Source organism: Pyrus communis, chromosome 16 (assembly GCF_041283825.1).
Source record: "Pyrus communis isolate YQ-2024b chromosome 16, ASM4128382v1, whole genome shotgun sequence".
In the NCBI taxonomy this organism is placed as follows: Eukaryota; Viridiplantae; Streptophyta; class Magnoliopsida; order Rosales; family Rosaceae; genus Pyrus; species Pyrus communis.
Window position 1 is genome coordinate 27,670,514 of NC_142580.1, and position 53,339 is coordinate 27,723,852.

At 37.9% G+C, this 53,339-nt stretch overlaps 3 protein-coding genes across 3 annotated transcripts; 1 reads left to right on the plus strand and 2 right to left on the minus strand.

Moving 5' to 3' along the window:
• Positions 1-3,136: 3,136 nt before the first annotated feature.
• Positions 3,137-8,119, minus strand: LOC137731108 (acetylornithine deacetylase). The gene is made up of 10 exons (XM_068470190.2): positions 7,519-8,119; positions 5,846-6,090; positions 5,662-5,770; positions 4,766-4,904; positions 4,632-4,689; positions 4,467-4,484; positions 4,231-4,353; positions 3,902-4,055; positions 3,763-3,796; positions 3,137-3,531 (listed from the first exon to the last, which is right to left on the minus strand). The coding sequence occupies exons 1-10, from the start codon at positions 8,002-8,004 to the stop codon at positions 3,428-3,430; spliced, it is 1,470 nt and encodes a 489-aa protein (XP_068326291.2). The 5' UTR covers positions 8,005-8,119; the 3' UTR covers positions 3,137-3,427.
• An 8,299-nt stretch (positions 8,120-16,418) lies between these two features.
• LOC137731737 (uncharacterized) lies at positions 16,419-19,189 on the plus strand. The gene is made up of 2 exons (XM_068470929.2): positions 16,419-16,834; positions 18,664-19,189. The coding sequence occupies exons 1-2, from the start codon at positions 16,601-16,603 to the stop codon at positions 18,892-18,894; spliced, it is 465 nt and encodes a 154-aa protein (XP_068327030.2). The 5' UTR covers positions 16,419-16,600; the 3' UTR covers positions 18,895-19,189.
• Positions 19,190-27,220: 8,031 nt separating this feature from the next.
• LOC148690231 (uncharacterized) lies at positions 27,221-28,443 on the minus strand. Its single transcript, XM_088688245.1, has 2 exons — positions 28,227-28,443; positions 27,221-27,537 (listed from the first exon to the last, which is right to left on the minus strand). The coding sequence occupies exons 1-2, from the start codon at positions 28,311-28,313 to the stop codon at positions 27,295-27,297; spliced, it is 330 nt and encodes a 109-aa protein (XP_088544371.1). The 5' UTR covers positions 28,314-28,443; the 3' UTR covers positions 27,221-27,294.
• Between the last annotated feature and the right edge of the window lie 24,896 nt (positions 28,444-53,339).

The following is a 53,339-nucleotide window of genomic DNA, read 5'->3' on the forward strand; positions in this document are numbered from 1 at the left end:
TCTATATTCCCATTATCCTTCATAGTTTTGAAAACCGATTTAGAACCTATTATTCACTTGGTTCCACCAATTCCCATACTTTATTCTTCTTTATTGATGACAATTCAAACTTAGGTTCTATCCATTTGCTTGCTTTCAGACTCGAGATGGCTTGTTTGAAAGTCCCAGGAACATCGAACTCTGATAAATTAAAATTCTGCCAAATACACAAAATTTGATGAGAATGTTGACTTTCTTACCCTATTTGATTTCCTCAAAATGGTCTGCCAAAACTTTTTGTTTGCTGTGATGGTGTTTAAAATGGTGGGTTCTTTCTAATTTAAGATGAAATGATCAATTGCATTGTTCGGTATACTGGGTTTGCATATATATATATATATATATATATATATATATATATATATATTTTGGCTGAGTTTGTATATATGTGTATATTTTTGCTTGATCTGATATACAGCTTTAGCATTATTTGTTCTTGTTGGTACATTTTCTATCCTCATTCGCAAAATCCACATTGATTATTTTTGTGTGAATTTAATTTCTTTTGGGAAAAATTGTGATGGGTTGCTTTGTTGTGGATGGGTTTTCATAACCATGCTTTTTAATCCGACACTGCACCAAACGCTTCACTAAGCTAGTCCAGTTTAGTCTAGTCTAAGCCAGTCCAACTTAGTCCCTACAGCTAGTCCAATCCGAGACAGTCCCGTGCAACAAACGCACCCTAAATTTGTTGTGACCTACAAATTTCATCACTCGAAAGCTATCTGAATAACATTAGCTGAAGAAGAGAACAAAACTCGAGAAATTGGGACGGCTATCAAGATAGAGGGAACTGGATTTGCTACGAGGGCTCTGCATTTGCCACGTCATCACTTATACCATTAGCCTCTCCATCTCTCCTCTCTCTCCCCCCCCCCCCTCTCTCTCTCTCTTGTCTCTCTCTCCCTCTCTCTCTCTCATTTCTCTCTCATTTATATGACATAATTGACTGTCACATCATAAAAAATATAGGTTTGATTTTGCCATGTCATGACTTAACGAATTTTTTATCTGATATAAGAAATTGAAATAAATGATAATTAATGTATGAGATTGAAATGTTTTAAAGATGTTGTATGATGTTACAATTACAACCAAACTTGAAGGGATAAAATGTAATTTACCCCAAAATATAAACACAATAAAGATAAGTTTAGAATGTAACACTTCATCCATTCCTTAAGCTTATTCATGTGGAGCTGTTGAGTTTCATAACATTTAACACTGAGTAATAAAGAGCATACAACGTCATACTCATCCTCTCATAAATTTTTCCTAATCCATAACAAGCTCGAAACTATTACATTAACTTAGGGTAGGGATTATTATGGGTTTGAAATTATTACGTTAACTGAGAATAAGAAGTTTCAAACTCGGGACGTATAAGCAGAAACCTAACCGCCAATTTAGTAGGATGGGTAAACTGCCATTTGACCCCTTGAACTATTGCTCCAGTTGAAATTGATCATCTAAACTATTTTTTTGGTAAATTAACCCCCTAAACTATTTAAAATCAACCAATTGACCCTTGTTAGTAGATTTCATCCACTATTTGGTCAAATTCAAAGAGAAATTAGCCTTTCCTTCATCATTTCTTACTTGTCAAATATAACCATGAATGAACTTATGACATTTGAAAACAAAATAATGTGTAATAACGATGTGAGATGATCCGTTATGTAAACATTTGGTTTTTTTATGTTTTCTCATTATGCTATATGTTTTTTAATTATTCTGTGTCCATGTGTCAAAATTTTATTGGCGGTTATAGCTAATAAGTAATAATTGATAATGAAATGACTAATTTGCCCTTGAATTTGACGGAATTGATTTCGCAATCTAACGACAAGGAGTTAATTAACTGATTTTAAATAGTTCAGGGGGCTAATTTACCAAAAAAATAATGTAGGGGTCAATTTCAACTAGGATGATAATTCAAGGGGTCAAACCTTAATTTACCCTTATTAGGATATATGGCTCAATATGCTACACATTTTGTCAATTTAGAAACCAATCACCCTAAATCCTAAACTGATGTTGTAATTTACCTCACTTTAAAAACTCAACAAAAGTCCATATAAATCTTTTCTCTCCGAGTGAGAGTCTTTCTCCCTTATTAAGAGTATTTCTCACCTTTTTGTGTGAGGCTTTCATATTTGAGCAAATCCGATGGTGGCGACCCTAGCTTCAGCCGAGGTCGGTCACCGTTCCTCCCCACTCTTTCCTACTCCACTTTTCCTTGCTTCTATGTTTTCCCTCCTGCTTTTTATCCCAATCTATTATGTTCCTCTTACCCCCACTGGTATCCCTCCTCCTTGTTGATCCTTTTTCTAATTCTCAACCACGAATACTATTGAGGTTGTGCGTAGAGCTCCGATGTTTCCACGGGCTCGAGTGTTTCCTACACCGCCACTTTCACTTTGTTGTCTGCTAGATGAAGCAGGCTTCTCTTGTTTAGTTGCCGGTTGTCCTTACTTTGTGGTTGTGCTTAGGAAGCAGAACAAAGTCAGATGTTGCGACTATTGAGGCGTTGCTTGGCTGTGAACAAAGTCACTAGTTTTCTCTTCATTGATGGTTTCCTTTCAACTACCTAGGGTGTGTGAACCTTAAAGTTGTTAATATTTGTTTTTCGGTGTCGCTGGCGATCTATAGGGTTTAAGCCGGAAGGCTGTCCTAGATCTGATGGTGATACATTCCGGTGATGACCCAACTCTTACCCTATGCTATTAAGACATGAACGTTGAAGACATAAGATGGAGTAGTCGGAAAGAAAAGTTATCCTTTCTAAACCCTACATAATCACACGTGTTTAGACGGTTTTATGCTGTATTGCGATCCATAAGTGTACAGCGACATTCTCTTTAAATTACACTAATCTCCCAAAAGAAGATTCAAATTTGAGTGTGAGGAGGCAGGCACACTGTTGTTTACAACTAATCTAACACACATACTAGAAACTATTTGATTGGATTGTAATAGAATCTCCTAAATGGGAATGCAGTTAACCCGAAAAGGAAAACAAAAACTGTCACTGTAACTAACATGGAATGAGCAAAGTGAGATGGAGATCCTAAGTTCCAAAGCTCATGCAGGAAAGGAAAAAAAAAGGTTATCGCATAGCGCAGTTACGCACAAAATGACATCAACAATTGGTAATGAAATGCACTAAACTCGGTGCAGAACGTATGCCCTCAACAGAATTAAAAGATTATACCAACATTTTGCTTTCGCTAGTTGAGACACCAGGGTTGTGACTGCTGACAAACACCCGATAGCCTCGGAAAACATCAGAAGAAGGCACTATTCAATTTTGGTGTGATTTGGTAGTGTCATTGCAACTTCTTGTTATTCTCGTTCTTCTAAGTTGTTTTTGTTTCTTAGCACATTCTCAGTCTTCTAGTTGAGAGATAACGCTGAGAAACACCTGGTAGCCTTGGCGCATATCGGAAAAAAGGCAGTACTCATTCTTGGCATGGTATGTTGCCATCAAGCCTGCACATGCATAACAGGAATGAATCAGAACATCATCGACTCGGGTATAATAACCGATCAACTCCCAGGAAGAACAAACTATTATGCATTAAATAAACTAGGTTTCCTTCTTTTGAACCCAGCTTCCCTTGTTCTCTCATCCTCTCACAACTGACAGCCCATAGGCAAGTTCTCAATTATATGTAAGTTTTGTGAGCTAAATCCAAAAGGCTAACAGAAATAGCATTGTACCGTAGCCAGCAGTTTGAACATCGAATCCTTCATCCTAGCACACAACAAATTGATATAATTCAGAGAATGAGTACTCAAGGAAAACTAGAAGAGAAGAAAAAGTAAAAAAAGGGCTTGGAATAAGGAAAAATTATTGCACCTGCAGTTCTCGAATGAGAGGTAAACTTCCAGTAATTGAGTACGGTTTTACATGACCAACAACCTCTTCAGTAGCTTTACACAATACATGAAATCCACGGGAGTTGAGATCGCAAGCAACTCCGGACATTGCCTCATCAAAACTTAATGTAAGGCTGTAGAGAGACGAAAAATGTAAATACACTTTCTTTCTTCTTTTAATAATTAACTTGCCAAAAATATTTGTCTTGTTTTGCTTTTGTTTGTTTATTTATTTATTATTTATTTAAGAGAAATATTTGATGGTAGCTAAGCTAAAAAAACAAACATCTTGAGAGAGACAGAGAGTACCTTCCCCTTAGGTTTTCATCTGGTAAGATATACTTTGAAACCGGACCTCGTGACTCTACGTTTCCTATGTTTTCGTTAATGTCATCCACATATTCTTGAAGCTTTTTCATAACATCCTTAACGCTGTAACAGGTTAAAAGTGTTTGCGTGTTAAAAATGGAGAATGGGGCAGAGATAAAATCTTTACAACAAACCTTTAGGATATGGAAATTCACAAAAGAAAGCCAGTTGCTTACTTGTAGAAGGGAGTTAACCTGCAAACAACAAAAATTAATAAGAAAAATCCTAGAAAAGAAAAAGATTAAAGAAAAATCCTCGATGAGATATTCCTTCTCCTACAACCAAGAAAATAAATATCACTACTACAGAAAAGCCTCAAACAAGTCACTGAGAATATTAACCTGACATCTCCCGAAATTGTGCACTCAGCTGGAATTTGATTTATTCCACCAACTGGATCTGAAACCAAAACGAGGTCAGTGTAATCCATGATTCTCCAACATTTTTCACCACAAGCTTGAAACCAGAAACTTACAACTCCATTGTGTTGGCTTCATGGTTGATGGTGTAGCAAATCCATAGACCTCTTCCTTGGGATGGGGAGGAAAATCTCTATAGAACCGCAACTGGATATCTTTCAGTGCTTCCATAGCTAGCTCCAAAGGGTTTATAGCCTACAGATATTCAACATCAATAAGATAAATAAGTACAAAGAGGACGTAATACCATTGTGATTCACGATACAAATGTTCAATTGTCCAAGAAGACATAAGTTCAGGCTCTGGAATGCTCCAAACAAGTTTTATTGTAACGAAATATAGGAGCGATTTGTAGATAAGAAAAAAAATTTAATTGTGAACCAAGATAACTCCTTAGCTTCTTTGGCTGCAAGTCCAACAAATGCTTTTTACCAATTAAAGAGAAAAGGCTAGAATTTGCTATGACGAAATGTGCTTCAACATTCATAAAAACCCCACACCAGATATCAACTTCCCTACCCAGAATAGTTCAGAAGCAGCGACTGAAATCCTATATTGCACTTTATCAAAGAGCATATTTACTATTATCAAAGAAAATCTTTATGCCTTCTCTTATTACTACCTCATCCCAAAAGTGTTGGGTGGTTTTGCTCCTGTAATAAATCACACAACAGTAAAATAACATCCCTGATTTGTATTATATTGACCATGACCCCTTTGAAAATACTATATCCAGCTCATAGTGTCCAGCTCAGTTAGTATTTTCACCATTGATCCCCAACCCTAAACATCATATTAATCGAACTTAAGAATTTTATGCCAGGCGGGACTATGACCATGGTAGCTGCAGTGGAGTAGGCAGCGGGATATACATCTAAACCAATGGTTCAATAGTAAGTAGATTAAGTACTGAAATGTCACTTCAAATGGTGTACAGGACACAGTGGCATACCTTGTGTGCCAAACCACTGTGAAAAAGCTTCCCAGTCACATGAAGCTTCCAAGGTATCATACCACCAGTACCAATGCAAGGTTGTTTATCTGCTGTGTCAATCCAAAACCTGAGTTGAACGCCAACATGAATCAGCATGACATTTCTTGGTTATCCTGTTTTACAAAAAATGAAAATTACTTACAGAGGACCATCCTTTAGCCTACTGAGTAGCCCATCCTTTACGAGCGCATCCACACCAACTCCTGAAATGGCAGAATTCTCTTCATTTGCTATAAAGACTGCAACCACAGTTGAATTCAATTTTGGCTTTGTCTCTGCCAGCCTTCTCATGAGCTCAGTTACAAGTGCAACATGACCCAAGCAATCAGTAGTTCCACGGCCACGAAGTTTATCTCCATCGATGCTCAATGAGAATGGATCAAATTCCTGCAAATACAAGAATCAAATTTGATGCACAATGAATCATCACTAACCCACCAAAATTGAGAAAAGGAAAGAATGATCATTATTGCATTTTAACTACTGCCCAATGTTGATCCATTATTCTGTACACAACACCAATGAAAAACTCATACTCCTGTAATAAAAGACTAACTTGCATCTGAAACTGTATTTTCAAAACGTAAGATGTGAAGCGTAATAAAATTTAATTGGCCACAGTTATGAGATTTCAGCTTGTCTTGAACCAAAGCTTACTGTCAAATGACGTAAGCTGAAGGATCTTAAAGAAAAAGAGGGTAAAAAAAATCTGGTTAATGGTTATAATCAATTTCAGATGCATCACGCTAAAATGGTAATATATTACCAGCTGATTCCAGTTGGGATCATAACTAGATAAGTAGTTAGCAAAATAGAAGGAAGGACAAGCTAGCAGAAATTAGACCATAGTTATTAATATATGGACAAAGGAAACCATACAGTGGGTTTTGTTAAAAAAAAAAAAGAAGAAGCCCGAAAACCATCTGTGGGTTTGTAGAATTTTCAAATCAGCAGAGTTCAACTCGAATTGGATTATCAATTTATTTATGGATAGGAATCAATTTTGAACAACATAAATCTAAAGGCAGCAAATTACCAAATTATAGTATCTAACTTCTCATAACATAAGGACGAAAGCCCCCAAAATAAACGATTTATGCAGGGTAAATTTGTCAACTGAACAAACTTGTTCGGGTTTCAAATTGATTGGACTTAGTTTAATTCACCAGAAAGAATCATGATTGGGATTTTGACTGCAACATTAAAAGGATAGAAGACTTCAGTAGTTAAAACATTTGGATTAGGCTTAATATGAGTAATCAGAAAACCAAGAAAACTGCTGTTATTCAATCACAAAAAGATGGAGAAATCAAAAGATTAGTTTTGGGATAAATCCCAAAGGATAAAGCAAAACATATGTTTTTGGGAAAATCCAAGTGAAGAAACATAACTAAAATCTATAAAGGCAGAGCTGTTCCAAATCAACAAAAAGAGAATCGAAACTCGGCAAATATTGATTGGAATTAAGCTAACACTAAACAGATAATCCTCCAAACAACTAACACAACCGCTAATCACTCAAAAGCCAAAACAAGTAAAAGCTCTAATCAGTTCAAACAAACCCCATAACAGAAATGCCAAAACAATCAGCCTACGAAGATAATCGACAAAAAATAAAAACACAAAATTGGGTTGAACAGCTTGTAACATATTGAACATAAAGTTGTCACTCTCTAACGTTCTACACTATAGATAGAATCCAATCCAATCCAATCCAATCCAATCCAGTCCAATCCAATCCAATCCAATTCAATCCAATCCCAGATAGCAAACACAGACCAAATTAAAGCCGAAAATCGAATGAAAGAAACAAACCCAGTCATTGGGATTAGCAGTGACGACGTCCATGTGACAGCCAACGAAGGACAAGATCTTCCCAGGAACAGTTCCCGGGTACTCCACAATAACGTTGCCTCTGCCGGGGAAGTAGGTCACGTGTTTGATCACCAAGGGCCCACCGCCTGTGGTGGTGCTATGGGGAAGCAGGGAATCAAGGACGTGCTTGACGGCTCGGTCCTCTTGAGGGATCAGCTCAGGTGGGTTGTTCTGGAGATACTTGGACTCCCCAATAAGCTTCGAGAGAAGGGATACGAAGGACTCCTTGTCCAGGTCGCCTACTATTTTGTTCACGTCGGTGGAGGAAGCCATGGCTGCCGGCGAAATCAGAATATTTCTTTTCCTGTGGGTTTTGGGTTTCTCGGGTCGTGGTGGAGAGAGAGAGAGAGAGGAGTGTGGCTGAAGTCGGGAATTCCGAAAAAAGGTAGACTTACGACTTCTACGAAAATATGGAAAACTAACCATAACCCCTCAAAATCTTTCCTTTTAATCATCGAGACAAAATTTTTCAATAATACCCAAAATGAGCATGGAAAAGAAGACAAGGAAATAGGCATCTTAGAGATATCACATGCAAAGCAAAAAAAAAAAAAAAAAGACAAATAAGTCAGACTATGTTTCAGAAACAATGCTGATAATTTCAACAACAGTAAAAGATGACAAGTACCAAGGAGATGCCCATACCATATATTTGTAAAGATTTTAATTTTTCAGAGTACTCACTCAATCTATATAAGAGGAATTCCATTCATTGTAAAAACACACATCAACACTTCAACATCTCAACACCTGAACACCATACTTTCATATACTCACACCATCTTCATCCGGAGCCTTCATAGCATCCTTGTAAACACTTCCTTGTAAACACTTTCTTGTAAACAATTATCTTTGTAAACATTATGTATATCAATAAAAGTTCAAGTGTACATATTCAAGTAATCTCCAAGTCTTAAGTAAGTTTTCTTTTCCTTCTTTAGTGTGTTTGTTTAAATAGACTTCTAGTCCAAAACAAGGAAACACTATTGTAATTATATTATTAACCTGCTAAACTGACGATCATACTTTGTTCGAACATTCTATTATAGTTGAATGATTGCCATACAAATAACTGGACATTAACCAGGGTACTTCTGAGTTCTTCGTACCTCTAAGTTTAGCCATTAAGGCCTTATACTTGCATTGTGAGTAACCACCATTCTGAAACATGTCAAGTTCTATGTGCAAGGTTTTATGTCTAGTTGTTATAATGGTCATCCGACTATTTAACCGGTCTTGCTTTCTGAATTTGGTATCAGAGCCAAGTTTAGCGTTTTAATAGTATAATTATAATAGTAAAGTACATTAAGGACATAAGTCATTAACACAACTGATATCACACTTATTTATTTTGTATGAACAACATTTATTATTGTCCTTGTAGACCTTGTCAACCACAACCACCAGATATTTATTGTCTCAGACACCCAACTATAATTAGCAAAAAGAGAAGATTTGCATATATATCCAAAAGAATTAGCAATACTTTGAAGAAGCAAAAGTTTTATCTTAGTTATCTTGAACATCCTTCATTTATTAGTAAATATAATAACACAGAATGCAGCATAAAGTTTTAGAAGCAAAAAGAGTAACAAATCAAGTTTTAGAGACATTAAGAGAAGAAAGAGAGTTTCTAGTAACTTTGGAGAAAGGTAAATTGTAGTTTATGATAGATTATCTTAATTTAAAAATTAGTGAACCTCAAAAAAGAAAAATAACCTTAGACCGTTTGTTATTTTCCATTGAGAAAGCATAATCATAATTTGCGTAGTGAAGATAATCCACAAGCCAATAGTATAGTAGATCTAATTATTAGTCAAGCAGAAAATATAAAATTAGAAAATAATAATCATAATCATTTGTCAAACCAGTTGTTAGAGCATTTTCAGAAAAATTTCATAAAAACAATTATACAAAATTTAGATTATATTACATCGCAGTTAGAAGACAATAATAAATGTGACAACCCGTCCCGAATTATTTGTACCGTAGGTGCAAAAAGATTGAAATGCCCTTGGACGTTAATTGGTGTTGTGAGGTGTTGTTTAGTTGTTTTTGGTGGTTAACTCTACAGGACACACACACACACACACCCATACCACACTCCCGTGACTCTCTCTCTCTCTCTTCTCTCTCGGACTTCATTCCATTTCCTTTGCAAGCATACGGACGAATTTCAAAACCAATCTTTCACGCACGGATCGACGTCTAGAAGGTAAGATTCAAATCCTTGCAAGCTCCTGAGTTCATCCATACCATTTGTGAGACTTGAAACCTTCGAAAACCTCGAGAACCCTAACCTCAGCTTTTAGGAGTTTTTAAGGTCATAGGGAGCTTTTGGAGGTCCTCACGAAGCTCGGAGAAGAAAGTTGAAGTGTTTTGGACGTCGGGAAGCCCAGTTTCAGTGAGTTACAGGTTTGGCCAGAATATCGTGGGTTTCTCCAACGAGATTCCGTTGGTTTTAGAGCTTTAAAGTGGCAAGGTTTTGTTTTACTCGTTGTAAGCTTCAATTTGGTACCAATTTCATGGAATTTGGTTGAGAAATGAAGAAGATATGAAGTTTTGAAAATTTTCCAGTTTCCGGCGAGAATTCGAGTTGTAGACGGCGACGGACGGCAGCGGCCGGCGAGACTTACTGGAGAAGACGGTGAATATTCTGTCAACTTTGACGGAAGATTCCTAACGGCAGTTAACGGTGTCAGGTTAGTTTTGACGGAACATGCTTGCTTTTGGATAGAATATTCTCTAACGCCGTTAGGGATTCCGTCCGTGTGCTAGGCACATGCCTGCGTGTGGCCGGCGTGTGGGGCCGCGTGAGACCTCAGAAAATTATTTTAAAAATATGGAGATGTTCGTGAGGTTGAGTAGATCACGTTGGTGTATCCAAAACTAATTTCAACAATCCAATAGTCAAACTTGTTTGTATATGCTTCAAGATCGCATATACTAAAAATCGTAAAAAACAAACATTCAGTGATCAAGTAACAGGACAAAACTTTTCGACGGTTATCAACGAAAATTCACGATTTAACGGTTATTTTAACTCCGATTTTAATGATTTTTTACAGCTACACTTCTTGACCCTATATGAATACAATGAATGAACTCAATCTTCAATTTAAAATATTTACACTAGTGGATACCACAAAATCTTATGTTATACTTAACGAAAGTATGAAAAAACTCTTAAGTGCTAGTGAATCTATCATTTTGATAGGATATGCATTTTACGAAACTAATTTCAATGATCCAATCGTCAAACTTGTGTGTATATGCTTTGAGATTGCATATGCTAAAAATCGTAAAAAACAAACATTTAGAGATCAAGTAACAGGACAAAATTTTTCGACGGTTATCAATGAAAAATCACGATTTAACAGTTATTTTAACTTCGATTTTGATGATTTTTTGCAGCTACACTCCTTGACCCTATATGAATACAAATGAACTCGATCTTCAATTTAAAATATTTACACTAGTGGATACCACAAAATCTTATGTTATACTTAATGAACGTAAGAATAAACTCTTAAGTGTTAGTGAATCTATTTTTTTTATGGGATATGCATTCTACGAAACTAGTTTCAACGATCCAATCGTCAAACATGTTTGTATATAATTTGAGATTGCATACGCCAAAAATTGCAAAAAATAAACATTCAGATATCAAGTAACGGGACAAAACTTTTTGATAATTATCAACGAAAAATCACAATTTAACGGTTATTTTAACTCCGATTTTGATGATTTTTTTTACAGCTACACTCCCTGACCCTATATGAATACAAGGAATGAATTCGATCTTCAATTTAAAATATTTACACTAGTGGATACCAGAAAATCTTATGTCATGATGATCGATGAAAATTGAGGATTTTGTAAAAGGAGTAACATGCAAGCTTTGAGTTCCATTGGCAAGGTTTAAACTTTTGAGAAAGGCTTCACAAGCTTGAAAACAAAAAATCTTTCATTTTGCATATCCTTGCACATTTAATATTTTGTAATAGACTAGTAGTGTATGGATGTTTGTTTATTAGGCTCTTATTTTTTAGTGTAGATGTAGTACTTAAACGACAAATGTGTTTTAATGTTTTGAAGTAATATTTATGTGGCAATATGTGGTATGTCCAAATTTAAGAAAAAAATATATATTTTTCTTAACAGGTCATAACGAGTCACAACGGGTCCTATAAATACCTAAACCATTCCTCACAAAATTTTCACCATTCCTACCATTTCAATTCTCATATTTTCCTTCCTCTTTCAAAACTCTATCCTTCAATTTTTTTTAATAATTTTGAAATGGCCTCTTCTGCAATGAAAGGTAGGGCTTGGACCCGAAAAGAAGATGAAGCTCTTTGCAAGGCTTATAGATGGGTGTCGGAAGATAGTGTGAGGGGGGAATTCTCAAACAAATGACGGTGTTTGGACTCGTGTGTCCAAAAAATACTTAAAGTTCTATGAAGGCACCACTCCAGTGAATATTCGAAACCACGAGAGTTGTTTTTCAAGATGGAAGAAACATCTTCAGCCAAGTTTGATCAAATGACATCAAGCATTGTTAGCAACCGCAAGTAGACATGAAGGCGACGCTAATTACTACGACGAAGTAAGTGTTTTCACAATTTATTTTAAATATTTAATTATATTACATTTAATTTCATAAATTAATTTCCTTTAATTTTTTTCTAGGTACGCGAAGCGGAGGAATTGTATATGGAGAGCAGCTTGAAACCCTTTCAGTTTCACAGTTGTTGGGAAATTTGTAAAGGGTGGGTGTTATTTGAAGATCCACCAAAGAGAGCTCCTACGCCGGTGTTCGAAATTGCATCCTCAGCTGTAGATATGGATGAAGATGGATCTCCAACCATTCAACGAAAAAGGGTAGAAAATCCGTCTTCGGGTGAAGGTTCCATACCTAAGGCTATGGAACGAAACAAGGCGCGAAATTTGAAGGTTGAAGGAAAAGGGCAAGGCAAATGATAATTATGCCGCTCAACATGAAGTGGTGGCCTCATTGCGATTATTGGCGGAGTAAAATGCCCTTGAGGTCAAAGAAATGAAGCGTAGGCATGAAGAACGGGCAAAACAAATACAAGAAGAGATGGATGATAAGAATATGGAAAGGAACACTTCGAATTACACTCCAATGAGTAAGGTCAATATTGATAGAAAAAAAAAAAATTATGAGTCGACGACAGTTGTTTACCTCTGACTGTACTCCTACAATAGCAGATGATGAAGATGATGTTGATTATGGATATTAAATTTAAGTTGTTTTAGTTTTTAAATTTAAGTTAATGTTGTTTTCGAATTTAATTTGTAGTTTTTAAATTTAATTTGTCGTTTTTAAATTTTAGTTGTAATTTTTAAATATAAGTTGTTTGTAGTTTTTAAATTTAAATAATAAATTATGTTTGGCCCTTTGGCCCTCGGTTGGAGACGGTTTTTTGTGGCAGGGCTAAAACGAGCCATCTGGCCCTCGGTTGGAGACGGAGGCAAATATGGCCCTGTACTGTTCATTAAAATATTAATATCTTGGAGAATCTTGGAGGGCCAGAGGGCTAAAATGAGCCCTCTGGCCAGCCCTCGGTTGGAGATGGCCTAACGTGACCTGTACAGCTGAATCTAGAGCTCAAATCCACATCTCAACAACTATACCTGCACACGAGTCGGAACCACCTAAAGTGGTCTGTACGACAGGCTAGGTGTAAATAAATACGCTCAAGTGCTACGATCACGTGAAGGCTGTGCGAAGTATCACAAGTCACCTACGAGTCGGAACGACCTAATGTGGTATGTATGACAGGCTGGCACCTACCTTGGATTCAATGTGAGCGTGTGGTGCGGGAAGTGAACGATCACGTAAAGGATGTGCCCTAACTCTAGGCGAGAGTACTAACATCAGGGTGCAGGTTTATGAGCTCTCAATGCATCTCACATAACCACTAATTCACAACCATAATCTATAAACTTACCTGGTACTTACTTGTGCATCCGCAGCACCAATCATAAATATTTGCAACTACTAACGCATAATTAAATAGGCAGGCACTTTGCATGCCATTTTAAAACATATAAACATTCAATTTCATTTTCTGGGAAAACTCTCAAGTATATAGGTATATACGGAAAACCAAAAGCCCACTCACTGGTACGTGGAAAGGTCGTAGCCCCCGAGCCTCGACTGACTGCGCTCGTCCTCAAGATAGGTCTCACCTATATGCGAAACAACTATAGAAACGTCAATTTAATGCACATAACCAAAACTAGGTAATAACTTCTCATACAATGCTCAAATGGGATGTTTGAATATACTAACGTGATCTACTCAACCTCACGAGCTTCCCTATGTTTTTAAAATAATTTTCTAAGGTCTCACGCACAGGCACGTGCCTGGCACATTGACGAAATCCCTAACGGCGTTAGGGAATATTCCGTCCAAAAGCAAGCATATTCCGTTAAAACTAACTTGACGCCGTTAACTGCCGTTAGGAATATTCCGTCAGAGTTGACGGAATATTCGTCGTCTTCTTCGATGATCCTCACCAGAGCCGCCGCCGGCCACCGGTCGCCGGCTGTCTTGCCGAAAACTGGGAAAATTTTCAAATCTTCATATCTTCTTCATTTCTCAACCAAATTCATACCAAAATGAAGCTTACAATGAGTAGAACAAAACCTTACCACTTTAAAGCCCCAAAAATGCTGGAATCTTACCGGAGAAATCTCGCAAAAATCCGGCCAACCTTAGAACTTGCTATCCTAACGTCCAAAATCCTTCAAACTTGTTCCCCGAGCTTCGTGAGAAGATTCTAAAGCTCCCTATAACCTCAAAACTCGATGAAACCTCCGCGATCACGAGTGCATGAACAGTGCATGAAAACTGGGTTCTTGAGTTCTCGGGTTTTCGAGGGTTTCAAGTTCTAAAAATGGTATGGATGAACTCAGGAGCTTGCAAGGAGTTCGAATCTTACCTTCTAGACATTGATCTGTGTGTGAAAGGTTAGTTTTGAAGTTCGTCTGTACACTTGCAAGGGAAATGGAAGAAAATCCGAGAGAAAGAAGAGAAAGGGAGTCACGGGGAAAAAGGGATGCGTGTGTGTGAGTGTGGTCCAAATGGCAGCCCACCAACCAAAACAAATCAAACAACCTGCAACGGTAATTAGCGTCTAGGGGCAAAATCATCTTTTCCCACTAATGCTACAAATAATTCAGGACGGGCTGTCACACCTGTCGTACATAAGTCCGTTGACGCAGTATGTGACTTTTGGTGCCTTTCCTTGCAGGACATCGTTGAACACTAGGGAGTGGGCAATGACGTTGAGGTCATTTTGAGGTCCCGGAACCCTGAAAAAGGCGTGCCAAATCCATGTATCAAAAGGTGCCACTACCTCCAAAATGATACTTTTTGCTCCTTTTTTGTCCCCATAAGCGCCTTGCCATGCACTTGGATAGTTTTTCCACGTCCAGTGCATACAATCAATGCTTCTAATCATCCCAGGAAAACCACGCATCTTGGCCTTCTTCAGAAGCCTTTGCAAATTCATGTTTGTAGGTTTCTGGAGGTACTCTACGGTAGATAAATTCGATTGCTCCGCAAAACCTCATCAGGGACTTAAGAATGGTTGATTTCCCCATCCTCGTTATCTCATCCACTTGGTCTGCAGATACTCCATATGCAAGCATCCGCAAGGCAGCAGTAATTTTTTGCTGAGGAAGGAGACCCATAGCACCAAAAGCATCATTCTTTTGCACAAAGTAAGAATCATGGTTGCAAACAGCAATCATGATTTTGTTGAACAAATGTCGTTCCATTCTAAAACAACGTCTAAAGTACATATCAAAGAATGCACTATTACGAACAAAATAATCGTCCAAGAGTTCCGTACCTCATCGTTGCCTGCTTCTATCAAGGTTTCTGGAACGGCTGGGCTTGCAGATCTGAGCCACAACTTGGATGACTTGACAGGAATGTGAGGTTCTGCCCATTCTTGCTTCGTCATCTCTCCTTCTACACTACTCATCCTCTTCCCTCTCATTTTTTACCACCTGGAGATTGAACATTCCTTTTGATTGGTTAAACAATTCTTCCTCTTTCGGATTGAGTTCCCACATTATCCTTGAGGAAGAAGAAGACATCGTAAGAAGGAAGCAGAAACTATGAATAATGATAGAGATCTTGAGAAAATTAGTGTGAGATTTGTGAGGATAGATGGTGGATTGTACAGAGGATTCAGAAAGGATTAGGTTGTAGATAATACCATGTGGCATACTGTCATTCGTTCAAAATATGATGGAAATCTATCCTCAAATATTGTAATCATATTATGACACGTGGCGCGACGTGCTTGGTTAATAATCTTATCAGAAATCCATCACCAATAATTGTATTTTCGGATAATAACACGTGACATGCCGTCATTTGTTAAAAATCTGATAGAAATCTATCCTCAAAGATTGTAAACAAATTATGACACGTGACACGACGTGATTGGTTAACAACCTTATCAGAAATTCATCACCAATAATTATATTTTCGGATAATAACATGTGACGCAACGAATACGATTAAAAATTTTATCGGAAATCCTTCCCCAATAATTGTCTTTTCGGATGGTATGATAAGTGGCGTAACGAGAACGATTAAAATCTTATCCGAAATTACAATTAAAATTATTTTGTATTATTTTATAAAAAAAAAATATTAATATTTTATTGCCTATTGCCAGGGCTATTGAAGTTCAACGATAGAGATATAAAAGATGATTACTGTTCAATAAAAATAATTACTGTTCACTAATGAATAGCATAATATATTAGCTGTGGAGGTTTCATAAGCTGGAACTGCTCTAAGAAGACGAAAAACCAAAACATTGGACTAATATTATATCATCGAACGAATCCATCGACAATTACGGGATCTCACTCTCTCAGAAGTGTCAGACCTGCTCACATCAATTTGTCACCATCTCTCGACCCCAATACGGCGTCGTCCGGGATACCGTCCGCTCAGTAGAGGTAGATGGGGTTGTTTAAGAGGATTGTGGGGTTACTAGGGTTTGCCAAGGACGACGGACACGAAGGCAAAGACAACGATGAGGAAGAAGACAACGATAACCACGCCCAGAACCGGGACCACTTCCAAGAAACTGGGCTTCCCCTCAAAGGCTTTAGCGTTCCAGTCCAGGTCGCCGTTGACCGTAATCTGCCCGGCCCCGTCCTCGTTCCTTGTCGTTCCGGCGACGGCGGTGTCCAGGTACCTCGATTTCCATTGATTGATTGAATGGTTTTGGAAGAGTCGTAATTTTGCAGTGTTAGGTCAAAATTTGGAGAATTTTTTGTTTCAATTGCTTGGTTTCTGTGGCTTTAGTCTTTTATTGTGAATTGCTTTGCTGCCACTGTTAAGTAAGATGTGGCAATGTTGTAATGTGGCGGGTACATGACTCACGGATGAGCCGAATTTAGAGCAAAACCAGTTACCGGTGGAAATTGAGAGACTCGGGGTAGTGTGGGTAGGAATTTGTTTCATTTAGAATGTTCGGAAAAAAGTTTGTTTACCATACGTCTGGACGAGGGACTTTTGAAGTCCTTGGAACTTTAGACCCAACAACAACAACAGCAAAGCCTTATCCCACTAAGTGGGGTGGGCTATATGAATCCTAGAATGTAATTGCGCTTCGTTTTGTTCCATTCTATGCCTTCTTCTAGTTCCAAGTAGTCAAAGTCTTCCTAGGTCTCCCTCTACGCCTTTGGTCTTGAGCCTCTGTCTCATAATCCTTGGACTACTCATGCACAACAATTCTGCTACTAAAACATTAGAAATGCACTAGAAAGACACATTGAACGAGGAGTTTCAAAATAACAACTTGAAAGCTGTCGTAGTAATCTCAAATGTAATGCATCTAGTCATTTTCAAGTCCCTCCATCTGATTTTTGTGTGCATATAGTCATTTTCAAATGTGCAATAATGTTGAGAGGTTGCGCAACATGACAATTGATAGCATGTAGGTGATTGAAGAATCTTACATTATAGAAAGTTAGAAACGAAACGGTTGTTAGGGTGAGCTGTGTGCACATTCATCTTTAATGGTGATTCTCCCTCGTTTGGAATAATCAAGTGTTAGGCTATACAATTAGAACTCTGGTATTCTTTTGGAAGCAGTTGTGTTTGTGGAGGCAGACAGGGGATCATTGTTCACTCGTGGGACTTCTCTGTAGACGGCTTTTCATCTCTTTTTCTTGTAGGAGTGATCTATTTGTACTTGGAACTGTTTTGTTCTGCCTATAGCTTTCCTTAGAGTATCACAGTATCCCTGAAGCAGAAAGTTGAGCATCCCTCATATTCTCCTGTTGAGTCAGCATTTCTTCTGCTCGCTAAAAAGCATGAGAATATTGGAATGAAGATTTTTCTTCTGTTTGTAGGATATTATTATTTTTCCTTGTTCACCCAGTGTAGTTTAAACTATGTTAGTTTTATTTCATACCCTGGATTAGGTTATATTGCACAAAATCCTGAAACAATGCAAATTTGTGTTAGGTAGATCCACTGATGGACTTCAAATCTTTGGATATCTGGACTTAATTTTGCTGCCTTTATATTTGAAACTATAACCACTTAATAGTTCTAGCAAAACCGCAGTTATTATTTCATTAATAGTTCACTCATCTTTTGGATTAATAAAATTGGACAACGTGATGGTTCTTCCATTGGACTTGATTCCCTCTGTAGTGAGATACACTCACTCTAAATTATTTTTAAGATTTTGTGGTTGGTTGATTGACTGATTGCACAGAGTTTAGTTTAGTTTATGCAGTCGTAGTTAGAGTCTGTATCATTCTATTTGTTATTATTGTAGGTGTTGGCTATGCTGTAGGACAGGGAGATGAAAATGAAATACTGTCAGAAGTCTGGAGATGATCCAGATGCTATTATAGTATTTTTCTGGAAATTTTGTTTTCCTTCTTGTAACAACACTTTATGGATTTTTCGTTGTTATGTTTGTTTGAGCTCTTTGGATCATTTTTATCTCCATGGCCGGAGCGAAGGAAGTAACATTGCTCATCTCCTATTATCTCTGCGTCCAGGGTCTAAGATGGCATGCAAAGCGACTCAGAATAGACGAAGATGGAGATGTAGCAGATGAGTTCCTTGACGAGGTCTTCCCAGGGATGTCAATCAGTACAGAAAATAATTGGGCGTTACCAAGGTTTGAAGTGAAACACAATACGAAGCCAGCTAAAGTGAAGACTCAGGCCTTGCATGATGGGAATATCCGACAGTGCGTGGAATACCAGGGTAGATCGCAGTGGAGATGAAGACTCCTATAACAGGTTATCAAGTCTGGGGGTTTTCGATTAATTTTCGTGGTCTGTTAACTTTTTGAATGAATTTGTCAACCGTGTTCTGGTGTGGTTAAGAAATGCGGAAGACCACATCCCATTGTATTAAATACCTAAGGTTTATGGTATGAAAATTGTATCCTTGAAAGGTTTTGGGTTGTACTGTTGGTTGGCAACAAAGTATCTTGGACCTGTGTTTGTGGACTTGCATGTAGGAGTCGAATGTATACATTTATAATTCAGTAATATACGCAGGTAGTGGAAATGCTAATTCTGTGTTCCTGTGTTTTCTGTGATCAACATCGATACACAGTTTCATTCATTCTTTGTGGTATTATCCCTTCTGTCTTCTGAACATTCCTGTTTATTTTTGTTGCTTGATCATTTATCTTCTGACTCATTCATTCAATTCAAGACGAGGAATTAAGAAGGTTTTGCACAGGAAGAAAATGGGCGTATGAAAATCATTTTCCTAGTAGAAATTTCTTGGTAAAGGCGGGTTTCCGGCCTCACTTCGGGCTTCAATTTCTCCTTCAAAGCTGTATTTCTCTTTCTCCAGCCTTTGCGTGGATCATTGCCAGTAATTTTATTAGACTTGGGAGCTGTGGGATAGTTTTTAATGTACATTTTACATTGTAAGACCGATTTCAGGTTTTGTTTTTTAGGATTGTATTACTTTGTCGGACATCTTGTTCACTGTAATTTGTATTTTGTTTTTGGTGCTTTAGTGTCGGTTGTCATTAGCAGATGATTTTCTCAGGAGTCGTAAGAGTCTGTTTGGTACTCTACTTGAATCTAACATTTTAAACTCAAAAACAATTTTCAAGTTTTAGGCCTTAAAAACTTGTTTGGTAGGATTACTTTAAAAAACTGAACTCAAGAGCAATTCAAAAATATAGTATATTCTCTAAAAACATAAAAAGTGAGTGTTTTAGAGTTTTTAAACTTAAACTCACTTCTTTCTTTTCTTTCCCTCCTCCCCTCTCACTCCAAATCCATCTCTCATTTCTTCTTCTCTCCTCTTTTATTTTTTTTTATTTTTTTATTTTTTATTTTTAACCTTTTTCGTTTATCCTCCAATCCGCTATTTTCATTCCCTCGTTTCTTTCTCTCACTCCTCTTCCTCTCTATCTCGTACGGTCCTCTCTCTTCTTTCTCTTTCCTTTAATCATCTCTTATTTTCTTTCCTCCTCTCTCCTCTTTCTCCCTCTCCTGCGACCCCCTCTTTCTAGATTTCTTTGTCAAGTTTAAGTCGTAAGATTTAAAAATTTTAAATTGCAAACTAATCAAGTTTTTGAGTCTTTAAAAAAATTGTTTTCAAGAAATGTTGAGATATGATAAAAAAATTCAAATAGGATACCAAACATGCCCTTAATAATAAGCGTGGGCATGGTTCGGTTTGGTGCGGTTTTGAGTGAAACCGAAACCAAAATCGAAAATCTTTGCAGTTTGGTTCGGTACGGTTTTGAAGCTAAAATCGAAATGAAACCAACCGTTTGGTTCGGTTTGGTGCAGTTTCAAACAGTTTCGATTTGGTTTCAAACCATTTACATACAAAATGCAAAAAATTCTCTTTATCTTCCTCTTTCTCTCCCCCCTTCCCCCCTCTCTCAACACCATTAGTATTTTTAAGAAAAAATATACAATTTAAAACCTTATTTCAAACATTGTCAAACATTTCCTGGATGTAAACTATCAAATATTCACATTCACAATTGGGCAGTTTCAAAGAATCAAAGGAAGAATTAGAAGAGGAAATTTAAAATCACGAGTTCAACAAGCAAAGCTATTTCTAGGTGCGTACAAGTGCATCAAATGTAGAAACGCTGTTGAAGGTACAGCAAGAAACGTAGAAAACTAATGCAGAGATATTTGTGGAAATGACGATCTTTCATTCCTTCATTTGTTGTATATATAGATACATGTCTATCAACTATACAAAGAGTTGTAACGGGATTTTAAAACACCCATCATAATATGATAATGTTGGATTAAATATGCTTTTATTTAAATATTTTAAATATATTTATGTTTTGTTTTATTACAAACATTGAATATAAAACGTAAATTGTTATTAACTTTATTATATGATGTTGATCATTAAATCACTAGAAACGTGAGAAAGCTTCTCGCCTTAGAGATGGGATTCCTTCTCTGAATAGAGAAAAAGATCTATTTACATTTTTTTTTTATTCCGTTGTGAGTTGGACGTTTTGTTTTCTTCTGCATTGATTCATTGCAGTTTTCTTTCCCCTAAATCATTTAACCCCGCAACGTCTATTTCGTCCCCTTATATATATTGATCCCCTATACAAAGGAAGAAAAAGGGAAAAACAATAGCGTATGTGTTTTTCTTAAAATTGAGTTCTAAAGCAACATATAGAAAGGGTGTGAGTTCGAAGGTTCTTCCACTGTGAGTTCATGGGGATGACGTGATATTTGTGAACTGCTTGCACACTTTGGGCAGAGCAGTGAAACGTCTTAAAGAGAGCGACTTAGTCCGCGACTCATCCCAAGAATCATTCATCACTCAAGGCTTTTACATTTTTCGGGTAACTTCGCTCCTTTCTATTTCAGTTTACAACAATTTTAAGACGTATTCAATCTGCCATGCATTATAAGGCAAACTCTGTTTCTCAGGCAAATCTTGTTGAAAAGCAACTGATTGCAATGATATCAGAAATCAACATAGTTGATGGATCCGAGGGATGGTGGGTGGACACTGGCGCTTCTCGCCACGTTTGCTATGATCGTTCCCTATTCAAGACCTATTATGCGACTGAGGGAAGAAAGGCGTTGTTGGGTGATTCGCACTCAACTGATGTTGCTGGTACTGGAAAGGTGGAGTTGAAGTTCATCTCTGGAAAAACCATGATACTGAAAGATGTGATGCATAGTCCAGCAAGAAGAATCTGGTCTTAGGCTTTCTTCTCAACAAGGCTAGATTCACTCAAACCATTGGAGCAAATACGTATACTTTCACTAAAAATGGGGTTTTATGGGAAAGGGATATGCTACTGATGAGATGTTTAAATTGAATGTTGATGCTAATGAAATGTCTACTTCTACTTACATATTGTCTTCTTTTAATACTTGGCATGCTAGACTTTGTCATGTTAACAAACGCTTGGTTAAGAACATGAGTAAGTTAGGTTTTTTACCTAACTTATCATTGAATGATTTTGAAAAATGTGAATATTGTAGTCAAGCTAAAATCACTAGAACTTCGCATAAATTTGTCAATAGAGAATCTGAACCACTTGACTTAATTCATTCTGATATATGTGAATTTGATAGAGTGTTAACTAGAAATGGAAAACGTTATTTTATTACCTTTATTGATGATTGTTCGAATTATTGTTTTGTCTATCTTATGAAAAATAAAAGTGAAGCTATTGACATGTTCAAAACTTTCTTGACTGAAGTTGAAAATCAATTTAATCGTAAGATTAAAAGATTTCGTAGTGATAGAGGACAAGAATATGAATCTACTGAATTTGTTAATTTGTTTAAGTCTCATGTAATTAATCATGAAACTACTACTCCTTATTCTCCTGAAATGAATGGTAAAGCAGAAAGAAAAAATCGAAATCTTTGTGAATTGATTGTTGCTACTTTACTTAGTTATGGAGTTGCTTCTTATTGGTGGGGTGAAATTGTGTTGACTGTTTGTTATGTGTTAAATAGAATCCCTAACTCAAAAACAAATATTTCTCTTTACGAAATTTGGAGAAATAAGAAACCAAATGTGTTGTATTTCAGAACTTGGGGTTGTTTAGCTTATGTTCGTAAACTTGATCCAAAAAGATTGAAAGTGGCTAGTAGAGCATATGAATGTGTTTTTATTGGTTATGCATGTAATAGCAAAGCATATAGATTTTATGATTTGAAAAACCATGTCATAATTGAGTCACTTGATGCTGATTTTTATGAGAATAAATTTCCTTTTAATCTTCGAAATAGTGGGGGTTCTAATTCTTCTAAAATTTATGAACCTACTGCTGTAAAACATAGTCAATCTGCATTAGAACCTAGGAAAAGTAAAAGAGCTCGAATAGTCAAAGATTTTGGGCCTGATTTTCATGTATATAACTTACAAGAAGATCCTAATACAGTTCAAGAAGCCTTAACTTCTTTAGATGCAAATTTGTGGCAAGAAGCTATAAATGATGAAATGGACTCCCTGGAGTCAAATCAAACTTGGCACTTGGTGGATCTTCCACTTGGTTGGAAAACAATAGGTTGCAAAATGGATTCTTAAAAGAAAATTAAAACTTGACAGTTCAGTTGAAAATTTTAAAGCCCAACTTGTTGCCAAAGGCTATCGACAAAGAGAAAATGTAGATTTCTTTGATACTTATTCACCTGTGACTAGAATAACTTCTATTCGTGTATTGTTTGCTTTAGCTTCTATTCATGATCTTGTTGTGCACCAAATGGATGTTAAAACAACTTTCTTAAATGGTGAATTAAAAGAAGAAATATATATGGATCAACTAGAGGGTTTTATTATTCCAGGACAAGAAAATAAAGTTTATAAGTTTGATAAGTCACTTTATGGATTGAAATAGGCTCCTAAACAATGGCATGCGAAATTTGATAGATTGGTTACTTCGAATGGTTTTAAAATAAATGAAAGTGACAAATGCATCTATTATAAGTCTGAAAATAATATATGCACTATAAGATGCCTATATGTGGATGATTTGCTCAGTTTTGGTTCGAATATTCATGTTGTGAATAATGTCAAATCTTTGTTATGTGCTAATTTTGATATGAAAGACTTGGGTGAAGCTAGTGTAATACTTGGTTTGAAAATAACTAGGTCCGAACATGGGTTTTCTTTAGATCAATCTCACAACCTAGAAATTTTTTTAAGAAAGTATAATTATTTTGATTGTAAACCAGCATGTACTCCTTATGATCCTAGTGTAAAATTGTTCAAGAACACTGGTGACAATGTTAAACAATCTGAGTATGCGAGCATTATTGGTAGTCTTCGTTATGTTATTGATTACACTAGGCTTGATACATCTTATGTTGTAGGAGTTTTATTTAGGTTTACTAGCAGACCCAGTTTTGGAGCATTGGCATGCTATAGAGAGGCTTATGAGATACCTTAAAGGGACGATAAATTTCAGATTACACTATGAGAAGTTTCCCGCTATCCTAGAAGGTTACAGGGACGCTGATTGGAATACCCTTTCAGATGACTCTAAAGCCACTAGTGGATATATTTTTAGTATTGGTGGCGAGGTTGTGTCATGGAAGTCGAAGAAACAGACTATCTTGGCTCTGTCTACTATGGAATCAGAATTAATAGTGCTAGCTACGGCAAGCGAAGAAGTAGGTTGGTTGAGAAACCTACTGGCAGATACCCTTTTATAGGATAAACCGATTCCAGCAGTTTTGATCCATTGTGATAGCACATCGGCAATAGTTAAAATGCAAAATCGTTATTATAATGGGAAAAGGCGACAAATACGCCGTAAGCATAGCACTGTAAAAGATTACCTCTCTAAATGAGCTATAAGAGTGGATCATATACGGTCTGAAGAAAACTTAGCTGATCCTTTGACGAAAGGACTAGCACAAGAAAAGATTTGGAAAACCTCGAAAGGGATGGGACTAAAGTCCTTAGAAAATTAAGTCATTTGTGATAGCAACCCAACGTATAGATTGGAGATCCCAAGAAATAGGTTCAAAGGGTAATAACAAGTCACAAGTGATATAAGTGAAGTCTTACTAATTTTAATTTGGAATATTATTCCATGTCCATCCCTAAGAAGCATGACATGCTGAAGTGTTTTTAGGTTGAGATTTTTTTTTCTCTTAGTAAGATCTATACTCTATATTGAGTGGGATATCTAGTTGTAGGAATATCCTTGATAGTCTTACCTATGTGAATGTGGAGGTGAGACCGCTTCCTATGAAATCTTGGGCAAATTTTTAGAGCGTTCACTATATTGGGATACAAGCACACGGCCGTAATGTGTTGGTTTTTTAAACTTCACCTTAATAAAGTTATGTGTGTGGTGTTGTCAGAGATAGAGTTCAAAACTATAAGTTACTCTAGTATAATCTGGATCACTAACACTATGTACAGGTTCAAGTTGAGAAACATCTTTACTTATGCATAGCTTTATGATATGTTGCTTGATATATAGTTTTTAAATAAAAACAAGTGGGGGATTGTTGGATTAAATATGTTTTTATTTAAATATTTTGAATATATTTATGTTTTGTTTTATTACAAACATTGAATATAAAACGTAAATTGTTCTTAACCTTATAAATTGTTATTAACTTTATTATATGATGCTGATCATTAAATCACTAGAAACGTGAGAAAGCTTCTCGCCTTAAAGATGGGATTCCTTCTCTGAATAGAGAAGAAGATCAAGTCTATTTACATAATTTTTTTACTTCGTTGTGATTTGGATGTTTTGATTTTGTCCGTTTTATTTTCTTCTGCATTGATTCCTTGCGTTTTTCTTTCCCCTAAATCATTTAACCCCACAATGTCTATTTCGTCCCCTTATATATATTGACCCCCTGTACGAAGGAAGAAAAAGGGAAAAACAATAGCGTATGTGTTTGTCTTAAAATTGGGTTCTAAAGCAACATATAGAAAGGGTGTGAGTTCGAAGGTTCTTCCACTATGCAAGGAATAACCTTATCAGAAGAAGGTTATGGGCTGTTTTATCTTGGGGATGACATGGTGTTTGTGAACTACTTGCACACTTTGGGCAGAGCCGCGAAATGTCTTAAAAAGAGGTACTTAGTCCGCGACTCATCCCAAGAATCAATCACCACTCAAGGCTTCTACATTTTTCGGGTAACTTCGTTCCTTTCTATTTCAGTTTACAACAAATAATTACAACATAAGTGAATATGTAACAACCTAAGATAAGGTTGTTGAGTACTACGCTAACAAGGTGGATGGCAATTGTTGCTTCAACTTTGGCTATGAGAATTACATTGCTCCCTATTCTTATGCGGCAAATTAAGTTGATAAGGATTGTGCAGTTACTTCCCAAATGTAAGTTCTAAACTTTGACTTGATTACTTCATTGAACTGTTTTGTAGCTTTACTTTTGCAATTATATTTTGCAGATCGAATGCTAAAGTTTGGTTTAACCAGAAACAATATTCATCTCATCTGGATATTTAATAAAATGTCTTTTAAATATTTGTGGTTCGGTTCAGTTTCAGTGCGGTTTTCAAAAGTCAAAATCGAAACCAAACCGTTTTCTTACACTACGGTTTGGTTTCAAACCGAAACCATTTCAAAACTGCAAAACTAAACTGTTTTTTTACATTGCGGTTCAGTTTCAAAACCTTAAAACCAAACCGTTCGGTGCGGTTTGATTTGGTTCCAAGTGCCCACCCCTACTTAATAATTACTTAGAGCTTGTTTAGTACTCCATTTGAATCCAACATTTTAGACTCAAAATCACTTTTTAAGTTTTACACCTTGAATACTTGTTTGGTTGGACTGTTTTAAAAAATTGAACTCAAAACTAACTTCAAAATTAGCCAACTTCTTGAAAACACAAAAAGGTGAATTTTTAGAACTTTTAAACTGTCTAAACCACTACTTTCTCTCTCTTCTCGGATCCTTCTCTACTAGCTCTCTATTTCTATCCTGTCTCTCTTCCCTTCCTTATCCTCTCTCTCCTCTTTCTCTCTCATCTCCCACTCCTCATCCTCATCGGCCTTTCTTTGGATCTCTTCGTCTGTCCAATTGAATTAGGTAGTAATTTCAAAATCCACAAGAAATTATTGTAGGGTATTTTTTTCTTTTCTTTTTAATATTAAAATTTGAAGACGACTTTAAATCTCATACCGAACAAGTTTCTGGATCTTAAAAAAATTTATTTTTGAAAGATGTTCTTAAAAAATGTTCTAAAAAATTCTGATTTTTTTTTTAATGCGATACCAAATAGGCCCTTAATTTTCAATTTTAATTTCTAGTTTTCACATTCTTGAAAGTTGAGTACAAAACATAGAAAATTAGTTTCAAAATTTAACTTCGAGTTTTCATTTTTTTTTATTTTTGATTTTATTTTTTTGAAAACTGAAACTAAAAATAGTTATCAAATAAGATTTTTATTTTCAATTTAGCTTAAATAAAGATTCAAATTTAGAACGTCTTCGTCGTTGTGCTCATCTTCGGTAGTGAGTAGCTAATGCTCGGAATACCAAGAGAAATTAATTCTATATAATTATTCGACAAAATTAGTCACCACGCATCACTCCATGCAGAAAATTTCACCACTCTCAGCCATATGTTCATCTACATGACAAGCTTCTGCCTTTTATTGAAAGAGTCCCAACATACATACATACATCGGGTGGACAGATGACATGATACTAGTGGGTTGCAGTCATGGGCTGGTGTTGGTGGTGGGCCATATGCATATGGTTATTATGGCGCGTGGCAACAAGCGGTTGGTGGCCATGATGAGCATGGGATTGCTTGGAGCTGATGAGTTTCTTCTCAGCATGCCTGGCTTTGGCTTTGCGCAGCTCCATCTTTGCTCTCGCCTCCTTCACTTTCCTACGCTCTTTTGCCATCTTTTTCTGTTCCTTGGTCCTCGCCGCTGCTGCCTGTATCTGAGTTTTAACTTTCTGTTAGTTTCATATCAAATCTCAAACATATCTACAATATGACTATAAAAAGTACTCTTAACACTTATTAATAGAGGTTAACACTTATTAATAGAGTACACTTCCGCGACTATTAACCGTTTGATAACTATTTCATTTAAAAACTAAAAAATAAAATCTTGTACGATGGCTATTTTTAGTTTAAAAAAAATGAAAAATCCAGAATGACTTTTATTAAAAACAAAAAGAACGATATTTTGAGCACTCCGGGAAGTAGACTAAGCCTCACAATAGGCTAATACATTATTCAAATTCACCTTTTGGCGAGAATCGAACTTCTCAGTTACAAGTAATAAAAATATCACTAGACCATAGTACTAAGTAGTAAAATCCATAATGACTTATGTGAGTTTTCAAAATTTGATTAACCGAGATCTTTATCGGGCTAATTGTAGTTTGATGGACTTCTTCTACTTTTTTGGTTTTCAATTTTATTTTAAAAACAAACTGAAAATTATAATTTATTACTAAACAAGATTTTAATTTTTATTTGTAAATAAAAAATAAAAAAATGAAAAATTGATTGAAAACGGAAAAGTTATCGAACTGCCCCTTAGTGTGCTAACAGGAATCGTGATAGAAAAATACAACTTCACTTGGAGGGTAAAAATATAAGGAGAGTAGATATAATTTACCTTTTCTTCAACTTTGGCTTTGTAAATATTTACGTGTTCCTTGGCTGAGCTGGCCATGTTGCTCAACTTCTCCTTTGCATACTGCATTTTTCCTGAATTTGTCTTACACAGCAGTTAACCAAACTCATAAAACGACTCTCTATACGTGGACTAGAATTTGTAGGGAGAAAGAAAATTAAACAAGGGGATCTAACGTGGATATAATTAAGAAGCTAAAACCTCTGCAGTCTCCAATACGGCAGTTGGATTTTATATATATACACACACACACACACGTTTCAGGGCAAGAAGGAAAGGACCGTATCTCTAATCTTCAAAGAACCTGCGATAGGACGCCACGATAACCAACGCATGGCAACCATGCAGGGCCCCTTACGTTGACACCCTGCTACTGTGACACTTGCGAAACAACATATTTGGACATTATCAACGAATATATTTGATACGGTCATGTTAGGAATTTGTACATTAAATATTAAAAATTAAATGATAAGAAAATTGATAATTAGATTATTATTTAAGTATTGATTAACGTGCTTATTTTTTATTAGTGACATATCATTTAATTTACAAATTTAATTTACCTAGCACTATTCTACTTGACAACAGGGAAAATGTTAGGGATTCCACACACACACATGTAGCATCTTCTTACATGATAAAATATTTATAATCTAATAAATGTATTGATCGGGGATTCCACACACACACATGTAGCATCTTCTTACATGATAAAATATTTATAATCTAATAAATGTATTGATCGACGTACACATCACTTATTACAGTAGAATAGATTGTATACTATTATGAGTTCAAATATATGATTTTCCTGGCACAGATTGACTAAACGATATTGTGGTGTGGAAGAATTCATGTTTTACAATGGTAATACTCTAATATCCTAATAGTTCCGAACTGATGAAAACCTCAGTTGAGCTTATTGGAACTATCACTAATCTAACAACTAGCATTAGTACAAAAAACACTTTACGTGATACAAGTTATTTGTTGCGTAAATTAAAAAAATGTCGCTAAAAAATTAGCCCAACAAACCTTCATCATACACCAACAATTGCGCCAAGGCAGTGACATCAAGGTTTGTGCGACGAAGAAGTAACATGTGCGACGCAGGTCCTTATGTCACACAAAACTAGTTTGCCCGACGCACCTACATCCCGCAAAGTAGCTTTGCATGACGCATGTCCCTACGTTGCGCAAAACTACTTTGCGCGACGCAGATGCACCTACGTTGCGCAAAGTTGGGAAAAAAGTAGTAAAACATTCTTGGTTTGGCGCCAAAATCTTGCGTGATGCACAGAACATAACACAAAGCTGTTTTGCACTACGCCAGTCTTCGTTACGCCAAGTGCCGTTGCACCAAGTGCCGTTGTGCAAAGGCCGTTTGAGTGACGTTTTGTGTTTTGCATCACGCAAACATACTTTGCGCAACGAAATTTGCTGCATCGCGCAAACATGTTTTTGTACTAGTGTAGGATTTGAGTCATGAACTCTCTTGATTTGTTAATCAAACTAATCGATTGAAATTGTTGTTGTACAACTGAACAACGTCTAGAATTGAGAATTTTATTATTCTTTTAAACAAATATCGATGAGTTAAACCAATCAATTAAGACAGTCAGATACATCCCTCAAATTGGATAAAATTTAGGTACTCACAAGTGCGTGTATTTTATATATTAATTTGTTAGATTTGGCCCAATTATATTTTAACACATGCTTTATTGTTTTACAAAATAGTGCATATGTTATTTAACTTTTCTTAGACTTTTGAAAACAAGAAACACGTGTTATCTTTTGAGTGCGCCAAATCAGAAAGTGAGCGCATATGGTACTCACTAGTGTGTACCTAAGTATTATCTCCTAACTTTGGCTAATCTTACTTATGCCTAGAAATGTAAGTTTAAAACTTCTAAGAAAAATTAAGTTTTGAAGTACGAAATTGGTTGGACTTTAGGTTAACGTAAAGAGTGGTGTAGAGATCTTTGTAAGAGTTCTCTGGTCAAAGATGGATAGATGAAGTAGCCTGCAAGGAATAGAGAGTAAGTATCGAGAAGCACCAATGTGGTACCAGCCTAAGAGCCTCCAATGCTTAAGTTAGCAAGTTATGTTGACGAAGCCACATAGGTGTGTTTAATGGTAATATGATGTTGAATAATAAATGTGATTTTTGAATGGTGTGGAAATTACCCTTTTGTAGAGGTGAAGTTGGAGGAGAATTATCGGCTTAGGCCAATAGGGTTGGAATGCATTGGATGTGGTGTTGCCACTTGTCATGTTTTGACTGGCCTCCAATTTGGAGGGAATTCTCCTATTAGTTATGGGAATAGCCATGTGTTGTCACTACCACGTTTAACATTTAGCGCGATGAACAGAAATTGGTCACGTAAAACTTAAAAGCGTCGCATAAACGTATGTGTGACGAAAACTTGATCATGCATAATCCGTCGTGCAAAGATCGTGAAGAAAGACTTTGTGTGACAAATAAAGCATTGGTTGCGGTAAATAAGGTGTGACGGTTCCTCATTCGTCGCACCAAATTTTTAGGAATTAATATGTTTGTTGCACAAAATGTCAGGATACAAACCTGGGACGATTAATATTCGTCTCTAAAAATTTTGCGCGACGAAAGTTAGTTATCGCAAAAAAGTATGCATGATGAAACTATTCGTAGCGCAAAAAAAAAAAAGAAATTATCTTTTTTGTTATGGGTTTAATTTTGTAATAAAATAATAAAATTAAATTGAAATAAAAAAATGTAAAGAAGAGAAAAATAATTTATTTGAAAATAAAAATAAAATGTATGTACAAGGAAAAAGTTTTAAAAGTAAACAACTAAGAAAAAAAAGGTGGAATAGTCAACGGGATCGCCGTTCGCATGCGGCTGGAAAGATTGGGGCAAGAAGGGCTCGAGGTCAAGGATAGGCTCCAAGGTCGAAGGGGTGGAGTTCTGGGCATGCTAGGGTTGGAGGTAGGGGTGGGCAAACGGGTACAAGAACCACGGGTCGAGGCGGGTAATCAAGGTTTGGGGTGGGTACAGTATCATATCCCGACCCGGGCCCCCACCATATCCCAGGTTTGACTCCATCGTAGCATAAGACAGCACGTTACTATATGTGGAACAACATTCTCATCCAAAGATCCTACATAGGACCACATCTATGCTGCCTAGCGCCTCCTAATGACTAAAGGTTCTAAGCTCAATCAATGAAGGCGTTTGTGGAAATCACTCCTAAGGCCAATCCTTAGTACAAAAGGTTCTAAACACAGGCTATTACTGGCCTACCATGCACCAAGACGTTAAGGAGTTAGTGAAAAAGTGCGACCGCTGCCAACGCTACAAGTCGGTACCAGCACTGCTTGCTAGTAAGCTATACCCACAAACGAGTTCTTGCATGCAGTGGGCAATCAACTTGGTAAAGCCAATGCCGCCCGCTACTGGGGGCAAAGGCATGATGATTGTGGCAACCGATTACTTCACCAAACGAGTAAAAGAAAAGCCCATGACAACCATGGCTCATATGGACATAGAGCGCTTCATATGGAGGAACATCATTTGCCAATTTGGCATCCCTCAATCCATCATCACCAACAATGGCCCGCAATTCGTGGGCAAAGATTTGGCGAAGTTCTTCCAAAAATATGGCATCAACCAGAACATGTCCATTCTAAGATATCCTCAAAGCAATGGGCGGGCCGAAGCATCCAACAAGTTGATTCTCAACTGTGTCAAGAAATCCTTCACCAACAACAAGGGAAAATGACCAGACGAACTCCCCAGATGTCTATGGGCATATCGCACCACCAAAAGACGAGTAACTGGTGAGACTCATTTTTCTTTGGCATTTGGCTTAGAAGCAATCATTCATCCCAATGTCATCAAGCCAAGTATCACTGCTTTACTACTAAGCATTGAGCAGAACAGTAAGGAGATGGCCACAAACTTAGCTTTAGCAGAAGAGAAGCGTGAGTAGACCATTACCCGCATCACAGCCTACTAGCAGCAACTTCTCTCCAACTACAACAAAAGGGCCAAGATCCGGCAGTTCCAGCCTGAAGATCTAGTACTAAGAAAAGACTTCATCACTGCCTGCAGAGAAGGTTCCAAAAAGATAGATCCCATCTGGGAAAGTCCGTACAAGATCAGCAGAGTAGGCGGCAAGAGTAATTACACCCTTGCCACCATGAAACTACAAAAAGATCAAAGAGCAGTGGAACGCCTATAATCTAAGGAAGTACCTATGACCTCGTGCTACATCAAAGCCTGAAGACTCAAGCAGTTTGACGGGCATCACCTCACAAACCGAGGACTATCTAGTTATTACGCAGTTCTTACCTTACAACTAAGTTCTCGTTCGTTTCACTCGTTTTTCAATGAGGAATTCAAAAGTAATCTATAACTTGGCTCGGCTGCATGCTTACAACAACTAATCACTCCTGCACTTCAAAAGAAGATCGCGCCCTTCTTAAGGACTCATTGTAGAAATTGCACCCCTGGAATGACCAACCATGCTTTCTAGTACGAGAGGGTAAACCAATTCCTTGACACCCACATGGGTCAACTCTCCAAGACGAGAGGTTAAACTCTACACTCTGAATATCGACACGTGGATGTGTCAAGCTGCCCTAGTATAACTAGATGGACGATGGCTTGTGTCGGGATTCCTAGAAGTAGCCACAATGGTCTTTTTCAAGGTTTAGCTAACTGAAGGATTTTGGGTCTCTTGGCCTAATCTGTAGGGAATCGGGCCTTAGAGACGGAGGGGGCACATAACGCAATACATCTGATGGACGGCTGCCCTGGAACCCTAAAGTTGCTACCGAGTGCACTAAGGTAGCCTACGATTTGCTGAAGACTGCCTACAACTTGCCCTTCGAGCAGTGATACCACTCTAGACTTATACAACCGCACATTCTTATGAAAGGTTAAATAAGTTAGCGTGCATATACGAAGCTTTATTCATTACCGACATGCTGACATACATCAAGTCCTAAAGTGTTCTGATACTTGTTATGTAACCTAGAGAATTGGAGAAAGCCAAGGTTAACAACCTAATGGTCACGCGAAATTGTCTACTTTTGTAAGTAAGGCATCCAGCTGCTGACCCTATGGCTAACAACTTTGCAAAGGTCTACAAAAAAAAACTATGACTACATCGGCTACGCAGGCCTATCTACTTATAGAAAAGTAGCATGCCTGCCATTGGTCTATAAAGTTTAAAGGTTAGGGCATGAACAAAAGAAGTGAATATGGAGAAAAGCAAAGGAAACAAGTTTTTTAAATTTTCTAGCAAAATTGATAAACGACTAGCCAAGCTGAAGAAGTTCAGGCAAAACAAGAGCAACAAGGAAAACAAAGAAAATCTTAAAGGCTACCTAGAAAACTACCCTTCAGCAGCTTGGACATTCCACAACTACTTGACCGACATACCTTTAGCAACTGCAACACTCCCAGGAGCGGTATCATCTGGCGCTTCACCCCCGGCTGCTCCAGCTTAAGCATCAACCTCTCTGATTACTTCACCAAATGAAACCTCAAAAGTAAAGGCCAGCAAGCCTTCTAGAGAAATAAAGAAGGTTTTCGAAGTTTTCCAAGCAAACTCGAAGTCAGACGGCCTACTAAAGAGATGATCTACATAACCCAGCTTGTAGAAGTTAGCCTGACAATGAACAAGTGAAGCCTCAAGCCTAGGCTTCTCACTTTTCAGCTGCTTGTTCTCCTCGAGAAAACCAACACGGACGCGCTGCAAGTCATCTACTTATTTCTTCAAACTTTCATTAATGTTCAGCGCACCTTGGAGTTCCAACACTTGGGGTTCAAGCCTATCAAGGACCTTCTTGAAGTGGATTACTTGGTTATAAGCAGCAATCAACTCTTCATCCTTTGTATAAGCAAAGGAACGAAGCTCAAAAACTGCACGCTCAAGATCTTGAATATGAGGTATGTAACATTCGATCTGATTGTCTGCACTTTCATTCTTAACTTGGATCACGTCAAACCTAGTCTTAAAGTCCACGACCCCTTGGCAAGTGGTCTTAAGATGTAGAGAAGTGGGGGCAGAGATGTTAGAGCCCTTCAAAGCAATGAGCTCAGATTCCAACCTTTTGATCTTCTCAATAGAAGAATGAGCTTCTGCTACCACAACCTTTGTCACTTCCTTGGTATCCTTTTGATCAGGGAGCATAGACTCAGCTGCCAGAATATCCGTCTTTTGTATTATGGCACAAACGTCTATGTCTAACATCATCGACAAACTTGGCTTAAACGTCCATGTCTTTAAGCAGATCTGGTTTCAAAATGGCATAGATCTCAGCAGCCTCCCCAGAAACAGGCTTAGTGGATTTTTACAACTGCTCATGCGAGCAATCTCCTCCTTCCTAGCAGGCAAATCATTCTCAGCAGTAGGGGGAGTGGGCCTTGGCACCATTTTGGCAGCAAAGTCCACCTTATCGCTTTTCATAATAGCAAGCCTCTCAAATGGTGAATCAGAATTAGTTCCCAACGGACTTCTTGGTACAAACTTCGGCACTGGGGCATGATAGGACCTCTACGCTAAGTAATCCTATCACTAATCGTACTAGCCATTCTCGACATGGAAGGCGCCACAGGCTCAGATCTAGCAGCCTCATTTTTTCTTCCCATTGGAAGAAGTCATGTCAATCACAGGCCTCTGGGTAGTAGGCGGACCCTTATGAGTAGCGGAGTAAGTCTTCAGTTTTTCTCAACCAGCATCTCTTGAGCTAACGGGGAAGATCTCTTCTTTCCACCTCTATTCATAGTAGGCCCCACAACAGCGATCAGACAAGTCAATGCATCTGCCTTGATCTTCTTTACCTCCTCTTTCGGGAGCAACCCACTTTTCTCCCAACAAAGAGGACTAGGCAGCCAACTCTATTCACAGTACTCAGCAAGGGAGCTCAACCCAACATTCCAGCAGCCTATGAGGCCCGCGACCTTCTCATTTCTCTCAATCACTAGCCTAGCCCGCGTCAGGTCCAAGTGCTCAAAGGACATGAGCCATGTGCCTGGCCTAGCATTGCGCCCCAGCACCTCAATCCGTGGTCCCAGCTGCACAAGCTGCCCTTGGCTCTAGCCAAGCCGAGCTGCCCAAGTAGTGGTCCCTACCACAACATATGCTCGGCCTATGCGAAGCCGACTCCTAGCCCTTGCCAGCTGACGTGCCATACCACCCAAACGACTGCCCTGTGATAACACTATCCAAGAAGAAGATAAGGAAAATTAAATTTTTCTTACCTCGATGCGGTGCGGAAAAGACGAAGAAAGCATCGAAAGACAATTATTTGCATGGGCAAGTGAAGAAGATTGCTAAGGGAGGGGGAATAAATTTCTTCTAGCTCTCTCTTTCTCTTGTAGGGTAGAATAAATCGCTCTCCAAAGTTGATTTAATAACCCACTTAAGGTGGACTTAAATAGGCTTTGAGTGAAGTTTATTTCCCTTTCCTAGAAGGATCTAATTTCGTATTAAAGAGGGAATCAACATCAAAATAAGAAACAATTTTATGTTTCCTAAAGCAAGAAGATCTCTACACCTGCTACCATTTCCTGTAAGCAGCCCAACAGGTGTAGGGGCATTTGTGGAGCCAAATATAATCACAATGTGACACGTGGATCTTTGGATAAAAAAAGGACAACAATACCCTTGAGGCACATCAGGATTCCTACGCACGAGTAGCGGGTAATCATCCTTCAACCAAGTCAAAAGTGCCTAAAATAGGTAACAGTTGAAAACCTATTTCATCCATCCTCATCAAATCCTTTAAATAAGGTAGCTCCCAAATCTTTCCCTTTTTATTATACTAATTAGCTAATCAATTAGGCAATTATTCTATTAATTGGCTAATTAATTACTTAATTATTCAATTATGCCCAAATAAACACAAATCAAGAACCCAGCCCACAAAGAGAGCCAAGTGGCCGGTCCTCTCTCACCCAAGGAGGCCGACCACACCCCTATAAAAGCCTTCTCATTTTCTCCAAATCCAAATCCCAATTCCAATTCTCTTGCTAAATTCTCTAAATTCTCCAAACACTTTTCCCTCAAAATTCTAACTTTGGCATCGGAGGTTCTTCGGCCAAAGCTGATACACCCCGATCCAAAAATTGGAGCATGCCAGCCCGGGCCCCTAACACAACCCAGGCCGGGATGTGACAAAAGCCCCCCTCCCCCCCCCCCCCCCATTCATCGTGGGTGCGTGAGGCTTTTGGCCTTGACCTAAGGTGTTATTTGTTTTGTAGGTGCAATTTTGTCCAAGAGTAAGGAAGAAGAAATTTGCATCCACAATTTCCATATTTTTGTGGGGAGTGAAAAGCTCAATTATGAGATGTTTTGGGAGACTTTGGATCATGTCTCTAGTGACACACCCCGACCCGGAATGCCCACTAGGACCCCAAATCGAGCTGTGTTGGCCGACACCTAGAAGGTGACGAAGCCATAAAGTGTGATAGTGTATAAAAAGTGAATAAATTTGAATCTAAAAGTGTCTAAATACCAGAGTGCGCTACGAGTGGGAGTGAACCCATTTCACACGCGATGTCAGAGCATAAGTAAGGTATAGTAGTGTGGGTAAGAATCATACCCTTAAAAGTTGCCACCAATATTAAGATTCGCTATATATCCTCGTCGATACGAACTCAGCAGAAAGTGTGAGTAAGCAATAAAACCAAGCTTCCCAAAACTATTGCCTTTCTAACAGTAATAACCCCTCACTGTAATTCCCTTATCGTTTTCTATAGGACAGTACAACATATATACATATATCCAAACCATACTCAGAAATGACCAAAACCACGGTTTGCCTTTAACTCCACCATACATTAATAAGTAGGCCAAGTGAATTTAATCAATACAAAATGATATATCAGTCAGAGTCATCTAAAATGACATGTACAACTTGTCCATATCTCATCAATCATGGCTAGCATATAAGTCGGAGTCACCTCTTGTGACCTGTACGACTTATCCATATCTCATTAATCATGGCTAGCATATAAGTCGGAATCACCTATAGTGACCTGTACGACTTATCCATATCTCATCAGTCATGGCTAGCATATAAGTCGGAGTCACCTCTTGTGACCTTTACGACTTATCCATATCTCATCAATCATGGCTAGCCAATAGCTCAATAAGTATACCTGCACACGAGTCGGAACCATCTAAAGTGGTCTGTACGATAGGACTGGGTGAAAATAAATACGCTCAAGTGCTACGATCACGTGAAGACTATGCGAATAATCGCGGGTCACCTACAAATCGAAACCATCTAAAATGGTCTGTACGACAAGATTGTGCACCTACCTTGGATCCAAGGTGAGCTTAAGGTGCGGGAGGTGAACATCACGTGAAGGACTGTGCCTTGGCCACGGGCGGGAGCACTAACACTGGAGTGCAGGTTTATGAGCTCTCAATTCATCTCAATATAACATGTGCAACTCATGGCAACCAGTACGACAATATCGAAGTTGCCTAACACATAACTATAGTCATGCTATAACGCAATCGATTCAACTAATACCATAAACTCACCTAAACTTACCTGGGTGTTCTGCGTTCACCTTTGCACTTGAAAGCATTCCCAATAATTATATGCAAGTAATATACATATGGATATGCCATGATGCAATCTAATACTCAACCATGTCGTAGCATTTTCAATTATAAACAATACGGTGTGAAGTGTACAATCAATAACACCCTACTCCCGAACTACTTATTTTCAGGGATAATTATCCATGACAACCTAATTAACACTAATTTAACTAACTAATTCACAAAACTAAAACTTGCCTTTACCAATTTCCTTCTCATTACTCAATTTCCCAAATAAGGCTTTTGTCTCAAATATATTATGGCTGCATCTAGCGTCTCGTTAGACTGCCTACGTACCCTAAACAGGGATCAAGCCATTCGTAGTTCATATAGGTACTTCAAGCATTCACAATAATTATATGAAGGTAATATACCTAATCAATTTAAAAGTGTCGATAGAACTCTCAATAATATGAACGATAAAAAGGAAAAGATCCACTCACCTGGAGTCCACGCTATGATTCTCTAGCGCACGCATTGAGGCGTCCTGAATGATTGGTCCCTGTGACCAATTATCAAATCACATCTCAAAACTCTTATCCGTAGAATACGTAATTCACATAAAACAAAACCTCAACGGCATTCTAAAATAGTTTGAGACCCATTGACCACAAGTCAACAGTCGATCAAAGATCGACGGTAGGGTCTACAACCCTGTATAACTTGACCCAGAAGATCCGCAATTTCCAATCCGCAACTCCCAACGATCCACAATATGTTTCTAGAATAACATCTTAAAATTTCATTACGATCCAACGGTCAGATCTTCGCCAATTGCCTAAAACAAGTGGCCGTGAACATTTATTTTACTAACTTACAAATCCAATTAAGGAAGATCCGTAAGTCAGATTCCTGATTCATAAATTCCTATGATCTTTAAATATTACGTATTATAATGTATCCAATTTTGGTGACGATCCAACGGTCGGATCGTCAATTCACATTTGTAGCAAGTAACATATCGTAACGAATTTAGGTTCCAACGATCAACCTACGTCATTCAAATGAAAAAAACTGAATTCAAGACATTCGACATAGCCTAAAAATAGCATTGGTGGCTCACTGGCCACGCGCCGCCGCACGCACCGCCGCGGGTGGTGCTCGGCCGCCCCGACTCGTTGGAAAATCCAACTATTTCTAAAATTCTCAAACTTCACAGAAATGAAGATCTCAGTGAGTGGAGCAACTTTCATACCTGGCACGAAGTCCAAAAGTGGACGGAAGATGGTCAATTTTGCCCACAAAGCCGGCAAGTGCCTAAAACTTCCCGGTGTTGATTCGTCTTCTACAGTGGTCCAACAGGGTCAAGGTTGGTTGGGTTTTGGTCCTAGGATGATGGGCTACAAAGCCCAAGTGGTGGCATCGGCCATCACTTTGCCGATTTGCCGAAAAATCAAAAAGAGTGGGCGGAGCACTGTTGATTTTTGTCGACTTTCGTGGCCTCAAACCGCCACATACCATGGTTAATCAAGGTGGTTCTTGGGTGGGTTTTGTAGAGGGGAATGAGAGCTTCAAGATGGTGGTGGTGGTGTCGAAAAACTCCACCGGAGTTGGCCGGAATCGACCTTGGAAAATAGGTGGTCGCGAGTGGAAAAACCCACCGGAAAGCTGGGAGTTTTTTTTTTTTTTTTTTCTTCTTCTTTCTATTTCTGATTGGGTCTCACCCTCTCCCTCTAATTTAATTGGTTCCTTCCTATTTGTGCCTAAAATCAGATTGGCCACTTTCCCACAAGGTGGGAATTCAAATAATTTATAACTAAACTTTAAATAGCCATTTTCAAACGTCCATTATACTGTTATAATCCGGACTCGCAAATGGTTTTTGCCTATGCGTTCACATCCACGAGTACTACAAGAATATGTTAAAAGAATAAGTCATACGTCTCTGTAAACGATGGTCAACATAAGTCAAAATCTTTGCCTCTATGGCATTTTCATAAATTCACGTTTTTAAAATAACATGAAAACGTAAAATTTGGAACGGGTTGTCACACCTAGTCACTAACATTATTTGATTAAAACCTTAATGGTACTCCATTTTTGTTCAAAGTCCCTTGACTTTATATACCTCATTATTGCTATTAATATGTATTTTCAATGTTTGATATTAATTACTTGACATGTTATGGGGATTTAAAATCTCATATTAAATGGCATATAAATTAAAAACAATTACAATAAAAAAAAAAAGACACTCAAAAATTTTTTGATTGAATAAATAGATAAAAACAGATAACAATACAACTTCGAAATAATAAATGTTAAACGAATGTGCCCATAGTGTTAAAAAAAATTGAAAAGGGAGTATATTTTTTATTTTTAAAATATGTATACATTATAAATTAAAAAAAAATATTTTAAATTAAAAATTGGGAAAAAAAAGGGAAAAAAAAAGGTACATTTAACATATAACAAAGCGGTACATTTATATAGAAAAATGGTACATTATAAATAAATTATGAGTATAAATAAAAATTTTAAAAATATTGGAACAAAATGAAATTAATATATGGGTACAAAATTAAAACTATAAAGAAAATTGGTACAAATTAAAAAGGATTGCAAATTAAAAATGGTACAAACCTATAATAGAAATATATAAAGTTTAACCATAAATATAAATATACCAAATGTAACGTTTCTAATATTAAATGAATATATTTTAGAAATTTAATTATGTTGATATGTAAATAATTTATAATTGAAATAAAGACATTCATTAAAAGCTAGGGACCTGGATAAAAAATTAAAAAGAAATAAGGTTTTAATTGTCATTCAGTACTACGGTTTGGTGGTATTTCTCTTCGCTTGGAAGTGAGAGGTTTTACGCTCGAATATCGTGGATGGCGAATTTGATACCAAATTAGGTTGGTCATTGTGTGGCTTAGCCGAACTCACCATCCCCTTAGTATAAAAATATCGATGTACTCAAAATAAGGTCTTAATCAATGTAATAGAAGAAACAAGGATGGGAACCTAATTTCTCCTTATAATTTAAATCCTCAATTTAAGAGTCCGATGTTGAATATTTATTTAAGGAAACTTTTATTCAAACCCATATAAACTCTCTCTACATCAAACTTAAATTTTAAATACGAAGTATTTATTATCCTATTACAGAATTACAATTAAGTACGAGATGAAGTTAACAATAACAATAAAATTTTATTAATAAACCCACGCCCAATAATCAAACCTTAACCATCACGTAATATTTCTCCTACATGCTAATTCTAACAAAAATCCTAAGACGCTCTCATAGAGAAAAAAAAAAGCTCTTTTTTTTATGGATGAAGGGTGATGTTATTCATTAATTAATTAAAGTTTTTTTAATTAACATGTTTAGTTGTTATTCATATCTAATTAGAAGTCTTGCTATGTAGATTCATTGTAAACATGTGAGAACATTATAATTATTGTCAGTGGCGAAGCCAATATGGGTTCATTGGTTATCCTTAACTCCAACAACTTCAAAAATCCCATGTATATTTGCTTGTGAATTGTATTTGTCCCCTATAAACAACTAAGGCAAACTAAATTACAACCTCCATCTCCTATCTCTTTTATTTTCTTCTATCATATTTATACCCTTTTATCACTTCTTGTGTATGATTGACTCTATTACGAGCATCGTGTGCTCGATGAAATACCTTAGTTGACAAGTCTTGACCATTTTCAACATTACTCCACAGTATCCTACATACACCCTCGACCAGGCTCTACAAATAGTAGTAGTTGCCGACATATGTTGGTTAATAGTTTGTTTTGTGAAACTTTGTTGCTGAATTTGAAACTAAACCAAGGGCTTTTTCAATGAGCATACTTGGTTCAATTAGGGAGGACATTCCATTGGTTATAGAAAAAGTTTTTGAAGGCTTTAGAACTTGGAAGAGCTTCAATATTTGTTTGCTTTTGAAATGGATACAATGATCATTTTTCTTTGCAATTGAGGTTGTTGACTGAATATGATTGGTTTATACAATCTTGTATATGTACAACCACCTTCTCACTTTTCCCATTTTCTTATTATTAGTCCACCAATTCTAGCATCTCTTCTAAATTCCATTGTTTTTTTTAATATCAAGTTTTACAACATAAAAGAAACTAAAACCGTACCAAAACTGAACCGAACAAAACCAAACCGAAAGAAAATCGAACCAAACCGAACCAAACTAAATCGAAGTTTCGATTCGATTTTGGTTTTGGCAAAAAACCGAACCGAATAAAACCGAACCCACCCCTAAGACATATGCTAGTTTGATACAAGCGCATGTTAAATGGCAACTGAACCAAACAAAATAAAAAATAACCACGATATTAGACTTTGTTTGGATGAAGAAATTTAAGATTACTAAAGAATTTTAAAATAACGAAAATTAAAAAGACAGAATTGTTCTAAACCTCTTATTTAAGTGTGATTGCGTAAATCCTAGATTAGATTTGATTCTAGTTATTCTTCCCTATTAGGACTTGTATTCCATGGAGGAGAAGGATTTCTTGCCTCCCTTATTACTATAAATAAAGGCACTGCATAAGGGGAATAACACATCATCTACACAACCCTACAAACACATCTCTCTCTTTATTTTCTCTGTGCCACCGGCGCCCTCTCCATGTCAGTTAAATATAGGGCACAACACATTATTAGCTACTGTTACACTTAGGAATCTGACGTAGAAGTTTTTTGCATCAAACTAGTTCATCAATATCATCACGCAATTAGGTTCTTCCAAAACAATGGTTTTTATCTTGATATTTTTACAGCCCTGATAGCATGAGTATTCACCATAATGCATGACCTAACTTTATGCTTTTCGAATTTTAGATTCTACATAAATTGTGTATGCATTATATCCATAATTGTTGAATTATGTGAATTTGATATTTGCCATGAATTGCATCATATATCTGCTTAAGCATTAAATTATTTCTCAACATGCATTGAATTATAATATGAAAATAAAGAAAAATAAAAAATAAAAAAAATTTCTAGGGTTCTTTAAACCCAAACCCGAGCCACAGCTGAAGCCCAAAGCTCCAAGCCTCTGGAACTCAGCCAAAAACCCTAACACCCTTCATTTCGTCACACGCATGGCCTACAACCATGCCCAGCCACTACTGTTGCCATCTTAACGACCTGCATTCGGCATCGACCTTGTTTTTGGTTGAGATTTGTATGAATGTCCTTGGATTTCGAAAACCCAAATTCGAATTCTAGGTTTTTTTTGGTTTTTGGACATTGAGACCTTCTCCGTCACACCATCCAGGTTATATGTCAAACATCATAACTTGTTTCGAGTTCTTATGACCAGAACACAACCGCCTGAAGAAGCGGTGTCGAACTTCGTCCCCGATGACCACACCTAACGAAGCTGAGGCGTTTTTCTTGGTTGAAACCTAAGCCCAACTAGGCTGGCCCTCTCAGCCTGCAAAAAATAAAGAATTTTTTTTTCCGTCCTTGGGCTTACCTGATGCAACCCAAGGTTATGGCTCGACCCAAGTGTGACACCAGCCCGTAAGGCTATAGTGTCCTTACGTCTACGTTGCACCGAATTCCAGCCCTATGCTGGTGCATCTGTGTTCCCGCATACATGTGATCCCAACATGTAGCTAGTGCATCCGTGCACCTGCATCGTGCAGAACTTGATCAGCGCCCATATAGGCCCCTAATTTTTTGGGCTTTTTCTACAGCCTGTTTGCTACCGTTGGGCTAAGAGCCTAAATTTCCTTGAGGCCTGATCAACCCATTCCAGCCCAATTTTTGGTCCTGGACCTCACGACATAAATTTAATAAGCTCACCCATGGGCTTTGGTCCATATTTTGGACCCTGAGGCTTAATTCTTTATTTTTTAAGACAATTGGGTTTTATAATTTTTCACCTGCACTTTAATTTTGGCCTGAAGTCCAAATAATTAAGTCAATTATAATTTTAAACCTACAAATCTATATGCATATTTTTTTGTTGCATATTTTTGTATATATATTTTTGTTTGCCTGCAAGAACATATGAACCTGAAGTTCATAATTGTTTTGAAATCTAAAGTTTCTAGAAACATGCTTTGTTTGAAAACCTGAAGTTTTCTTTAAACACATCACCCCTGAAGTTTTTTGCATGAAAATCTAATGAGCTCACCCATGGGCTTTGGTCCATATTTTGGACCCCGAGGCTTAATTCTTCATTTTTTAAGACAATTGGGTTTTATAATTTTTCCCCTGCACTTTAATTTTGGCTCGATGTCCAAATAATTAAGTCAATTATAATTTTAGACCTACAAATTTATTTGCATATTTTTGTTTGCCTGCAAGAACATATGAACCTAAAGTTCATAATTGTTTTGAAACCTAAAGTTTCTAGAAACATGCCTTATTTGAAAACCTGAAGTTTTCTTTAAACACATCACCCCTGAAGTTTTTTTCATGAAAATTTAAACCAATACATGTCTATTAGAACCTAAATGTTCTACTCTTATGTGAATGGATTAATGTTTTCTCCATTACTGACACACCCCCGTCCCAATGTTCGAGGCACATCGGGATGGCCACGTGTTGGCCAACATCCGAGGGTGACATAAGGCATTTAATGAATGCATATGCCGAGAACATGAGAAACATGCATATAAATTTCGCGCCAACTACCCAATGTAATATTCATATACAAAACTTACCAAAATAATATAATAATATCTAGCCATCAATAAAATGATTGTGATAATGCATGACATGTTTAGAGCAACATCTAATTCAGAATACAAGTGGAAGGTGTAACAGAAAGTGCTATTACAAGTGATGTCAAAAGCAAAGAGGATGGCACAATATCACTGGTAGGGGAATGCCTCGTAGCTTGGATCATATGCCTCATTCCTAGGTCTTGAGGGGGTGCAAAACAAAACATGAGTGGATCGAGTTGGTATATGTAATACTAAAACAGTTATTCATCAACGTACTAACCCCCACAGTTTATGAAAACTCAATAGTATAATATGTAATGGGTTTTCCGAAAACACTAGCATGCTATAAATCCTTCATAAAACATATATCATATAGTGTGTTTAATAGTGGTATCATATATAAGTATCTTCTAGCCGAAGCCACCAACCTACGCCCGGCCGAAGCCATATATAAGTATCTTCCAACCAAAGCCACCAACCTACGCCACCAACCTACGCCCAACCGAAGCCATATATAAGTATCTTTTGGCCGAAGTCACCAACCTACACCCAGCCAAAGCCATATAAATAAGTATCATTCACCCGTAGGCACATAATGACCACTAGATAAGCACAAAAATCATTGAACATAATCTTTCCAAAATATATATCTTAACGGAGCTCAATAACTCAAACATCATATCATAAATCATGTTCATAGTATATAATCATAAATCATATATACTACAAAGAACGTAAATTCATTAAAGCATGATATATCATAAAGTGTAAATCCAATTTACTCATAAACGTTTCATAAAATGTAGCCATTAAACCATGCTTTTCATGTATGCATTTCTAATAGTAAAATATGCATTTAAAAGGGGTCCACTCATAGATACTCCGTCATCGAAGAGCCGTGCGAAATAAGAAAGACGGAAACGCTGCTAATAAATGCACCTAAGCACATAAAGGGTCCGATTAATATAACTCTACCATAACGATTGAATTTCAGAAAACGGATGTCATAAACAAATTTAGGACTTCGAAAAACATAAGGAAGGACCCCCACACACTGCCACACATGCTCTCATGCACTGCCACTAGGCGGTGGTCCAAACGACCACGCGCTGATTTGGGTTGTTGAAAAGTTGGCCGGAAAAGTCACCGGCGCTGCCGTCCACAGTACCTCCGATGGAGGTACATGTGCTCAACACGTTGGCCAAGACATGCACCGACTGGGTTCTTGGTTTGGGGTTTTAGGCTTGGGCCTATTAGGCTAGGTAACCTAGCTTAAAGGAATCTGGGTTGAGGGTTATCGGGTCAGGTCGACCCGATTTCAAGTCGAGGGTTGGCCGGTTTCTGGGCAAGTTTTCAAACACTCATAACTTTTCCAATATTCAACCAAATCGAGTGATTCAAAAATGAAAGTTGTAGTACTCAATGAGATGAAGAGAATGGTACCTTGCACGACACCGTGGTTTGGCCGGAAATCGCCTCGAAAGTGGCGGTGCTCGCTGGAAAACTGGGAAAAGCTACTCTAAGCTATTTTCTACATTTAACACGTATGTACAACTTAAAACAAGCTTCGATCTAACCTCAAAAAACATCCCAAGGGTTTCTAGAAACTTACCAACATCGGGAAATTTACTAAACATGTCGAAGTTCGTCGAGGGAGTGTGCACCGTGAGTGTCACGGTGGATGATAGGAGCATTTTTATGCGACTTAATTGGCTTGTTCTCATGCATTTATGTTGTTTTTCCTTAGTTAGTTTAGTGTTTAAAGTCATTTTCGTGCAATTTCAGGTTTTAGTGTCAAAGTATGCAAAAAGAAGCAATTTGGAGCATTCTAGAGCATTTTTGGGCCAAGATTGGATAGTGCAAGCATGGAGGCATAAGGATGGACGAATTTGAAGGCTTGAATTCAGTTAGGGAGCTGCAAGGGGGCCTAAAAAACCTTATTTCTAGAAGGCTTTATCTAATCACACATGGTGCCTAATTTCTAGCTTGTCTCCTAGCCGTCCTAGCTTGTCTCCTAGCCGTCCTACCTTGTCTCCTAGCCGTCCTAGCTTGTCACTAGCCGTCCTACCTTGTCTCCTAGCCGTCCTAGCTTGTCTCCTAGCCGTCCTAGCTTGTCACTAGCCGTCCTAGCTTGTCTCCTAGCCGTCCTAGCTTGTCACTAGCCGTCCTAGCTTGTCACTAGCCGTCCTAGCTTGTCTCCTAGCCGTCCTAGCTTGTCTCCTAGCCGTCCTACCTTGTCTCCTAGCCGTCCTACCTTGTCTCCTACCTTGTCCAAGCTACACACATATATCCTTTAAGTGTTTCAACTAAGTTCAAAAACCTTTCCTAGCCCTATAAATAAGGCTTTGCAGCAAGGCACTTGGGGGGATCACTCATTCACCCAATTTTCGTCCATTCATCTAGCCACACCACTCTATACATCCTAAAATCCTAAAAACACAATTCCAGCCAAACACTACACCTTGTCGTGCCTATCCTCCATCCAATTCCATAATCCCTGATCCTAAAACACATCCCAACCATCCCATCCACCTTTGTGCCGTAGCAAGGAGAAAGAAGGAAAGACTCTTGGATGCTCAAGCTTCGTCGTTGGTGCATTCTAGGTGTAATTCGTTTTATGATTTCAATGTTTAATTTATTTTCCTTTCATTTTGCTATGAACATGAGTGGCTAAACCCCTATTGGTTAGGGGTGATTTCGAAGCCATAACTATGTGTGCAAGTTGATTTGATAAATTCCAGTTATGAGTTCTTGAATCGTGAATGCAATTGGCTTAACTGTGAGAGTAATAACGTATTTGTGTTTGTTAATTAGGGGTCGACACTTAATTGGCTTGCATGAATATGATGCTAGAATATAAGTTTGTTTCACATAATTGTCACACACTTATATTCACAAGTAGTGAAGGTTGCTAGTCACAATCGCGTTAAGTTCAATTCCTAGCATAAGTGTCATGATGTCATAGTCACAAGTGCTTTGTCAATGCTTATAGTTTTCATTGAACGTAATGATCTTTGATTGTATCTTTATTATGATGTCATGTAAGGAACTTTTGAAGAATGCTTTGGGTTGTCGTATGATGTCATCCAATTCAATAACACAAGGAAAACTTGAGAATTAACTAGTGATGTCATGGTTAATTTGGGGCATTGTCATTCATAATTCTATGAAGGAATAACTGGAAATCGAGTCATTTGCATACTTGTCATGTGTGGAGAAGGAACCCCTAACTAGTCCATCATCCATTAAAAACCCCAAAAACGTTTCAAAATCAGTTTTACTTTGCAATCTGTTTTCTCAACTTTAATTTCGTCCAAATCAAATCCCCCTTTACTTTGAAGTCTCAATTTAGTTAGAAATTGTTTTGGTTCATGTTTTTAAGCGTTTTGAGTCAAGTTTTCAACCAATTTCGTCCAAATTAGTGTAGGTGCTCAAAACTGCCCAGAAAGTGGTTTTTAGGCAGTTTTGAGTCTTCTAGTTGCTGTTTTGAGTTTTTGTTTTGTTTTAGTGTTTTAACTTTGGTTTTTCATTCTTTGAGTCCAAATTAGTGTTTTTAACTTTGTTTTGGAGTTCTTAGGTCAGTTTTCAAGAGTTTAGCAATCCCTCCTAATCCCCGGTTTTGAACGATCCCTACTTACATACTTTGCTACAATTGTCAGAAGAGGGTTTAATTTGTGTGCTTAATATATTTCGCATCAAATTTTTGGCGCCGTTGCCGGGGATTAGCAACTTTGCTAAATCCCTTGGATTGTTTTTGTTTCATTTATTTCACTTTGTTTCTGATTTTGTTTTAGTTTCTGACCTATTTTTGTTTCTTGTTTTTTAGGTACTAGTGCATGACGCGGAGTTCTCAAACTGTGCATGCACATATCTTAGACTTTAACGACGATTTTGAACGTGATTTGAGAAGAAAGAGGAGGCATCCCGAACGTAGTGAACCTAGTTCAAGTTCAGAGGCCGAATCTGAGTTTGAAGAAGTGGAAGAAGAAGTTATGGCAGCAGACAATCGGACCATTAAAGAGCTTTCGGCCTCAGGGTTGGCCAATGCCGCACCATTATGCATTCAATACCCCGCGGCTGCCCAAGGCAAGACCGATGAATTCGAGTTGAAGTCAAGCCTGTTGCACCACATTCCTAAATACCATGGGCTTTCCATGGAAGATCCAAACAAGCATCTTAAAGAGTTTGAAGTAGTTTGTTCAAGCATGACTCCCGTCAATGTTGACGGAAGTATTTTGAAGATGAAAGCTTTTCCGTTCTCTTTAATGGATAAAGCTAAGGATTGGTTATACGAGTTGGCTCCTGGCACTGTCACTTCATGGGAGAGTATGAAAAGAGCGTTTTTGGAGAAGTTTTTCCCAACTTCTCGCATCATTCTTCTTCGTAAAAAAATAAGTGGAATTCAACAAGATGAAGGTGAGTCTTTTCCTGCATACTATGAACGTTTTAAATCACTTGTTGCTTCTTGTCCACAGCATCAGATGAAGGAGGAGCTACTTTTGCAATACTTCTACGAGGGCCTCCTACCATTAGAACGTCAAATGCTCGATGCCTCGGCAGGTGGAGCATTAGTGGACAAAACACCTATGGCTGCCAAGACCTTGATTTCTAATCGAGCGTTGAACGATCAACAATACGAAGGAGTAGGCCAAAGAGGACCCCCACGGCAACATGTTCATGAGGTAAGTTCTACTTCCGACATTAATTCACAATTGGCTAATCTTACTTCTATTGTGTCTCAGTTGGCCGAGGGCATGAAGATGCAAGGACCAATTGTATGTGGCGTATGTTCTATGCATGGACATGCCTCTGAAAAATGTCCACAGTTGATTGAAAATGGTGGATGGGAAAGCGCCAATGCAATTGGGTTTCAAGGCCAAAACCAACCAAGGAACGATCCTTATTCCAACACATATAATCCCGGTTGGAGAGACCACCCAAATTTCAAATGGAGGGAGCCCCAACAATCTCAAAACCAAGGAGGCTTTAGGCAACAACCCCCTGGGTTCTTTCCCAAAACCTACGGCCCACCCCAAAATCAAGCCCAATCCGGCCCAAGTGCCTCAGGTACGTCTCTTGACAATGATGCACTTCTTAAGATACTAACTAAGTTGTCTAATGGGCAGGACGATCAAGCTAAGGCTATGCAAAACCAAGACAAAAGGGTGGATCAATTGGAGAAACAAATGGGGCAAATTGCCGAGTTTATGGGGCAGTTTCGTGAACAAGGAAAGCTCCCTAGTTCCACCGTTCCAAATCCAAAGGGAAGCTTCGAAAGTGCAAAAGCCATAACCTTGAGAAGTGAAAAAGAGATTGGGGCAGATCCTACACCATCACAATCAGGTCCCAAAGGTGATGAAAACTTGCAAATTGAAGAGGAAGAATCAAGCAAACCCATGACAAAGGTGGGAGAGTCTTTGCCGCAAGTTCCTAGTGCCCCAAAACTGTCTAATTCGGCCAAAAAGGGTAAGAATGTGTCAAATTCGGTTTCTACTAATGCTTTTCCTTCGAATGCTCCTTTTCCTAGTAGGTTTATGCAACCAAGGAAGGAAGAAGCTGAAAAGGACATCCTTGAGACATTTAGGAAAGTTCAAGTGAACATACCCTTGTTGGATGCAATCAAGCAAGTCCCTAGATACGCCAAGTTTTTGAAGGAGTTGTGCACCACTAGGAAGAGGATGTCGACCAAGGAAGTGGTAAAAGTAGGTGAGAATGTGTCCGCCATCTTGCAACGCAAACTACCTCCCAAATGCAAAGATCCGGGTAGTTTCACCATTCCTTGTGTCATAGGTAACACTAGATTTGAATCTGCCATGCTTGACTTAGGTGCCTCTATAAATGTTATGCCATATTCCATATATGTCTCTATGAACCTAGGATCATTGAAAAAGGATGGTGTTATCATACAATTGGCCGATAGATCTAATGCCTATCCAAAGGGAGTTTTGGAAGATGTTTTGGTGCAGGTTAATCATTTGATCTTTCCGGCGGATTTCTATGTCCTTGAGATGGATGAATCGGATCATGCACCCTCGCTGCCCATTCTACTTGGAAGGCCATTCATGAAAACGGCCCGGACTAAGATTGACGTGTTTAATGGAACTTTGTCCATGGAATTTGATGGGGAAGTTGTTAATTTCAATCTTTCTGATTCTATTAAGTATCCTAGTGAAGATCATTCATGTTTCTCTATTGATACTGTTGACTCTTTGGCGCAGGGATACCTTGAAGATTTGAATGATGATATGCTTGAAAAAGTCATTACAAGTGGTGTAGAAGTCAAAACCAAGGGAGCAACATCCATGCAACCCCACGGCACAAATACACTATCCTATGCCGTGCCTCCTAGTGAGGATTTTCTTGAAGTAGTTGCTGCCCTTGAGTCATCACCAATACATGATGGTAAGTTTCCTAACAAAGAGTCCATTCCCATTTCGACTAATAAGTTGCTTCCATCCATAATTCAGGCACCTATCCTTGAACTCAAACCTTTGCCAAGCCATTTGAAGTACATTTTCTTGGGAAAAAATGAGACACTGCCTGCCATCATATCATCATCCCTCACGGCACAAGAGGAGGAAAAACTCATGCATGTGTTGAAGGAGTACAAATCTGCCCTAGGATGGACATTGGCCGATATCAAAGGTATAAGCCCCACAACTTGTATGCATCACATATTTCTTGAGGAGGGGACCAAACCAACTAGAGAGGCTCAACGCCGTCTTAACCCTCCAATGATGGAAGTTGTGAAAAAGGAGATAATCAAACTTCTTGATTGTGGAGTCATTTATCCTATCTCCGATAGTCGTTGGGTTTCACCTATCCAATGTGTGCCTAAGAAATCCGGAGTGACGGTTGTGGAAAATGCCGAGAATGAGCTTGTACCCATGAGAATCCAAACCGGTTGGCGTGTATGCATCGATTATAGGAAGATAAATGCCACCACAAGGAAGGACCACTTCCCATTGCCGTTCCTAGATCAAATGTTGGAAAGGTTAGCGGGTCATTCTTTTTATTGCTTTCTTGATGGATATTCAGGTTATAATCAAATTGTCATTGCCCCGGATGATCAAGAAAAGACCACTTTTACTTGTCCCTTTGGAACATTTGCATATCGACGCATGCCATTTGGTTTGTGCAATGCCCCTGCCACGTTTCAAAGGTGTATGGTAAGCATATTTTCTGATTATGTTGAAAGGATTATTGAGATATTCATGGATGACTTTAGTGTTTTTGGTGATTCTTTTGATAAATGCTTGGATAATCTCACTTTAATCTTGAAACGTTGTGTTGAAACAAACCTTGTTTTAAATTGGGAAAAATGCCATTTTATGGTTAAACAAGGTATTGTTTTGGGTCATATAATCTCTGAAAAAGGAATTGAAGTTGATAAGTCTAAAGTAGATCTTGTACGCTACTTACCCTCTCCTACTTCGGTTAGAGAGGTTCGTTCTTTTCTTGGTCATGCAGGATTCTATAGACGATTTATCAAGGACTTTTCCAAGATTGCACAACCCCTATGCCGCCTCCTCCAAAAAGATGTGTCTTTTGAGTTCAACGAGGCATGCGAGAAGTCATTCAAGCATCTCAAAGAGCTCCTAACCACGGCACCCATCATAACTCCCCCGGATTGGTCCATTCCATTTGAATTGATGTGTGATGCCTCGGATTATGCACTTGGGGCTGTTTTGGGTCAAAGGAAAAATAAACAGTCACATGTTATTTATTATGCTTCCCGCACTTTAAATGATGCTCAATTGAATTATTCTACAACCGAAAAAGAACTCTTGGCGGTTGTATTTGCTTTAGATAAGTTTAGATCATATCTTATTGCAACTAAAGTAATTGTTTTCACTGACCATGCAGCCTTGAAGTATCTTTTCACCAAAAAGGAGGCCAAACCAAGGCTCATTCGTTGGATGCTCCTACTTCAAGAGTTCGATATTGAAATTAGGGACAAGAAAGGTTGTGAAAACGTGGTGGCTGACCACTTGAGTAGATTGGTGCGTGAAGAAGAATCCCTCCCCATTTCTGAGACGTTTCCGGATGAACAACTTCTGTCCATTGAGGTAAGTACCCCTTGGTATGCCGATTTGGTCAATTTCTTGGTGACTAAGCAAGTTCCTAACACCCTAAGCAAGGTTCAACGTGATAAATTGATACATGATGCAAGATTTTATGTGTGGGATGATCCATATCTATGGAAATATTGCCCAGATCAGATTATTAGAAGATGTGTGCCAACTTCTGATTTTAACTCAATTCTAGCATTTTGTCATTCTTCTGCATGTGGAGGCCATTTTGGTACCCAAAGGACAGCTCGTAAAGTGTTAGAATCTGGTTTTTATTGGCCTACATTGTTCAAAGATGCTAGAATGTTTTGCTTAACATGTGATAGATGTCAAAGAACAGGTTCTATTGGTGCAAAAGACCAAATGCCGCAAACACCCATCTTCAATGTTGAAATCTTTGATGTTTGGGGTATTGATTTCATGGGTCCTTTTCCTTCTTCATTTGGTTTCACTTATATTTTGCTTGCGGTTGATTATGTTTCTAAATGGGTAGAAGCAAAAGCTACCCGTACTAACGATTCTAGAGTGGTTTCAGATTTCATCAAGACTAACATTTTCTCTAGATTTGGGATGCCGCGGGTATTTATAAGTGATGGAGGTTCACATTTCTGCAATAGGACCATTGAGGCACTCTTCAAGAAGTACAATGTCAAGCATAAGGTTTCAACACCTTATCACCCACAAACAAGTGGCCAAGCCGAAGTATCAAATAGAGAGGTCAAGCAAATCTTGGAGAAGAC

What these genes read in the sequence shown, in the direction of transcription:
- LOC148690231 (XM_088688245.1), bottom strand. Translation starts at nt 28,313, where the DNA reads ATGCAGTATGCAAAGGAGAAGTTGAGCAACATGGCCAGCTCAGCCAAG. An exon ending in AAGCCAAAGTTGAAGAAAAG is followed by an intron (nt 27,538 to 28,226) that starts GTAAATTATATC and finishes GTTAAAACTCAG; the next exon opens with ATACAGGCAGCAGCGGCGAG.
- LOC137731108 (XM_068470190.2), bottom strand. Translation starts at nt 8,004, where the DNA reads ATGGTTAGTTTTCCATATTTTCGTAGAAGTCGTAAGTCTACCTTTTTT. An exon ending in AGGCTAAAGGATGGTCCTCT is followed by an intron (nt 5,771 to 5,845) that starts GTAAGTAATTTT and finishes CGTTCAACTCAG; the next exon opens with GTTTTGGATTGACACAGCAG. An exon ending in GAAGCCAACACAATGGAGTT is followed by an intron (nt 4,690 to 4,765) that starts GTAAGTTTCTGG and finishes TTTTGGTTTCAG; the next exon opens with ATCCAGTTGGTGGAATAAAT.
- LOC137731737 (XM_068470929.2), top strand. Translation starts at nt 16,601, where the DNA reads ATGGGGTTGTTTAAGAGGATTGTGGGGTTACTAGGGTTTGCCAAGGAC. An exon ending in CCGGCGACGGCGGTGTCCAG is followed by an intron (nt 16,835 to 18,663) that starts GTACCTCGATTT and finishes CTCTGCGTCCAG; the next exon opens with GGTCTAAGATGGCATGCAAA.